This window comes from Mirounga angustirostris, unplaced genomic scaffold, assembly GCF_029215605.1.
Source record: "Mirounga angustirostris isolate CCGP_5_RB_7025 unplaced genomic scaffold, mMirAng1.0.hap1 SCAF_8, whole genome shotgun sequence".
Lineage (NCBI taxonomy): Eukaryota > Metazoa > Chordata > Mammalia > Carnivora > Phocidae > Mirounga > Mirounga angustirostris.
In genome coordinates, this window is record NW_026991716.1 from 141,645,877 (window position 1) to 141,717,965 (window position 72,089).

Here is a 72,089-nt window from a genome sequence, read left to right on the forward strand (position 1 = left end):
AGTAACTTTTTGTCCCACCCTCCCCATCAGTAAGAACCTTCCATTGTAAATAATCATACAGTACATACTCTGCCAAAAGCAGGCCAAGAGCATGATTTTTCTGAGTACCATTTATTAACACTGGTTTTATGAAATACTCAGCACCCTGAATGTCCAGTTTTTTAAAAGTTCTTTGAATTAGTTGTAAATTACAAATGTTTTTGTTCACAACCTGTAATCTCAGAAGGCATTCAATCAACAAATATTTATTTAGTTCTTATATGTGTTATACACATAGAATGGTTCAACTCTAGCATCCCTTCCAACATTCCGTGCATTCTTTTTTGTGTTCAGGTTATTGCATTGTTTAGAAATCATGTTTCTATGTACAACATCAGTTCAAAAAAAAAAAAAGTGCTGACATCTGACTTCTATCCCAAAGTAACAGTTGCTCTCAGTTTGCTGGGATATGTGATGCCTTTAACCTTATCTTTCTGTGTTGGCAAGCTGTTTTATGTTGTGTATGTGTATTTGTTTTAGTAGGTGGTTTAAAAGTTTAAATAGATATTTCTTGTTGAGCTAAAACAAAAACAAAAACAAAAACCTTCCACTTTGTACAACTTGGATTGCCTCTCTACTTGCTAGATGGGGTGTTGCACGATTCATGAATCATTTAATAAAGCCAATTAGATCTTCAAAAAAAAGAGTAATACTCAACTGAGAATTATGAGTCATGTGGGAAAAAAATCTTGCTATTTCTACATTGCCTAAGAATCCTATGTTGTACCTTAAATTCCAAAGTACGTGTTTAATACTTCACCAATAAATAAGATGTAAAATTATGGTTTCAATCCTTTTTTTTTTTTTTTTAAGATTTTATTTATTTATTTGAGACAGAGAGAATGAGAGACAGAGAGCATGAGAGGGAGGAGGGTCAGAGGGAGAAGCAGTCTCCCCGCTGAGCAGGGAGCCCGATGCGGGACTCGATCCTGGGACTCCAGGATCATGACCTGAGCCGAAGGCAGTCGCTTAACCAACTGAGCCACCCAGGCGCCCTGGTTTCAATCCTTTAACAGATTGGTCTACTTTATTAGACATAATGTTATTCAGATTCCATTTCATTCAGTGTTAATTTTGGTAATTTGTATTTTTCAAGGACAATACATTTTACTTAACTTTTTTACTCTAATGAATAAAGTTGTTCACAACATTATTTTTATCATTTTAATATATGAAACCTGCACTGATCATACCTTTTTAATTCCTAATTTTGGTGATATGTGTGCTCTCTCTTTTTTATCAATCTTTGAGGCTTACTAACTGCTCTTTTCAAAAGAGCAGTTTTTGACTTTTGAATTTCCTTTTTTTATTATTTTGTTAGTTCTGCTCTCTTCTTTATTATTTTCTTCCTTTATTTTACTTTAGGTTCACTTGGCTCACTTTTTCTATGATTTCACACATATGTTTATGTGTGATATTTAGTCTATTAATTTTCTTTTTCATATTATCCTTGATAGATCTTGTCAGTCTCCTGCAGAACTTAGAAAATGTATTTCTGAGTGCTCATTGTTTTTTCTATGCATTGAAAGATTTGTTAAATCTTGGAACTATTTTTTCATTAAAATATTTGTTAATTCCTTAAAATAAAGCCAATGAAGCCTGGAGTTTTATTTGTAGTAAGGTTTATAATAAATTCAATGGTTACAGGATTGTCCAGATGTACTAGTTTTTTGTCTCAGATTAAGTAATGTGCATTTTTTCTTTGAATTTGTTCATAAAATCTAAATTTTCAATTACTTTTTGCAGTAACATTGTTCCTCCAATTTTATATTAATGTGAAAAGGACTTGTATTTCTTTTCCCTTTCTTAATTCCTGATTTTTGAATATTTGTCTTTATCTTTTTTTATTGACTACATGCCCAAATATCTATCAGTATCATTATTTGTTTTGTATGTCATTACTTTTTTCTTTTTTCTACATTAGATTTACATATTGTGAATCATTGTATTTTCTCTTGTTATTTTTTTCTTCTAATTTTTTAAGATGGCCATTTAGGTCACTGATTTCCATTCTTTCTTCTTTCCCTTAAACATAATATTTCATCTCAATTTCATGAATATTGATATGTCTGTTTATTTGATTCACTTATAATCACTGTGTATTTTATTATTTTCTTTTGACTGAGAAAACATTCCTTAATTTTCAACCACATTTTTGCTTGTCTTTTTTTGTAACTGCATTCAAAATTGACTGCACTGCATTTGAATATGGGTTGCCTGATACCAAGTCTTTGAAAACATTTCATTCTTTTGTTGCTTGATCATTGCCAGCCTGACTTTTATTCTCTTCCACAAATCAGTGGCACTTAGCAACGGCCACCCAATTCTGTCTTTCTAATAGTTCCTTCTGTCAGATGTGTGAGACATCATATGGGCACCCCCTTCCATTTTTGCTCCATGCTGTTCTCCAAAGTGAAAATCTCAGCAGTTGCACTGTGTGGGCACTCCAGGAATGCTGGGGCTCCACCCGCCAGGAGGGATGCAGTCCTCGTGCCTGGTGGGCACCCCTGCTCCCCAATTCCACTGCAGGGTCTCCCTCCCAGGACAGCCTCTGACACTGGCTGTCACTGCTCAGCTTCCCTACCTAGAAGGAGAACCAAAGACAGCTCTTTGTGCAAGTAACTTTCTTGAGGAATGCATTTGTGTGGGCAAGGATGGGGAAACAGAACAGGAAAACTGTGCCAGGTGTGATCTCTGCTCTAGATCAGTTTCAGTCTCACTACCAAGCAGCTCTGGAGCTTCCTCTCCTGGAGATGTCATGTGAGCTACAAATGTAGCCACACAGGTGCATTAAAAGTGGTAGTCACACTTAAAAAAGTGAAAATAAGCAAAATTATTTTAAAGATATATTTTATTTCATCACGGTGTGCCTCTCTGCACTTGTTCAAATCTAATTTAGAGCTATCAGGGCTTCTACAGCTAATGCAGCAGACAACTGAGAGCAGTTTCCTTTTCTACTAAAAATCATAATCCTACTTCGGTGATTCTGGTTCCTACTGTTTAGGAAAAATCATGTGTGAACCAGCAAACTTCCATTTTCTTTAAGACTGTGGACGGCACTGAATGCGTGTACCACCACTCCTATTTCTCATTGACCTGTGTTTTATAACTTGTGCCAGAAATCATGGGGACAGGAAAAGTATAAGAAATATGCACAAACAATGAATCATGGAACACTACATCAAAAACTAATGATGTAATGTATGGTGATTAACATAACAATAAAAAAAACTTAAAAAAAAAGAAATAAAAAGCAGGGGCGCCTGGGTGGCTCAGTCGTTAAACGTCTGCCTTCGGCTCAGGTCATGATCCAGGGTCCTGGGATCAAGCCCCACGTTGGGCTCCTGCTCCGCAGGAAGCCTGCTTCTCGCTCTCCCACTCCCCTGCTTGTGTTCCTTCTCTCGCTGTGTCTCTCTGTGTCAAATAAATAAATAAAATCTTTAAAAAAAAAAGAAATAGCAAACATCAGTATTGATACTATCCTTTTCTCTTAAGAACATTATACTTGTCTACAGATAAATTAATGGAATTAATAAGGGAAATTAGCAAAGTTTCTACATAACAGGATTCAAAAGAATGTATTTTTAGGTATCAACAATACACAAGAAAATATTTAAATAAAATATTTTAATAGCTACTTCATTAATATTAATTACCTAGAAATAAATTTTCACAGAGGGGGAAACTCAAGAGTCAATCAACTTTGGAAAATATGTTCAAATTCATCAATAATCAGAAAAGTGCAAATTAACAAAAAAATGGGTTACCACTCCACATCCTCTGGATTGGCAGACATCAGTGAGGATTTGGAGCAATAAGAACCTTACATACTTTGCTAATTGAAGTGCCAGTGGTACGCACAAATTGGAAAATGATTGGCATTAACATGTAAATGCAGGCATGTGCTTATCCTACAACCCAGCAGCTAAATGGATGCTTTTACATATGCAACAAAAAGACATATTATAATGTTCATAGCAACATTATCCATTAGAGAAAACCTGCAGCAACCTACGTTGTCTATCTAATAAATAAAGAATTGCCAAGTATGCATTCAATAGAATTCTATCACCAGGGAAAATAAAAATAGATTGACTACCTAAAACATGTGCTAATTTCAAACATGTAATGTTGAGTGAAGAGTCAGAAAAATACATATGGTATGATTCCATTTACATGTGGTTCAAAATCAAGACTAAACAGTATGTCTTTTAATCACACACACACACACACACATCTATTCAATCTATGGAGAAAGGCAAGAGGATAAGTAACACAAGAATTAGAATAACAGGGCGCCTGGGTGGCTCAGTCATTAAGCGTCTGCCTTCAGCTCAGGTCATGATCCCAGCGTCCTGGGATCAAGTCCCACATCGGGTTCCCTGCTCGGCGGGAAGCCTGCTCTCCCTCTCCCACTCCCGCTGCTTGTGTTCCTGCTCTCGCTATCTCTGTCTCTGTCAAATAAATAAATAAAATCTTTAAAAAAAAAAAGAATTAGAATAACAGTTACTTCTAGGGAGAACACTGTCAGTTGGGATTGGCAAGAAGCAAGCAGCTGGTAAATTACTGATAATATTCTAATTTTATTATTTTATTATTCTTCAACCATTTAGAGCATTCCTAAACATTTTTTCCCTGTTCTGTTGCAATCATTTATTTCATAATAATAAATGGAAATCATATTCAGGAAGAGTAACATTTATCAGAAAATTATTTATTCAAAATTAAAAATAACATGGGTAATAATTTAAATGAATGAAAGTTCATGATTTTGTGAATTACATTTGAGTGAAAATAAAAATCTAGTCTGGAACTAAGAGAAAAAATAAATCAAATGGAATATATTTAACTGGATACAAATATGCTTGTACATATATGCATATCAAATGATTATTGTAATATTTAAATAATAGCAATTTTGCATTTATTAAATACCTTCTAAGTAACATGCATTGGGATGAGGCAATTTATATATAACATCTTAGTTAATGTTAAATCCCCATAAATTCTATAGCATTTTGTTTTTGTTGTTATTGGCTATATCATGTGTATGTCCTTATTTTGGGGAGCTTTAATAGACACTTAGGAAAGTAATTTTGTGTAGTTTTGTTTACCCTTTTCCCACTAATATCTATTTGAGAGCTTTATTGAGTGATACTTTACATAGTATAAAATTCACCCATTTTAAGTATATAATTAAATGACTTTAGTAAAATCACAGTGTGCAAATATTACAATATAGTTTTAGAACACTTCAAACATTACCTCAAAACTGTAGTTATTATCTACTACCAATTCAGGCCCAAGGCAGCTCTTGATCCACTTTCTGTCTATAGATTTGCATTTTCTATATATTTCCTGTAAATTGACTTATAATCCATTCACATAATCTTTGCTTCCTGGTTTCTATTACTTTCACTTATTGTCATGGTTCTGGGGTTGATCCACATTGTGGCATGTATTGAAAGTTCTGTCCTTATAGTTGCTGAATTGAATGTCCTTTTGTGAATATCCTACGTTTTTTTTATTCATTCACTAGTTTAATGGGCACTTAGGTGGTTCCAATTTGGGGTTGTTATGAATAATGCGGCTGCATTTCTGGGTCGATTCTAAGGAGTGGAATTGCTTGCTCTTATAGTAATTTATGTTTAACTTCTTTAAAAACGGCCACAATGTTTCCAAGGCATCTGTAACATTTTACATTTCCACTTGGAATACACAGAGTTTCCAGTTTCCCCTCATGCTCACCGGCAATAGGTATTTTCCATCCTTTTGATTATAGTCATCCTAGTTTTCTCCCTGTCCATGACTTGTCTTTTCATTCCCTCCAGAGTGTTTCTTGAGGTGCAAAGGTTTTAAATCTTGACAAAGCCCAATTTTTCTTTGTTTTTCTTTTATGGATCATGCTTTTGGTATTATGTCTAGTTTTTGATCAACACACAATCACAAAGATTGTCTCATAGTAATGTCTGCTCTAACATTTGCTTCTCTTATAGATAGTATTACTATTTTCATTTACCGATGAGGCTTAAAGTTGTAATATGACAGCCCAGAATCACACAGTGAGTAACGGAGGGAGTCAGGATTTGAACCTGGGATGATGGTTTAAGCTGTTAGACACCATGCAATACTGACTGCTTCATGCATATTATACATCTGCTCTGTATAGACACATGACATCTCTGAAACTCAAAAATGATGGTGATCGTGCAGATGTGCAGTTTAGGGGTCAACAGAATAAACAACCATGTGTCTTCTTCACATACTCTTCATGAGTATGGAAATAGAGTTAGTTTAAAATGTTTAAATTAAATAATCCTGAACCTTCACTGAAGATTTCCTGCTACTTTTATGCACATGTCTCAACTGTGGAGTTCTCTGCTGCTCCCCTGATCTGCTTCTCTCACGTGGACAACCTATTCATTGATGTTCTGTGATGTGAAGTGCAGGTTACAGAGATAGCTGGGATGCCCAAGTTTAATATCCAGTAGCTATAATCTAGCAGGGGAGACAGATGTTCTAAAAAGGTCCCTGTCTCCCTAACAAGCTTTGTGTCATTAGTTGTCACTTAATTGTGAGAGCCTTCACAGTCTAACATTCTGTGACTGCAATGTGTGACCTGGAATTGAGGCGCAATATGTGGGAAAGAGAAATTGATTATAAGTTGGAAAATCCTGGAAACCTTTACAGAGGTGGTATTTGAGCTGCAACAGATACTATAACTTCCTTATTGCTTTTAAGGCCCATTTTCATATAAGGACCTTGAAAAATGTTTAAAGTTCATTGCTGAGCAGATCCTCTGAAGCTTCATGATGGCCTGATTTACAAGTCTCTAATGAGATTAATGGTTGATGGATCACTGCTTTAATGATAAATAATAATAAAGTCCAGGGATGTGACAGTTCCTGTATTATACTTCATTCATGTAGGAACCTTTATTTTATTCTTCCTTTTTCCTCCCATTCAAGCTAAAAGCCAAATCAGTAAAAGGTCAAGCTGACTGACATGGATTATTATATTTTCCTCAACCTGTCCAGAGATCAATAGTGAATGTCATCATCCATTTCCCTGAAACATGGACACTAACTTCATTATCTTAATACATTAAAGAAAGCAGAGCCTAAAGCTATACCAATTTCATACTTCTACTCTTACAACTCCACCTCTTACAACTTCTACTCAACAACTACAACATTAGAATTTTTAAAATCTGGGCATTAAATTTTTTACAATAATTTCTTAGTAGAGTTGCTTTAGGATAGAATCTGAATCAAGCCCTCCCAATTTACTTTGACAGATATGTGAGCTCCAGATTTATGTTTCAGATTTATGTCTTTAAGAAAAGTCCAAATGATTATGCCCTGGTTGGAAACTCCAAAGAAAGAGAAATGCCCATACCATATGCCCTGACCCAGTTCCTCGGTTCCAAATACAGATGTTGATCATCACAACCATAGAGATTGAAAAGCACCCGTAAACCATCCCTTCTCTGGTCACATATCTTCCAACCCCCAAGTAATTCTGGCAAGATAAGCCATTTTGGTAAGCATGAAATTAAAATGCTATATGAAAATTATAAACCTTTATCACATGTTGATTTGAAGTCACACCAGAATGGAATCTGAAATTTATTAGTTATGGGGCGCCTGGGTGGCTCAGTCGTTAAGCGTCTGCCTTCAGCTCTGGTCATGATCCCAGGATCCTGGGATCGAGCCCCGCATCAGGCTCCCTGCTCTGCGGGAAGCCTGCTTCTCCCTCTCCCACTCCCCCTGCTTGTGTTCCCTCTCTCGCGCTCTCTCTCTGTCAAATAAATAAATAAAATCTTTAAAAAAAAAAGAAATTTATTAGTTATAAGACAAAATTAATGATTTAACACATCTAAAGTTGACTATTTTCTCTGTAATAATATCTACTCTGCATGCTTTTTGAGAAGAATCATGTCAATCTACCTATCCAATGCCTGGATAACATGTAGTATCTGCTTTGTATAATTTGGTTTTGTTTGCTTGGATTGTAGAAAATACATAATTTTCAAAGGTTTGTTAGGGACAGTCTAAATATCAGCATTGATAACATCTTAATAATTACAAAGCAAAAGTATTATACAAAATATAATTTAACATTTCATTTACTAAATGTTCTATATTTAGATTTATATGTATTTTGATCTTATGATAATGAAATAATGCCACACACAACATACTACAAATACATTTTAGAAGGTGTTTCCCCTCTACAACACATTTTCCAGCTTTAGGAATTTACTACCAAAGCAGAGAGCTTACTGTTTAAAAAAAAAAAGAAAATGGTTTAAAAATTAAAGTATTTAGAAATCTTAATGCAAGGAAATAAAGTTGACCCCCACCTAAAAATAATCTCCCCATATCTGAATCATCATGACGCTCAACCATTGACACCAACATACATTCCATGCAACACCACACATCTTCCTTCTATAATACACTTTATGTTTCTTAATGACTGTGATCTGTTGGCACCAGGATTGATGAATGATTCCTCTTTATATATTTTGCAAATGTAGCATATAGATTTGTACAGTTCTAGTGAATGAAAGAATTAATGAATGGATAAACTTAAAGGAGTGAGTGAATCACGATATTACATACATCAAAGGAATGCAATGTCTTATTCTGTAAAATACAATCCTTATCCAGGTTCTTTCTAAAGAGCAGTCCATCTTAGGAGATGAAGCTCCAGTCATTGGCTCATTGAAGATTTAAAATGGTAACTGTGAATATTTTCCTAGAAATTCTGGCATCCCCAATGATTGCTATTACGGAACACACTTGAAGAGGGAGATGGAAAAACTGGGAAGTATTTTATTTTATTTTATTTAAATATTTTATTTATTTATTTGAGAGAGAGATATCAAGAGAGAGCACAAGCAGGGGGAACAGCAGAGGGAGAGGGAGAAGAAGACTTTCTGCTGAGCAGGGAGCCCGACTTGGGGCTCGATCCCAAGACCCCGGGATCATGACCTGAGCCAAAGACAGATGCTTACCCACTGAGCCACCCAGGCACCTAGAGTGTATTTTCAATACCAACGCCAAATGATGAAGCAATGCAAAATTGTCCTATCAGAAGCTGTTGAAATAAGTTTCATTTGTAGAAAAGATAACTTTGGGAAAATACAAAATATGCAAGAGTGTTGCATATATAAAGGAACTGGCTTTTTGTATACTTCCAAGAGGAAGGTCTGCCACCCAGGTTAGGTTTTGTAAGGAAATGCAGGTTAGAATTTTGGGGAGGTGCACTTTGACTGAATCTAAGAACCTTCTCATTGACATAGTTACCAAGTTAGGAAATACGTTGCTCTCAATACTCCTGGTATCCAACATAGATGAGACACCATGATGGAAGAAATTCAAGATTCACATGGGAAGTTCCAGGACTATTTCCAACCTTATAATTCTGAGAATCTATGGTGCGAAAAGAGAAGATCATTTTTTATACTCTAGCACTAACTCCATGAAATTTTTAAGCATTCGTGAAATATATTTATTAAAGGAAAATTTGGTAAAGAGGCAAGAATACCCCTCACTGCAGCTAAGTTTTCTAGGCCATGTGCTTGCACCAGGCCCTGAGAAATAGGCACTTCTGTGTGTGTGTGTGTGTATGTGTGTGTGTGATGTTTTCTCTTTGTTTTGTCTTTGATGGGAGGGATATTACAGGAGAGTTTTCTCATACTTTTCTAAGTGGTTAAAAATATGCAACTCTTGGGGCGCCTGGGTGGCTCAGTCAGTTAAGCGGCTGCCTTCAGCTCAGGTCATGATCCTGGGGTCCTGGGATCAAGCCCCGCGCCCGACTCCCTGCTCAGCGGGGAGCCTGCTTCTCCCTCTCCCTCTGCCTGCCACTCTGCCTACTTGTGCTCTCTCTCTCTGTCACATAAATAAATAAAATCTTTAAAAAAAAATATGCAACTCTGAAACATTCACTCAATTTGCACAAGAACTGAAGAAATGAGGTAGCTTTTATTATTCCCCCTGGGGGCTTTTGTGTTCTGTATCCTTCAAATGGTGTCCATTAAAAAGGTCCCAGAGGAAATAGTGTCATCCACCAAGCCATCAACATTCATTCTTGTTGATTTTCTTTAGAGGCTCTAATCTAGTATTGACCAACACCTCCTGTCACTGATGAGACTTGACACCAGCTAAGACTGGAATGCTTGGCTTCCTGTTGAGTAGCAAGACCTCTGCTTTAATTAAATCAGACATTTTATAATACTCTATCTCAGTTGTGCATCTTGAACAGATATCATATTCTTTTTTTTAGTAGACTTCTTTAGTAACCAGTCAAGATGTTATCTGAGAGCCAAAGATGATTTAAGATGGAGTTTTACATTTTTGTAGAATTGTCGGCAACTCATGTGGAGAAAACAAAAACACAAACTCAATAAAAATTCAGTTAGTAAATATACTTCAGGCAGAAAGCAAAGTCAATACCCTTCCATTCCTCTCCTACAATAGGCAGTATAGTTGCTCATTTACTGATGAACAGAATTAAGTGCCAATCCTATTTTCCCCAATAAAATATTCTATGAAATACCCACTAGGGCATTTCAGTATTCGAATCAATTGAGCAAATTACAGTTATAAAGATACAATTTAAGGATAATAATTTTTTTCCCATTTAACAATATAAAGCACTGACTGATTTTGATAGATTTTTGTGTTAAAAAAGTTTATTAATGAAGCTCTGTCCTGAATGGCTAAGTCTGGCATAGTTCCCCCAGCTGGTGAAGGTCATCAGTGTTGACACGCATTCCCTCCATACATGATATTGAATGTTAGACCCTAGTTTTATATATTATATCTTATGAAGATGATCTGAGAATAAAATTGGATACTGGGAAAAAATAACAAATTCTGAGATAAGATTGAAGAACAAAATAGTTAGAGATACTAAGGTTGCTTTTATTGTGTGGTAAGTATAAATGCCATCAAGATATAAAGGAACTATTTTGGTGGCATTTTTGTTTTTATAGATTCCTCACTTCCATCTTTACCATTAATAAAAGAACATATAAAGTGTATTTAAAAACAAATCTTATTCATAAAATATTGCAATCTAGAAAATAAATATGTAGGACATATATAACTGTCCCACGAAGAAGAAAATATCTTTCTCTTCTTCATGCAAGCACTTTGACTATATTATTATTAGCATTTCAAAAATCAGGTAAAATTAACATTCTGGCATAAATTATGCTAAGTCATTGACATCCTGTTGTCTAGTATATTAATTTGCAAAGGTATTATTTTATAATCAACTAAATGAAGGAAAATTAAAAATGGAATATGACTCCACCTTGTAAAATTTTCCTGCATTAATGGATAATAAAAAACATCTTCCAGGGTGCCTGGGTGGCTCAGTCATTAAGTGTCTGCCTTCGGCTCAGGTCATGATCCCAGGGTCCTGGGATCGAGCCCCTCATCAGGCTCCCTGCTCGGTGGGAAGCCTGCTTCTCCCTCTCCTACTTCCTCTGCTTGTGTTCCCTCTCTTGCTGTGTCTCTCTCTGTTGAATAAATAAATAAATAAAATCTTTTTAAAAAGAAAGAAAGAAAGAAAGAAAGAAAGAAAGAAAGAAAGAAAGAAAGAAAGAAAGAAAGAATAAAAAACATCTTTCTTACCTATTTTCTATGGCCTGATTTAAAAGGAAGCACTAATCAAAATTGTCCTTGGAGTATTAATATAGAGCAAGGGCTGACTGCAATCTACTGACTGCTTAGTGACATATTATGCCAATTTCAAGTTCAATTCTTATTAAAAATATTTATAGCCTCCAAAAGTTCAGGCATAAAAAATATAAATTTTGTGTTCATTATATCTTGTAGTGAAACTGGATTTGAGCACAAAATCTCACAAGAATTTTATGAATGAAATCTTGGAAATTTAGATCCTGCTGATGTCAAGAAGATCTACATAAATCAAGATCAACTGACTTGAATTCCATAGGTCTCTGTCTGGCTGAACCCAAGAAGTCTGTATTTCATTGGATGGTTTAAGCTAAATAGGGCTTCTGGGGAAGAATTTCATCTTTCAGAAATTCCAAGATCTTTTCCAAATTATCAGCTATAATTTATGCCAATTATATTTAATAATATAATTTATGCTAATTATATTTTTAATTTAACAATTCAATTAAATTGATATGTATATTTTAATGTATATTTACAATTAAAATATACTTAAATTAAATTAAAATTAAAATATCTCTGCAGATGATTATCTAATCTGATTTGTACCAGGCCTAATCTCTTGGTACTCAGAGAGTGATCCATGGGCTAGCATCACAGACATCATCTGGGAATTTGTTAGAATGCTGAATTTCAGGACACCCCCTGCCCCAGACCTACTGTTTCATAATCTGCATTTTTAGTAAGATGCCTTGAAGATTTGTATGTACATTTGAGAAACACTGACCTAGTCATTTATATAGTATATAAGTATATATGTAAAAATAGCTCCATTTATATTTTTATTGAGGTATAATTTACATATAACATTGTATTATTTTCAGGTGTACAACATAATGATTCTATATTTGCATATATTGCAAAATGATCGCCACAATAAGCCTCGTTAACTTCCATCATCACACATAGTTACAATTTTTTTTCTTGTGATGAGAACTTTTAAGATCTACTCTCATAGCAGCTTTCAAACATTCAACACAATATTGCTAACTGCAGTCACCATGATGTACATAACATCTCCAGGACTTATTTATTTTATAACTGGAAGTTCGAGCCTTTCAACCACCTTCCCCCAAGGGTGAAATGGCTTAAAGGTGGTATAAACATATATGTATGCACACATACATACACATCAAATATACTGAAGTACATTTACCATACAATGAAATTTACTCTTTTTAGGCTTACAGTTCATAAGACTTGACAAAGATGACACAGTCAACTAACCCCCAACAGGTGAAAGACACAGGGCATTTCCTTCAGCACATGGACACTTCTGCTCCTTTGTATGCAGTCACCTCTTTCTGTCCCTTACACTGGCAACCACGTGCCTGGTTTTGGTTCCTTTGCCTCTGCAAAATCATTGAGTATGGAGCCTTTGTGTGTGGAGCTTTTCCACTTAGCATAATGCCTTTCAGATTCATTTATGTAGTTGTCTGCATCGGTAATTTTTTTTTTTTAAGATTTTATTTATTTGACAGAGAGAGAGATAGCGAGAGCAGGACCACAAGCAGTGGGAGTGGGAGAGGGAGAAGCAGGCTTCCCGCCGAGCAGGGAGCCCGATGCAGGGCTCGATCCCAGGACCCCGGGATCGTGACCTGAGCCGAAGGCAGACGCTTAACGACTGAGCCACCCAGGTGCCTCTGCATCGGTAATTTTTTCCATTTTGTTGCTGAGTGGTGTTCCATTGTATAAATATATCCCAAATTTGTTTACCTATTCATTCATTCATTCACCATGAAAATGTGGCTCGTTTACTCTTTTTGGCAAGCATGAATAAGGATTTTGTAAAGATTTGCACACAGGTTTTTGTGTGGATATATGCTTAGATTTGTCTTGGGTGAACACCCAGAAATGACTCATTTGTTAAGTTCATTTCTAACTTTTTAAGAAACTTCATTTTTTTTCCCCAAAGTCATCGTATCATTATGCTTCTCACACAAATGTAACAAGTTTTATTATTCCACTTCCTCTCTTGTGACTGGTATTGTCAGATGGTTTCTAGATATTTCTAAGAGTCATTTTAAATTTGCATTTCCCTAATGACTAATGATATATACCAATTTTTCATGTAGTAATTTGCCATTTGTTTCTTCTCATTCATGAAGTATGTGTTCAAATTCTTTGACAATTTTTAATGTGCTTATTTTTCCCATTTTTCCTTACTATTGAGATGTGAAAGTTCTTTGTACATAATTGTTTTATGGGCATGCTTTTACTCACATAATTATGAAGATAAAAGAAGCTAAGATCTGCATCTTGATGTTCCAAGCTCAGAATACAAAGCTATTCTGTCATATTGTTGCAGTAAAATGAGCTCAGTGAGTGAGCCCTTCAACGTGCAGACCTGCACCCTTCTCACACCTACACAGAGTATTAATCTTTCTTCCTGACTGACTTGTGTTTTAAATGCAATCAGTGGATAGACACAGCATGCCTAGATACCACAGAATGTATTTCTTCCCTTCAAACCCACTTTGTGTGAACTTGCTTGGATGTGCTGACTCCACAGAATCACCGCAGCAACTTGTAAATGATGCATGAAAATGAAATGAAAGACCCCTGTTCAGTGCACAAGGTGATCAAAACTGTGCTTTGCTGTGCTACTTGATTGTACCACTAAACAGAGGGCCAGGATGGCCTCCCAGTGTTTCTCATTGAGTTAAGAAAATCCCCAACTATAAATGAAAAAGATGTCCCTCAGGTTTAATTTCCTTATCACCAGTACTTTAGAACCAAATGAAATCCTAAAACATCAACAATTACACCACCACACCTGAAACACGTCATCCAATACATCGAGTATTTTTCTACATTTTAAATGACATTCTCTAACCTAGAAGGAAGGATTGGCAAAAGCATCTAAGTTTTTTGATCATCTGATACAAAAGGTTTCCTAACAAAACAAGTCCTGAATCTAGTTCATGGCTAAGGTGGTTTTCTAGAAACTGCTTCCTCAAGGATGTAGGCTATATGGGCCTATTTACAATAAAGCATCATAATCCGGTTCAGATAAGGAGCAAAGTTCTTGTGTTTCTTGAAAATATGGAAATTAAAGAGCAGACTCCATACTGCAGTTTCACAGTAAAAGACTCTTAAGACGAATTTCTGATTTTAATATTTTAAAAAGCTATTGTGTTTTGTAATATGTCAAAGCGTAGAACTTATTTTTTTTTAAATTTTATTTATTTATTTGACAGAGAGAGAGACAGCGAGAGAGGGAACACAAGCAGAGGGAGTAAGAGGGAGAAGCAGGCTTCTCGCCGAGCAGGGAGCCCGATGTGGGGCTCGATCCCAGGACCCTGGGATCATGACTGGAGCCGAAAGCAGACGCTTAACGACTGAGCCCCTCAAAGCATAGAATTCAGAACTAGAAACTTAAATTATCAAAATTATTCAAGAAATGTAAGCCTTTAAATATATTATGTTTAAATTTTCTCTAGGTCAATTGTGAAATTGAGAAGCAAACTTTTAAAGATGGAAGTGCTTAAACTTTTCATGCTAGTCAATCTCTGTCCCTTATGGAAGAAATAATTATGATTACTTTCAACTGAAAAATTGAACAACCTCCAACTGGACAGAGATAGACTGTTTCCTTGGACTATGCCGTTTTTCCTGGAATATACATATCTTCACGTCAAACACATTTTCCTTCTTGACTAGGTTGTCAGGAGGTTTAATTGAGTACAAGTCTGAGAATGTCAGGCTGGTGCCACTCTATACACCACACCCAACATGCATTTTGCCTTATTTTTCACACTATTAGCTATTTATCTACATAATCAGCTACAAATACAAAGAACATTTTTGTGTTTTCTATATCTGTGATGTTGAGGCTAACCCCTGAGCATAGGACTAAACCAAGACTAATCAAGAAATTACTTTTATATTTCACATTTAAATATACTGAAGACATGGAGAAAAGCAATCATGGTGTATTTACTATTGTGGAGAGAAAAAAGAAGAGAACTATTTTCATTAATCTACTTTACCTAGAGACTCAGAGCCTAAGACATAACGAGTGCTTTAATCTATTGAAGTCTTGCTCTGTGTCGTTACTAGGTTTTCATAGCTCTTTACCAGCTGAGATTATTATGGACACTGGAGTCAGAAAATCATGATGTAGTGGATCAGATGAGTATTGAAATAATAGGGACATTATCCCTCCAAAGTGCTGCAGGAATGTTTCGGACCTTAATGATTAGGTGTTCATTTTCGATTATCTTAGACAATCTTTTATAACCTAAAAAAAAAAAAAACTTAGGAGTTTTTTAAAGATTTTATTTATTTATTCATGAGAGAGAGAGAAAGAGGGAGGCAGAGGAAGAAGCAGGATCCCCCCCTCAGAGCAAGGAGTCTGATGCGGGACTCGATTCCAGGACCCTGGGATCAGGATCTGAGCTGAAGGCAAACACTTAACCAACTGAGCCACCCAGGTGCCCAAACTTAGGAATTTTTTAAATGTTTGATTCTTCTGTATCCTTTCTTGAAATTATTTTGAGAAAAATCTGTTTTATTTTGAAAGGTCGTTCCAAGCTCAACTCATCACACATTGTGGTTACTGATAGGAAGCCCTCATATAAAGTTAGCTTTCTTGTAAATCTACTTTTCACAATCATGTTTACCTTCTGACAACCTTTGTTTTTATTACATGGTCCGTAACGTAGTCACATCCTGAAAATGGTTTGGTTTAGAATTACGGCAGACAGAGAGCCTATTTCTCCTCAAGTCTGCGTGTCATCCTGTGGATAATGATATGCCATGCACCCACACCCCTCTGTAATCTCTGCCTCAGGTAGCTCAACCAGAAGAGCATCAGCTTAACTCTATGGCTTATTGTAGTAGACATTCTTAGTTTGTTGTATAGTTTTCCAGCATCTTTGTTTTCTTTTAGTTATAGAAGTTTTGATAGAAACTTGCTTGGCTGTGTCAGGAACACAGATTCAAAATCCAATGTTACTTCCTTAAGGGATAACTTTTCCACAGAAACATTTTGCATAATTAGAAAGCTTCTCTCCAGTGAGGTATGAAGGCTTTCTCTCTTGTTCTCCCATCTCCACCTCCTGGATTTAATGCATTTCCAGGTCAATTCCCATTTAATTCTAATTATTTCTACTCCACTTGTTTAGGAAATTTAGCAAACACAACTCTCATAGCCAACACTCTCTGGATTATAGCTCAGTATTTCATCCTCAACTGAGTGGTATATCTCATGATTAATATATCAGACACGTGTTGATCTTCTAAAAATATCCCAATCATGCCCCAAGATTATTTTTTAGCAGATTCCTGAAAGCAAAAGTAGAATTTGTTATAAATTTCAATGCTACTTCCAGGTTCTCTTTAAAAAAATAATTGGTTCTGATTTTCCAAATAAGATAAAGTATTGCTATCTTTAATAACAATAAAAAATGACTTAAAGCAATTTTTATAAAGAAAAAAGAACACTGTAGAAAATATAAAGATAAAAAGAAAGTTTTTAAAAGATCATTTGGATCTTCTTAGAGATGTGAGCTTACAGTGCTGAGAGGACACATGACATGGTATCACAATTCTTACCTCGCCTGTTCCTTACTCTGCACAGTGTGTTCTTACAGGATGTGGTTGATAATCATTGCTCAACATGTCTATTTAACAGTTGAATGAAAGATGAATGAATGAATGATGCTAATAGGCATTTTATTTTTTAAATGCATTTTTATTATATAAGAAATTTTAAGATAAATAGCAAAGAATATACTCAAAGAATGTAAGAAATATTTGAGGCTAAATTTTGCACACAATTCTTTCCTTCTTTGACCAGATTTGACCTGTATTTCCATCCTGACTCTAAGGGATGTTGGGAGCCACGGAAGTTGGATCACACCTAAGGCAGATTTGGGATGGGATGTGCAAAACCAATGACTCTGGAGAGAGCTCGTGCAACAGAAATAGCAAACCTCTGTGCAGAGTCTACTTTGCCACCACCTGAATCTGACTGAACAATTTTGCCCCTGGCTGGCAAAGCAGTTCCTGATAAAGTGGGCTGGAAGCTGTATGACCTAGAGAGAAAGGAAGAGGGAAATGAGTGAGACTTTCTCCAGATGCCTTCACAATGTTTGTCAGTCTGCCCTCTTCACCCTTTCAACTGGAAGGACACTTACTCTTTTCCTTTCACAACTTGTGAGACTTCCCTATTAGGGTCAGTCAGTTAGTCCAGCAGACAGATGTCAGCCCCAGTGAGCCATCAAGGAAAAACTAGAACACATCTAAGAGGATCCAATAGCAACAAGAGAGAAAAAGATCAGAACAAACAGCCGTCAGTAAAAACGGCTGCTGGAGGAAGGGTATTAGAGTTCTTCAGAGAAACAGAACCAATAGGATCACCATCTATCTAGTCCATCTATCTACTTATCTATCTATCTACTTATCTATCTATCTACTCTATCTATCTATCTATCATCTATCATCCATCATCATCATCTATTCCAACTATCTATCTATCATCTATCTATCTATCTATCATCTATCTATTCCAACTATCTATCTATCCATCTACTCTATCATCTATCTATCTATATCTATCTATCATCATCATCTATTCCAACTATCTATCTACTCTATCTACTCCATCTATCTATCTATCATCTATCTTTCTATCATCTATCTATTCCAACTATCTACTCTATCGTCTATCTATCTATCATCTATCATCTATCTATCATCATCATCATCTATTCCAACTATCTATCTACTCCAACTATCTGTCTATTTCTCATCTATCTATCTATTCCAACTATCTGTCTATCTAACTATCTATCTATCTATCTACTCTATACATGATTGATAGATAGACAGATATAGATAACTGATACAGGTAAATAGATATAGCCAGACACATATCTGGGCAATGTGATGCAGCCAATTTGACACATAAAATTAACTATCACAGAAACAATGCATTCAACAGAAAAAAAAAAAAGGAAAAGGAAATTTAGAGAATCATAAGAGATATGAAGGATATAAAACAAACTAGCATGATTTACCAACAAAGAATTCAGTAAAAGAAGTAAAGGCAGGGATAGTCATTGCTTATACATGTATTAGTGTCTAAGAATCACATGAAATTAATATTTCATAGCACAAAAATATAAAGTGATGGAAATCATGAGATCATTAGGAGATGCAGAGGATTGCAAGTAGTTGAAGTTCCAGGAAGACAAAAAGACACACATGGAAGATAAACAGGAATTCCACAGAGAACAGAGGAAAGTGCCCATGAGGTGAGGAAATATCTACATCTATAAATGTAAAGGATTCCGCTGAACCTAACTCTGAAGTGATGAGGAAAAGCCCAAACTTAGGCTCATCCTAGTTTAAAAGGTTCCAATTTCCAGGTCAGAAGATCATGTTTTCTCTAAAGGAAAAAATGTCAGACTGGCGCCAGAATTCTTGTACACACCCCTGCAGGTGGGCAGGCAGTGGGATCACCTCCAACCCACAGAAGGAGCAGGACTGCCACAGAGATAGTCATCACATCCAGAAGATTTCCAGATATAAAAAAATTTACGACACACAATATCTGTATCTTTATCTAGATTGAAGACAACAGACTATCTAGGGATATAGAAGCGCTAAGTTAGAACTCTTAAAGCAATGGATTCATACCACAAAGGAAGTTGTAATAATAAATATTGAAATGTATTAAAATATGTCAGCAAAACCAAAATCAAAGCTTCTCATAAAAACACTTGGGATGGGGAATAGTTATTTCAAAAATTTAATCTGAGAAGGCATGATAGGAAGATAGGAAAGAAAGACATGAAGAAATTAAGATATTATATATATATATATGCATATATATACACACCCCTGTGTGTATAATGTATCTGCACTTTTCAGAGTGAGAAATATGTTGTGAGGGGGATAAATTTTAGATAAATAGATAAACAAATATTGGAAGAAGAAATAATATAATTGAATCTTCAATAGTTGATAATTCCAAGGGACAAACTGTTGGTAGCTTGACAGGAGAAATAGCGTGCTTTGAGAGGAAAATTAATAGAGAAACACATTTGTATTTAGGAGTATAGGGAAATGAAATTAATAGGAAATATATTAAACGGGAAAAGTCTAGAATGATTTGCAACTTAATAAATCAAAGAAATGTGAGCAAAATGTATAAAGGAACAAACTATGGAAATTAATATTAGATAAAAATAAAACAATCAGATATAAAAGGATTTGGGGAAGAGGATGGTAGAGGTAATAGAAATTTTTATATCTTTCCAAATACCCACATAATAACAGAGCAATTAAAATAATATAGCAAGACTTTTTAAGTCCGTGAGTGACACTTACAGCATAGTAGAATAACAAAGTATAATTTTAGTCTTCAAAATACAAATGAAAGTAGGGAAAAAAATCATCAGCTGCCCTAAAGATTGTAAATTACTGGTATCTGCATGGGAAACAGCAGAGGGAAGGCAGGGTGGGTTTGGGTTTGGTGTAAAACAGGAGATCCTCTAAGTACCTATAAGAATGATGGGCTGGAATGAGGAGTGTTCTGTCTAATTCAGTAGCCGTTGAACTCAAGGAGCCCCACCATGAGGACCGGAGCGAATGGAGAAGTCTGGCGGCCACAAACTACTAGAGCCATCGTGCTTGGGCTCCCTTTCCAAACAGGACTTTCCACTGAGGGGAAAATGATGGAGGCGTGGACCTAAAATTGGTCAAAAACAAAAGTAAGAGAAGTAACCCCTTTATCAACAAAGTGTATTATAAAAATAAATTTTAAAAAATGATTTCAAGAAAAAATGTATTATTTAAAACACACACATAAACACATCCTTAACTTTCCCTGCACTCTCCAAAAAAATGTTTGTCATTATTTCGCTAGAGGTAGTTTAATGTCTGCTGAGACATTAGTGTTATGTAAATTTAAATGCACTTGTCTGTTTGAGTTTGTGTGTGTGTTCACACATGAACTTTTGCAAAAGGAAAGTCTTACATTAAGCTTCAGAAATACCTGCTGTAATCAAACTTCTTCAGACCATGTGGAACCACTCAAAGGACTCCTTTAGGGTGGCATTGGGGGTTGAGTACCAGGTAATGTAGTGTTTGTGTGCGCTTATCCTAGAGGATCTCAGAAGCAAGTTTTTCAATCACTTTTTCCCATCTGTGTCAGAATGATGTTATAATTTCCAACTTAGTGTATGTAGACTTTTGTTTAAGGCTAAGACAGGACAAAGAAAAATCATGACTATTATCAGGACATCTTGAAATGTGCTGTTAAACCCAAACATCCTTGTATATCTGGCTCTGACTAGCCTCCCTGATTCCTCATCATCCTCTCCTGTCCTTACTCATCAAGTGACCCACTAGCAAAGTGCTTCTTTAAAGTTTTGCCTATAGTCCCCACCTTTCCCTTGACTTTCATATTTGCTGTTTCTGACACCTGAAATGCTCTGGCCTCAACAATATATAATCAGTGTAATGTAAAAATTGCAGGAATGGAGAACACATTAGATAAACCAATCACTATCAGAGATATAGAATTATCCAAATAAATACAGATAAGTAGTAATTCTTGACTTTGCAAGCTTTTTTAAAAAAGACATAAAAATTAAGAAAAAAATTTTAAATTTGTAAACCTTACAAATAGCGCAATTCACGTCTTAATGGTAACTTAATTTTGACCAACACACACACATTAGCATCACCCAGTCAAGATACATAACATGTCAGTTTCCTCACGGAATTTCCACGTGCACCTCTGCCAAAGCTCTCTATGCGTTGTTCAGATTTTTATTACTATAGATTAATCTTGTTTGTGCTACAATCTATAAAATCTTCAACATTTTTTTACCTCACATCTTTTCTTTTTTGAGATTTATCCAAAAAAGACAGTAGTACATTTCTTAAAAACACTATGTAGTATTCCATTATATGCTTGAGTACCTGATTTCCAAACTTATTTTAAAGCTATAAGAATCAATATAACATTACCATTGACATATGAATACACAAGCAGTCCAATGGAACAAATTTTTGAGTCCAGAAATAAACCTAAATGTAAGGGGTCAATTAATTTAGGGAAAACTTGTCCAGAATTTTATCAAAATATAGATGGTCAAGTTTTTATTTCATCGAAGTAAATTTAATGGGGAAATTAGCCAATGAGGAAATTTAATGAGGAAAAATAGAATTTTCAATATATAATCCTGGAAAATTGTGCATTAATATATTTAAAAACCGTAACCTTATCATGTACCATCCAATAAAATAACTCAAAATTGGTCATAGCTATGTAAAACTACAAAATATTTACAATGAAGCAAGTATTTTCATCATTGGTGTAGTCTAAAATTCCTTAGCTATGTTACAAGTACAACACATAAAGTAATCCAATTGTTATATTGGACTTAAAATTAAAATCTTTTACTTTTTGAAAGACATTATTAAGGAAATGAAAATGTAATACAGAAACTAGAAGAAAATATTTGCTTTGCATATATATGGAAAAAGTATGTGTATCCACAATGTGTACAGAACTAGCATCCGATACTAATATGACATGAGCACATGAAAAGATGCTCAATTTTATGTCACCAGGAAAATGCAAATTAAAAGCACAGTGAGATGAGACCATTCTAGAACTTCTATTACTGAGACTGACCATAGCAAATTGAGGTGGAGTAACCAGAAATTTCATACATTGCTGGTCAGAATGTAAAATTTTGCAAACACTTTGGCATTGTGTTTTAAAGCTAATTGTACACTTACAATATGGCCAAGATATCTGACTTTAAAGCATTTACCCAAGATACAGAAAATCATGTGCCCACAGAGATTTACACATTAATGTTCATAGCTGCTTTAATTTCTAATAACCCCAAACTGGAAATAAACCAAATATAAATCAACATATGAGTGAATAATTCAACTTCAGAATATCTATGGGGTAAAATTCTATTCAGCAACATCAATATACAACGTATAGATAAAATTGATACATGAAAACTCATATGTCTGAAACCATTGCAGTGATTTAAAAAAAAAAAAGTCAGTCAAAAACAGTTTATACTATGGGGCGCCTGGGTGGCTCAGTTGGTTAGGCGACTGCCTTCAGCTCAGGTCATGATCCTGGAGTCCCTGGATCGAGTCCCACATTGGGCTCCCTGCTCAGCGGGGAGTCTGCTTCTCCCTCTGACCCTCCCCCCTCTCATACTCCCTCTCTCTATCTCATTCTCTCTCTCAAATAAATAAATAATCTAAAAAAAGAAAAAAAAGAAAACAGTTTATACTATATAATTACACATATATGAAAATTTGTATAAAATTTAACAGTTATAATTTAAAATATATTATTTTCATTCATACATAACTCTAGAAAAATTAAATTTTATCAATAGTCACATAAAAGAGACAGTATGGATGGAGATTGACTAGTGAAATAAACTTTTTAGGAAAATGAAAATGTTTGTATCTTGGTTATGGTTGGCAGTTACATGGGTACCCATATTTACACATTTGCCAAAATTCAATGAACAATTCAATTTTATGTACGTATATAAGATTGATTTAAAAATAAGGTTGAGGAGGGGGGAAAGATGGCAGAGGAGTAGGGGACCCTATTTCAACTGGTCCCCGGAATTGAGCTGGATATCCACCAGACCACTCTGAGCACCCACGAAACCAGCCTGAGATGTAAGAAGATCTGGATCTCTACAGAGTATCGCAGGCGGTTGGTTTTGAGTGAGGTACGAAGCAGAGAGCCGTGATTCTGCGGGCAGATATGGGAGGATAAATGGCAGCGGGAGGGTACCTGGCCGTGGGGATCCTACACCGCCGGTGAGCGACAGCCTCGCGTGCTGTGGACGGGCACAGACTCGCAGACCGGTAGCGGCGGGAAAGGACTTCAGGGCAGCCCCCGGGGTGGAGGACCAGACCGGCGGGGTCACGTGCACGCGAACCACAGCCCCCCAGACAGAAACCGGAGCGACGGTCCTGTGCAGGCGAACTGCAGCCTCCGAGATGGAAACCCCGTGCGCCGGGGTCCCGCCAGTGAACTGCAACCCCCGGGGGTGGAAACCCCAAGCGGCGGAGTAGCACGCACGCGAACTGGGAGCGGCTGGAGGTTTTAGAAGCACAAAGGGCAGAGCCGGCCGACCTGGAGGCAGGACTGGGGGCGCTGCAGAGGGGCGCACAACCCAGGACGCTGCCGTTTATAGCAGCACCGACAGAAACGGAGACGGTGTGGCCTGGGGAGCTCACTGAAGAACAGACTGAGGTCTCTCTGCTCTGAGGCAGAGGGTTGGAAACGGGCTCTTCTGCTCTTCTGCTCTGACTCGTGGAAGAGACGCGGAAAGCCGCCAGGGAAAGGCGCCAGAGAACAAAAGCCCCAAAGACTGATCCCCACTGAGCCCATCCCCCGCCAAGGGGTGCAGGGCAACTCGGCCCAAACAGGGTTGCCTGAGTAACCGCGCGGCAGGCCCCTCCCGCAGAAGACAGGCTGGGAAAACAAGAGGCCAGGTGCATCTTGCTTGGGTTCTGGTCAATAATTTGGACTCTATACCTTCCCTCAAACACCCATCAACAGAATGACTAGGAGGAGGAGCCCCCCAAACAGAAAAGACTCAGAGATTATGACTTATGCTGCAGATTTACAAATGGATGCAGATATAACCAAGATGTCGGAGATGGAATTCAGGCTAGCAATTGTGAGGACAATGGCTAGAATGGAGAAATCAATTAATGGCAACATAGAGTCTCTAAGGGCAGAAATAAAAGGGGAATTGGCAGAACTCAAAAATGCTATCAATGAGATCCAATCCAATCTACATAATCTAACAGCTAGGGTAACTGAGACAGAAGAGAGAATAAGCGATCTGGAAGACAGTATAATAGATAAAAAGGGAAAAGAGGAGGCCAGGGAAAAACAAATCGGAATCCATGAAAATAGAATCAGAGAAATAAGTGACACCATGAGGCGTTCCAATGTCAGAATCATTGGAATCCCGGAGGGAGTGGAGACAGAGAGAGGGCTAGATGTATTTGAGCAAATCGTAGCTGAGAACTTCCCTAATCTGGGGAATGAAACAAACATTCGAGTCCTAGAGGCAGAGAGGACCCCTCCTGAGATCAAGGAAAACAGGTCAACGCCCCGGCATGTAATAGTAAAACTTGCAAATCTTAGAACCAAGGAAACCATCTTAAGGGCAGTTAGGGGGAAGAGATTCCTTACATACAGAGGAAGGAACATCAGAATAACGTCAGACCTATTCACAGAGACCTGGCAAGCCAGAAAGGCCTGGCAAGATATATTCAGGGTACTAAATGAGAAGAACATGCAGCCAAGAATACTTTATCCAGCAAGGCTTTCATTTAGAATGGATGGAGAGATGCAGAGCTTCCACGGCCAGCAGAAGTTGAAAGAATATGTGACCACTAAGCCGGCCCTGCGAGAAATATTAAGGGGGGTTCTATAAAAGGAGAAAGACCCCAAGAGTGATCTACAACAGAAATTTACAGGGACAATCTATCAAAACAACGTCTTCACAGGCAACATGATGACAATTAATTCATATCTTTCAATAATCACTCTCAACGTGAATGGCCTAAACACTCCCATAAAACGGCACAGAGTTGCAGATTGGATAAAAAGGCAGGACCCATCCATATGCTGTCTACAAGAGACTCATTTTGAACCTAAAGATACATCCAGACTGAAAGTGATGGGATCGAGATCCATCTTCCATGCCAGCGGACCTCAAAAGAAAGCTGGGGTAGCAATTCTTATATCAGACAAATTAGATTTTAAACTAAAGTCTGTAATAAGAGACACAGAAGGACACTATATCATTCTTAAAGGGTCTATCCAACAAGGAGATCGAACAATTGTAAATATCTATGCCCCCAACATGAGAGCAGCTATATACATAAGCCAACTGTTAACTAAAATAAAGAGTCATATTGATAACAATACGTTAATTGTAGGAGACCTCAATACTCCACTCTCAGCAATGGACAGGTCATCTAAGCAGAAAACCAACAAGGAAACAAGAGCTTTGAATGATACATTGGACCAGATGGACCTCATAGGTATTTACAGAACATTCCACCCTAAAACAACAGAATACTCATTCTTCTCGAGCGCACATGGAACTTTCTCCAGAATAGACCATATACTGGGTCACAAATCAGGTCTCAACTGATACCAAAAGATTGAGATTATTCCCTGCACATTCTCAGACCACAATGCTCTAAAACTGGAACTCAATCACAAGAAAAAATTTGGCAGAAATTCAAACACTTGGAAGCTAAAGACCACTCTGCTCAAGAATGTTTGGGTCAACCAAGAAATCAAAGAAGAACTTAAACAATTCATGGAAATCAATGAGAACGAAAACACATCAGTCCAAAACCTATGGGATACTGCAAAGGCGGTCCTAAGGGGGAAATACATAGTCATCCAAGCCTCAGTCGAAAAAATAGAAAAATCCCGAATTCACCAACTAACTCTACACCTTAAAGAACTAGAGAAAAAGCAACAAACGATGCCTAAGCCATGCATTAGAAGAGAAATAATTAAAATTAGAGCAGAAATCAATGAATTAGAAACCAGAAACACAGTAGATCAGATCAATGAAGCTAGAAGTTGGTTCTTTGAAAGAATTAATAAGATTGATAAACCCCTGGCCAGACTTATCCAAAAGAAGAGAGGAAGGACCCAAATTAATAAAATTATGAATGAAAGGGGAGAGATCATGACCAACACCAAGGAAATAGAAACAATTATTAGAAATTATTATCAACAACTATATGCCAATAAACTGAGCAATCTGGATGAAATGGAGGCCTTCCTGGAAACCTATAAGCTGCCAAGACTGAAACAGGAAGACATTGACAACCTGAATAGGCCAATAACCAGTAACGAGATTGAAGCAGTGATCAAAAACCTCCCCAAAAACAAGAATCCAGGGCCTGATGGATTTCCTGGGGAATTCTACCAAACATTCAAAGAAGAAATAATACCTATTCTACTGAAGCTGTTTCAAAAAATAGAAACAGAAGGAAAACTTCCAAACTCATTCTATGAGGCCAGCATTACCTTAATCCCCAAACCAGGCAAAGACCCCATCAAAAAGGAGAATTTCAGACCGATACCCCTGATGAATATGGATTCCAAAATCCTCAACAAAATCCTAGCTAATAGGATCCAACGGATCATCCACCACGACCAAGTGGGATTTATCCCCGGGATGCAAGGGTGGTTCAACATTCGCAAATCAATCAATGTGATAGAACACATTAATAAGAGGAGGGAGAAGAACCATATGGTCCTCTCAATTGATGCAGAAAAAGCATTTGACAAAATACAGCATCCTTTCCTGATTAAAACTCTCCAGAGTATAGGGATAGAGGGAACATTCCTCAAGCTCATAAAATCCATCTATGAAAAACCCACAGTGAATATCATCCTCAATGGGGAAAAGCTGAGAGCCTTTCCCTTAAGATCAGGAACACGTCAAGGGTGCCCACTCTCACCACTGTTGTTCAACATAGTACTAGAAGTCCTAGCAACAGCAATCAGACAACAAAAAGAAATAAAAGGTATTCAGATTGGCAAAGAAGAAGTCAAACTCTCTCTCTTCGCAGACGACATGATACTTTATGTGAAAAACCCAAAAGACTCCGCCCCCAAATTACTAGAACTCATCCAGCAATTCAGTAATGTGGCAGGATACAAAATCAATGCACAGAAATTAGTTGCTTTCTTATACACTAACAAAGCAACTGTTGAAAGAGAAATTAAAGAAATGATTCCATTTACAATAGCACCAAAAACCATAAGATACCTCGGAATAAACCTAACCAAAGAGGTAAAGGATCTATACTCTAGGAACTACAAAACACTCATGAAAGATTGAAGAAGACACAAAAAGATGGAAAAATATTCCATGCTCATGGATCGGAAGAATAAACATTGTTAAAATGTCTATGCTACCCAGAGCAATCTATACCTTCAATGCCATCCCGATCAAAATTCCAATGACATTTTTCAAAGTGCTGGAACAAACAATCCTAAAATTTGTATGGAATCAGAAAAGACCCTGAATCGCCAAGGAGATGTTGAAAAAGAAAAACAAAGCTGGGGCATCACGTTGCCCGATTTCAAGCTGTATTACAAAGCAGTGATCACCAAGACAGCATGGTCCTGGCACAAAAACAGACATACAGAGGAATGGAACAGAATAGAGAACCCAGATATGGACCCTCAACTCTATGGTCAAATAATCTTTGGCAAAGCAGGAAAAAACATGCAATGGAAAAAAGACAGTCTCTTCAATAAATGGTGCTGGGAAAATTGGACAGCCACATGCAGAAGAATGAAACTCGACCATTCTCTAACACCATTCACAAAGATAAACTCAAAGTGGATGAAAGACCTCAATGTGAGACAGGAATCCATCCAAATCCTAGAGGAGAACATAGGCAGTAACCTCTTTGACATCGGCCACAGCAACTTCTTTCAAGATACATCTCCAAAAGCTAGTGAAACAAAAGCAAAAATGAACTTTTGGGACTTCATCAAGATAAAAAGCTTCTGCACAGCAAAGAAACAGTCAACAAAACAAAGGGCAACCCACAGAATGGGAGAAGATATTTGCAAATGACACTGCAGATAAATGGCTGCTATCCAAAATCTACAAAGAACTTCTCAAACTCCACACCCAAAAAACAAATAATCAAGTCAAAAAGTGGGCAGAAGAGATGAACAGACACTTCTCCGAAGAGGACATATAAATGGCTAACAGGCACATGAAAAAATGTTCATCATCATTAGCAATGAGGGAAATCCAAATCAAAACGACACTGAGATACCACCTTACACCAGTTAGAATGGCAAAACTGGACAGGGAAAGAAACAACAAATGTTGGAGAGGTTGTGGAGAAAGGGGAACCCTCTTACACTGTTGGTGGGAATGCAAGTTGGTACAGCCACTTTGGAAAACAGTGTGGCGGTTCCTCAAAAATTTAAAAATAGAGCTACCCTATGACCCAGCAATTGCACTACTGGGTATTTACCCCAAAGACACAGATGGAGTGAAAAGAAGGGCCATATGCACCCCAATGTTCATGGTAGCAATGTCCGCAATAGCCAAACTGTGGAAAGAGCCGAGATGCCCTTCAACAGATGAATGGATTAAGAAGATGTGGTCCATATATACAATGGGATATTACTCAGCCATCAGAAAGGATGAATACCCAACTTTTACATCAACATGGATGGGACTGGAGGAGATTATGCTAAGTGAAATAAGTCAAGCAGAGAAAGTCAATTATCATATGGTTTCACTTATTTGTGGAACATAAGGAATAACATGGAGGACATTAAGAGAAGGAAGGGAAAAATGGGCGGGGGGAATTGGAGGGAGAGATGAACCATGAGAGACTATGGACTTGAGAAACAAATAGGATTTTAGAGGGGAGAGGGGAGGGGGGATTGGTTAGCCCAGTGATGGGTATTAAGGAGGGCACGTACTGCATGGAGCACTGGGTGTTATAGGAAACAATGGCTCGTGGATCACTACATCAAAAACTATTGATGTATGGTGACTAACATAACATAATAAAATTTAAAAAAAATTAAAAAAATAAAAATAAAAATAAAGTTGTTTAAAAATAAAAATGGAAAAATGGAAAATAATTTTGCTACTGAATAGTTATCATACTTCTTCCTCATCATAAAAATTGGGAAGCCTAGGGCTCTCCTTTTATTATAAACTGTTTCTGGCCCCTTTAGTCCAAGCTACTTGTGGAATTTTTTTTTTTTTTATACAACCTTTGGAAAACCTTTGTGGGTTTCCTATGAATATAACTGTGGTTCCCACCATGCTCCAAAAACCCCATGCATAAATCTTTTTGCTGTAGGTCCTTTTATACTTTGGTTCTGGTGTGAGAGTTTTAGCACATGCACTGATGATTCTTTGAAGTCCTTCTGTCAACTTAACTGAGTCTACTATTCATTGTCTTAAATCTTTCTGAGTCCTTAAAAGTGAACTTTATAGCCACATACCAATTTCATCTATACTCTGATGGGGTTTTTTTTCTTGTTTACAGACTTCTTCTAAGGGTGAAAATTTTATTTTTATTCTCCAACCATAACATCCTGAGTCTTATATGTTGCCAATAAATTCTGCTTACAAACTGAATACAACTGAAGAAAGGAATTGAGAAACAAATGCAGTTGAGAATTTCAAAGAGGTCAAGAGAATCAGAGTGTGAGTCCCCAAGGAGAAAAGTAACAGAAACATCTGTGTATCAGCCCTGCTCCTACCCACCCAATATTGCCTTTGCTGTAACTCTTTAAACAAGACAGATAGCTCTTAAGCTCCTAAATGGAGGGCACTTTTCTTCTCTGTAAAAATTCTGCTTTCATAAAGAAGTATGGCTCAGGCCATTTCAGACAAAAGATTAAGAAAATAAAAACATTTAGAGAGAAATACATTCCAGACTACAAATCCATGAACCTTTTTGGGACATTTTTGGTTTCTTAGTTCTGTTCCCTTTTTTGACATTACTCACTCTTTACCTCCCTCTCTTCTGTAAACTCCCACCCACCAAAATGTTTTCATGCAGGAACAGGAGATTTTTTCACTAAATCAGGGGTCTCCTGACAAAACTGAAAATAACATACATAACACAGGAGTTTCTTACTGGAAGGGTACTGACAATATTTCATATATCTTCTGCCCATATAGGTTAGGATTTATATCATACCATAAAATCTCTGTTATCTCTATTCTTGAAATAGCAAATTCTAAAGAACATGACATAAATACCAATCAAGCAATACCAAAGCAAGTCACACAGTAAGGACAGAGGAGAAGTGAAGACTGGTTATTTATGTGGTTATAATATGAACAAAGTGTGTGGCCAGGGCCAAGGGAATGGTTTGGTGAAGAATGACATAATGATAGGAGTACTTGCCAGTAGGAGGGAAAAGTAATGAAAAAAAGACCTTAATTCTCTTTTTTCCTCTCTGCCTTTCTTCTGCTCTTCTGTTCTTTCTCCCTCCTTTCCTTCCTCCCAGGGAGAAGGTCGCTGATGGATGGATGAGCCACAATCATTGGCAGCAGGCTGCTTGGTGATATGAATCAATCCATCAGACGGACCGGTGGCAATCACTCAGCCTCCGCAGCCACCATCCCCCACTCCGGCAAATGTCACATTTGGAATTCATTTGCATAGCTGGGTCGCGCTCCCTGTGGAGTTACACTGAACAACTTTGCAGCTGTCACAGCTTGAAATAGAAAAGCTAATGCAACTACCTATTGGCTTCCTCAGTGCCTTCTCTTCCTGAACCCTAACTGGGAATTCGTGACATAGAAAGGGTGAGAATCACTTAAAATAGAAGGAAAATGTGTGTAAAACTCTCAGCTATTTTATGGAAAATATTATCAAGTATCCTGCATTTCTAACTTAGCATGCCTTGACTCTGGTTTCCACTTTCACCTCTCACTATATTTACCTGCTTTGCTTCATTGATTAGAAAGAGTAGTGCTGTTAGGTTCATTAATAGGTATATTTCCTTTGGGCTGTGGGAAAACAAAGACTTCCATAACTTTCCTGAAGTCTGACAATATGGCAAAAGCATTTTTTCACTTCTATTTCTAAAATGTCTCCTTCTACTTGTATCTATCTTTAATTCCATGTCCCTGTTTCCATCTCTCTCCCTCTCAATCTCTACCCATACCTCTATCCTTATGTCTCCCTCTCTCTCACACACACACACAAATGTATACACACACATACACATGCATATGGTGCACTACAAGATGAAATAGAGACCTTAGCTTGATTCTCCTGAATTAACTGAATTTTGCTTAGAGGAAGAGTAAACAGGAAGAGAGTTAAGTCCATATTTATTTAGTTTTTAATTCTACTGTTGAAATACAGCTTACATTCAGTTCAATGGAAAAGTTTTAGGGGTACTGTCCAGTGGATTTTCACAAATGGATATGCCTGTATTACCTACAGCCTTGTTAGGATATGGATAATTGTGATCACCCTAGAAGGTTCCTGTGTGAACCTTCCTGATCAGTCAGTCCCCCATCTCCATGGCCAGTGCTCTGGTTTCCACCACCACAGATTGGTGTTTTCTCTTCCCAGGTTTCATGAAAATGGAATCCATACAGTACAGACTCTTGTATCTGCCTATCTTCTCACTCTCAGCAGGAGACTTTTAATTCTCTAACTTGTACTCGCTGAGTCTCCAGCAATATGTCAACTACAGTTTAGGTTCTCCTATACCATACTTGTCCCATAGAGGTCCTGGGCTTCTGCACCATGACGTCCACTGCCATGCTCTTTATCCACCTGTCTCTTCAATTTTGGGGTCAGTGGTTTGCCCTGTGAGCTCAGTTCTCTGATGGATCTAGGAGGAGTTGCTGATTTTTGGTTTGCTCAGCCCTTCTTGTTGTGAGGATGGTGATAACAGCATTCAAGCTATTTACATGCCAGACCAGAAACAAAAGTCTCTCAGTGTCATTTCAATTATTTAGAATCTATTGAGGCTTTTTTTTTTTTTAATTTTTACTGATGATGTGGTCTGCCTTGGTGAGTGTTCCATGCAGACTGAGAAGAATATACATTCTGAAATTGTTGGGGGAAATTTTCTCTAAATATTGATTAGATTTAGCTTACTGATATGCTGTTAAAATCTTCTATATCCTTACTGATTTTTTGTCTAAATTTGTCTCCATTATTGAGAAACGTGAAGTCTACAACTATGACCATATATTTATCTATGTATCCCTTTAGTTTTTTTAATATAATTATTGATTACCTTACCTACCTTCTTTAGGTGAATTTTTTTTTTTTAAAGATTTTATTTATTTACTTGAGACAGAGAGAATGAGAGACAGAGAGCATGAGAGGGAGGAGGGTCAGAGGGAGAAGCAGACTCCCTGCCGAGCAGGGAGCCCGATGCGGGACTCGATCCCGGGACTCCGGGATCATGACCTGAGCCGAAGGCAGTCGCTTAACCAACTGAGCCACCCAGGCGCCCCTTTTTTTAAAGATTTTATTTATTTATTTGAGAGAGAGAACACATGAGGGAGGGGAGGGTCAGAGGGAGAAGCAGACTCCCCGCCGAGCAGGGAGCCCGACGCGGGACTCCATCCCGGGACTCCAGGATCATGACCTGAGCTGAAGGCAGTCGCTTAACCAACTGAGCCACCCAGGCGCCCTTTAGGTGAATTTTTATTTGAGTATTATTTCTTATCTCCTCTATTATCTTTATTGTTTTGCCTCTTTGTGTTATATTTCTAATAGTTGTCCTAGAGGTAACAATATGCATATTTAACTTACTACAATCCACTCTTCAAATGCATTTCTACAGTTAAACTTTATTTCACTAGGTAGTGTATGTATAATTTTACTTCTACATACATCATAAACCACATAATGCATTACTATTTTTGTTTGTTTTAACAGGCAATTGTAAGGTATATATATTTCCTGACTAGTGTTCTTTATTTTTTCCTGAAGATTTGCGTTTCTATCTGGTATCCTTCCCCTTCTCCCTAAAGAACTTCTTTTAGCATTTCTTGTAATAGAGTTCATTGGGGATAAATCCTCTCAGTGTTCATCTGTCTGAAATGACATATTTTTTACCTTAACTTTTCAAGAGCATAGATTTCCAGATTGCTTTTCTTTCCTTCCCTGAGTACTTTAAGATATGTTTTTTACATTTTCTTCTGGATGTCATAGTTTCTTTTTTTTTTTTTTTAAGATTTTATTTATTTGACAGAGAGACACCTAGCGAGAGACGGAACACAAGCAGGGGGGGAGTGGGAGAGGAAGAAGCAGGCTTCCGGCAGAGTGGGAAGCCCGATGAAGGGCTGGATCCCAGGACCCTGGATCATAACCTGAGCCGAAGGCAGATGCTAAATGACTGAGCCACCCAGGCGTCGCTGGATGTCATAGTTTCTTATGTGAAATCAGCTATCATCCAAATAATTAATCCCCTATATTTTGTGTATTTTTCTCCCAACTGGACGGTTTTATGATTTTCTCTTTATTTTTATTGCAGCAGTTTAATTATTATATACCTACCTGTGGGTTTCTTTGAATTCCTGGTAGGGATTCATTCTACTTAGGTCTGTAATTGTTGGTTTTCTTGAAATTTAGAATCTTGGATATTATTTCTTCATAATACAGTATTCTTTTTTGCCCCATTCTCTTTCTTATTTTTTTTTTAAAGATTTTATTTATTTGTCAGAGAGAGAGAGCACAAGCAGAGGGAGTGGGAGAGGGAGAAACAGGCTTCCCGTGGAACAGGGAGCCTGATGCGGGGCTCGATCCCAGGACCCTGGGATCATGACCTGAGCCGAAGGCAGACGCTTAATGACTGAGCCACCCAGGCATCCCGCCCCATTCTCTTTCTTCTCTTTGTCCAAAACTTTAATTATAAGTATACTACAAAATTTGATTCTGTTCCAAAGATCCAAAAAGCTGTTCTTTTTTAAAATTGTTTTCTCTGTTTCATATAGAATTATTTCTATAAAATGACTTTATCTTTATTGATTCTTTCTTCTACTGTATCCATCTCTAATATTATGTTTTTCATGAACATCATCTCCGTTTGATTCTTTCTAGCTTCCATCTCTTTTGTGAAATTACACATTTCTTCATGCATTTTGTCCCTTTTCTCTAGGTACTTTAATATATGTATCATGGATGTTTTAAAGGTTATTTTAAAGATAAGTTACTTTAAATAATTTAACAATTCTAAAATGTAGTCTATTTCTATGTCTGCCACTGTTGACAATCTCCTTTTCTTATTTATTTACTTATTTATTTTTTCATTAACATATAATGTATTATTTGTTTCAGGGGTACAGGTCTGTGATTCATCAGTCTTACACAATTCACAGCACTCACGATAGCACATAACCTCCCCAGTGTCCATCACCCAGCCACCCCGTCCCTCCCACCCACCTCCACCCCAGCAACCCTGTTTGTTTCCTGACATTAAGAGTCTCTTATGGTTTGTCTCCCTGTCTGGTTTTGTCTTGTTTCATTTTTCCCTCCCTTCCCTTATGATCCTCTGTCTTGTTTCTCAAATTCCTCATATCAGTGAGATCATATGATATTGTCTTTCTCTGATCAACTTATTTCACTTAGCCTAATAACCCTCTAGTTCCATCCATGTTTTTGCAAATGGCAAGATTTCAATTTTTTGAAGGCTGCATAATATTCTATTGTGTGTGTGTATATATATACACACACACCACATCTTCTTTATCCATTCATCTGTGATGGACATCTGGGCTCTTTCTATAGTGTGGCTATGGTGGACATTCCTGCTATAAATATTGGGGTGCATATGCCCCTTTGGATCACTACATTTGTAACTTTGGGGTAAATACCCAGTAGTGCAACTGCTGGGTTGTAGGGTAGCTCCATATTCAACTTTTTGAGGACCCTCCATACTGTTTTCCAGAGTGGCTGCACCAGCTTGCATTCCCACCAACAGTGTGTGAGGGTTCCCCTTGCTCTGCATCCTCACCAACACCTATCGTTTCCTGGCTTTTTAATTTTAGCCAATCTGACTGGTGTGAGATGGTATCTCATTGAGGTTTTGATTTGTATTTCCCTGATGCCGAGCGATGTTGAGGACTTTTTCATGTGTCTGTTGGCCATTTGGATGTCTTCTTTGCAGAAATGTCTGTTCATGTCTTTAGCCCATTTCTTGATTAGATTATTTGTTCTTTGGGTGTTGAATTTGATAAGTTCTTTATAGATTTTGGATACTAGCCCTTTATCTGATATGTCATTTGCAAATATATTCTCCCATTCTTTTGGTTGTCTTTTGGTTTTGTTGACTGTTTCTTTTGCTGTGCAAAAGCTTTTTATCTTGATGAAGTCCCAATAGTTCATTTTTGTCCTTGCTTCCCTTGCCTTTGGCCATGTTTCTAGGAAGAAGTTGCTGCAGCTGAGGTCGAAGAGGTTGCTGCCTGTGTTCTTTAGGATTTTGATGGATTCCTGTCTCACATTTAGGTCTTTCATCCATTTTGAGTCTACTTTTGTGTGTGGTGTAAGGAAATGCTCCAGTTTCATTCTTCTGCATGTGGCTGTCCAATCTTCCCAACATCATTTGTTGAAGAGACTGTCTTTTTTTCCATTGGACATTCTTTCCTGCTTTGTCAAAAATTAGTTGACCACAGAGTTGAGGGTCCATTTCTGGGCTCTCTATTCTGTTCCATTGATCTATGTGTCTGTTTTTGTGCCAGTACCATACCGTCTTGATGATGACAGCTTTGTAATAGAGCTGGAAGTCCAGAATTGTGATGCTGCCAGCTTTGCTTTTCTTTTTCAACATTCCTCTGGCTATTCGGGGTCTTTTCTGGTTTCATACAAATTTTAGGATTATTTGTTCCATTTCTTTGAAAAAAGTGGATGGTATTTTGATAGGGATTACATCAAATAGACGGCTCTAGGTAGCATAGACATTTTCACAATATTTGTTCTTCCAATCCATGAGCATGGAACGTTTTTCCATTTCTTTGTGTCTTCCTCTATTTCTTTCATGACTATTTTATAGTTTTCTGAGTACAGATTCTTTGCCTCTTTGGTTAGATTTATTCCTAGGTATCTTATGGTTTTGGGTGCAATTGTAAATGGGATCAACTCCTTAATTTCTCTTTCTTCTGTCTTGTTGTTGGTGTATAGAAATGCCACTGATTTCTGTGCATTGATTTTAATTCCTGCCACTTACTGAATTCCTGTATGAGTTCTAGCAGTTTTAGTGTGGAGTCTTTTGGGTTTGCCACATAAAGTAGCATATGATCTCCAAAGAGGAGAGTTTGACTTCTTTGCTGATTCGGATGCCTTTTATTTATTTTTGTTGTCTGATTGCTGAGGCTAGGATTTCCAATACTATGTTGAATAGCAGTGCTGATAGTGGATATCCCTGCCATGTTCCTCACCTTAGGGGAAAAGCTCTCAGTTTTTCCCCATTGAGAATGATATTTGCTGTAGGTTTTTCATAGATGGCTTTTATGATATTGAGGTATGTACCCTTTGTCCCTCCACTGAAGAGTTTTAATCAAGAAAGGATGCTGCACTTTGTCAAATGCTTTTTCTGCATCTATTGAGAGGATCATATGGTTCTTATTCTTTCTTTTATTAATGTATTGCATCACATTGATTGATTTGCAGATGTTGAACCAACCTTGTAGCCCAGGGATAAATCCCACTTGGTCATGGTGAATAATCCTTTTCATGTACTGTTGGATACTATTGGCTAGTATTTTGGTGAGAATTTTTGCATCCATGTTCATCAGGGATATTGGTCTGTAGTTCTCCTTTTTAATTGGGTCTTTCTTTGTCTGGTTTTGGGATCAAGGTAATACTGGCCTCATAAAAGGAGTTTGGAAGTTTTCCTTCCATTTCTATTTTTTGGAACAGTTTCAGAAGAATAGGTATTAATTCTTCTTTAAATGTTTGGTAGAATTCCCCTGGGGAGCCATCTGGCCCTGGGCTCTCGTTTGTTGGGAGATTTTTGATGACTGCTTCAATTTCCTTAGTGGTTATGGGTCTGTTCAGGTTTTCTATTTCTTCCTGGTTCAGTTTTGGTAGTTTATATGTTTCTAGGAATGCATCCATTTCTTCCAGATTGTCTAATTTCCTGGCATATAGTTGCTCATGATATGTTCTTATAATTGTTTGTATTTCTTTGGTGTTGGTTGTGATCTCTCCTCTTTTATTCATGTTTTTATTTATTTGGGTCCTTTCTCTTCTCTTTATAATAAGTCTGGCCAGGGGTTTATCAATCTTATTAATTCTTTCAAAGAACCAGCTCCTAGTTTCATTGATCTGTTCTACTGTTCTTTTGGTTTCTATTTCATTGATTTCTGCTCTGATCTTTATTATTTCTCTTCTCCTGCTGGGTTTAGACTTTATTGGCTATTCTTTCTCTAGCTCCTTTAGGTGTAGGGTTAGGTTATGTATTTGAGACCTTTCTTGTTTCTTGAGAAAGTTTTGTATTGCTATATACTTTCCTCTTAGGACCACCTTTGCTCCATCCCAAAGATTTTGAACAGTTGTTTTTTCATTTTCATATGTTTCCATGAATTTTTTTAAATTCTTCTTTAATTTCCTGGTTGACACATTCATTCTTTAATAGGATGCTCTTAAGCCTCCATGTATTTGAGTTTTTTCCAACTTTCCTCTTGTGATTGAGTTCTAGTTTAAAAGCATTGTGGTCCAAAAATATGCAAGGAATGATCCCAATCTTTTGGTACCGGTTGAGACCTGATTTGTGACCCAGGATGTGATCTATTCTGGAGAATGTTCCATGTGCCCTAGGGAAGAATGTGTATTCTGTTGCTTTTGGGATGGAATGTTCTGAATATATCTGTGAAGTCCTTCTAGTCCAGTATATAACTTGAAGCCTTTATTTCCTTGTTGAACTTTTGCTTAGATGATCTGTCCATTTCAGTGAGGAGGGTGTTAAAGTCCCCTATTATTGTATTATTGTAAATATGTTTCTTTGCTTTTGTTATTAATTGGCTTATATAATTGGTTGCTCCCAAGTTAGGGGCATAAATATTTACAATTGTTAGATCTCTTTGTTGGATAGACCCTTTAAGTATGATGTAGTGTCCTTCCTCATTTCTTATTATTGTCTTTGGTTTAAAATCTAATTTGTCTGATATAAGGATTGCCACTCCAGCTTTCTTTTGATGTCCATTAGCATGGTAAATGGTTTTCCACCCCCTCACTTTCAATCTGGAGGTGTTTTGGGTCTAAAATGAGTCTCTTGCAAACAGCATATCGATGGGTCTTGTTTTTTTATCCAATCTGATACCCTGTGATTTGATTGGGACATTCAGGCCATTTACATTCAGGGTAACTATTGAAAGATAAGAATTCAGTGCCACTGTATTGCTTGTAAGGTGATTGTTACTGTATATAGTCTCTCTTCCTTTCTTGTCTATGTTAGTTTTAGCCTCTTTCTTTGCTTAGAGGACCCCTTTCAATATTTCTTGTAGGGCTGGTTTGGTGTTTGCAAATTCCTTTAGTTTTTGTTTGTCCTAGAAGCTTTTTAATCTCTCCTTCTATTTTCAATGACAGCTTAGCAGGATATAGTATTCTTGGCTATATATTTTTCTCATTTAGTGCTCTGAATATATCATGCCAGTCCTTTCTGGCTTGCCAGGTCTCTGTGGATAGGTCTGTTGCCAATCTAATGTTTCTCTTATTGTAGGTTACAGACCTCTTGTCCTGAGCTATTTTCAGGATTTTCTCTTTGTCTCCGAGACTTGTGAGTTTTACTATTAGATGTCAGGGTGTTGACCTATATGTATTGATTTTGAAGGGGGTTCTCTGAGCCTCCTGGATTTTGATGCCTGTTTCCCTCCCCAAATTAGGAAAGTTCTCTGCTATAATTTGCTCCAATATACCTTCTGCCCCTCTCTCTCTTCTTCTTCTGGGATCCCAGTTATTCTAATATTGTTTCATCTTAAGGTATCACTTAGGTCTCAAATTCTCCCATTTTGATCCAGTAGTTGTTTTTTTCTCTTTTTCTCAGCTTCTTTATTCTCCATTATTTGGTCTTATTCTCTCTTCTGCCTCATTTATCCTAGCAGTTAGAGCCTCCATTTTTTATTGCACCTCATTAATAGCCTTTTTGATTTCAACTTGAGATTTTAGTTCTTTTATTTCTCCAGAAAGGGTTTCTCTAGTATCTTCTATGCTTTTTTCAAGCCCAGCTAGTATCTTTATAATCATCATTCTGAACCCTTGTTCCGAAATCTTACCAATGTCTATATTGATTAGGTCCCTGGCAGTCGGTACTGCCTCTTGTTCTTTTTTTTTAGGTGATTTTTGTCCAGAGGAAAATAGATGAATGATAGAACAAAATTCTAACTGGGTAACAACAAACCCAGAAAAATGTACACTAAACAAATCAGAAGAGACCTGAGAGTGGGGGGTGGGGTGAGGGGACAAGAAAGGAAAAAAAAAGAATATGATTAAGCTGGTGAATAGAACAGAGCCACACACTAGATTTTGGGTGTATTTTGGTCTGTTAGAAGAAATTGCCTCCCAAATTTTTAAAGAAAGAAAAACTTATATATATACAAAAATAAGGGTAAATATGACGAAGGGATGGAATATTAAAGATGAAAATTAACAAAAATTTTAAGAAAGGATAAGAAGTTGGTTGAAAAAAGAACAAAAAAAAATTTTAAAAAGGCAAATGTGATCAGGTGGGAGACTAAGACAAAGTCATATATTAGATTTAGGGTATATTTTGGTCTGTTAGAAGAAACTGTATCCCAAAATTTTAAAGAAAGAAAAACTTATTTATATACAAAAAATAAGGTAAAATACAATGAAGGGATAGAATATGACAATAAAAATGAAAATTAAAAAAGATTTTTAAAAAGGAATTGATAAAATCTTGGTTGAAAACGGAAAGAAGAAAAATTCAACTAAAAAAATAGAAAAAGAGAAAAATAAAGAAAATTTTAAAAATTAACTTTGAAAGACCAAAGAATCATGGGGAAAAAGCCATGAATTCTACATGCTGTATTCTCCTAGGGCTAGGGTTTTGCATTTCTCATTGACTGGTAAACTTGGTCTTGGCTGGATGTTCTTGCTGATCTTCTGGGGGAGGGGCCTGTTGCAGTGATTCTCAAATGTCTTAGCCTGAGGCGGAATTGCACTGCCCTTGCCAGGGGCCAGGCTAAGTAATCTGCTTGTGTTTGCTTGGTAGTTCTGGTTCCCTGAAAGCTTTCCATATAGCTTTGGAGGACGAGAGTGAAAATGACGGTCTCCCACTCTCTGGTCCCAGAGGAGCTTGGGCCCCCACTCCTCAGTGAGCCCTCAGAGAAAAGCAATCAGTCTCTCCTGTCTTCTGGTCTCTGGCTGCACTCTGTGCTCACCCGGCCTGTGACTGAGCATTTCTATCTCAGGCACACGACCCCGTATGGAGTCTCCAAACCCAGCAGATAACTGCGGTGTGCTCCCATGCCACTCCTCCTGGGAGAAGAAGGGGAGTCTGCCTGGATCTTCTGTTTGTTGGGTCCCGCTGGAAGAGCAGTGGCCCAACTATGCCTCGGATCATGGTTTATGGCAACCCCAAGCTGAGAGCTCACTCCTTGGCTCCATCTCTGCAGCTAGCTTCCCCACTCTGATACCTGGGAGCTCTGCCACACTCAGTCACCCCTAGTCTTTCTGTGACCCCGAGGGTCCTGAGACCACCCTGTCCCAGTGAGGGTTCCACCCCATGCTTAACCACTGGAATCACATCCCTCAGTGGAGCAGACTTCTGAAAGTTCTGATTTAGTGATCCACTGCTCTATCACTTGCTGGTAGCCTGCTGTCAGAGTCTCCCTTCCCCCCGTGGTCTATCTTCCCAAAAATTGCCTGGGATTCACTTCTCCACCCGTCCTACCTTCCAGAAAGTGGTTGCTTTTCTGTTCATAGAATTGCTGCTATTCTTTTCTTTGATCTCCTGTTGAGTTTGTAGGTATTCTGAATGGTTTGATAACTATCTAGCTGAGTTCCTGGGACCAGATGAAATTTAGGTCTCCTACTCCTCTGCCATCTTGCTCCTCCCCCGGACAATCTCCTTTTCTCGACAATGGGTTATATTTTATTGCTTCTTTATGTGTCTTCTAATTGTTTATTGTAAGCTGGACAGTGTGTGTAAAAGAAAAGTAAAGGTTGAAATAAACAATATTAATTATTGATATTAACTAATGATTTAGCCTGATGGCACAAGTCAACATAAACTGAGGCTGAATTTTGTTCTTGCTTTAGCAATATTCACTTCACCCTTGGCTTTACACAATTTGACAATAAGATCAGGACCTTCTGGTAGCAGATCTTGCAGGGAAAAAAATGTGAAGAATTATTTTTACTTACCATCCATCTATTTACTTTCTTACCTATGGGAGATCTCATTCTGCTTTAACCTGGCTATCAGCTTTTTGGGTCTTTTAGGAGACTCCTCTTTGCTCCCCAATCCTCTCTGAGATTTCTAGGTCTCAATAGATATCTACTGATATGTATAGTAACTTGTTAAAACAAGAAGACCAAAGTTTTATGCCTTGGTCCCTCTTTTGATAGTAGGCTATATAATACCCTATATACTTGAGAGTCCTTATACCTCTTTAAAGCCTTAAGTATATATAATAATATATATAATATATATGTAATATACATGCATGGATAATATGATGTATATAAAAATGATAGGGAATGCATAAATATAACCCTATTTGAGGAATATTTTAAAGTTTCTGTTTATGTAGTATAGAAGAAAAAATATAGTTAAGCCATCATATAATTATATACTTATACCTTGATGGTCACTTGAGTTTTTAAGACATAAAGTTTTAATTTGAACTTTGTAGAAATAATAGAATACTTTTCATTCTTTTATAGTTTTCCTTTTATGTGTTTCTTAAGAATATAAAAAAAAAGTAACTTTTTAACAGAGTACTGTAGATTTGTCTATTAAATTTAACATTAAGCTTCAATTTTAAGTGATTATTCTCAAAAATACAAATAATCATTTGTTGAATTATCTCTCAATGGAACTTCTCTTCACATAAAATAATGAATTATATGTTAGACATATTTCTTGTAAAATAAGGAAGCCATGGCCCTATGCCCTTACTATTTTAGAACATGTTCTTATGATATAGCAACATTAAGGAAGGGGAGAGTCAACTTTCCTCATTAAATTTATTGATACAACTAAATAAGTTTCATATCGCATGTACTAACCATTCCAAAAGTTAATATTATACTTTCTCAAATTAACAATGCAAAATTCAGTAACTTTATTTTACTTTATGCCAAGTGTCAGTTAAACATCATTATCTGAAAGGTTCTCCTGAGTCTAATTTTACTAAACTTTCTAGATTATTCTCAAGGTTACACTGCTTCATGATGGATTTGTACTTTCACTGATGCTGTTGGGGGGTGTGGTGAGTACAGCAGCAGAAGTGATAATTGAATAAAGCTGCTGGAAAACATCAGAGGGTTTCATATTGCTACATATGCATGTAGGGAGGGTAGCATAACTGGATAAGAGAGACTATTCAGGACTCATTTCAGGAGAATATTTCATTCTTCTGATGACTCCTACTAAACTTCAAAATCCCACCACGACTCCTGTTTCATCATAATCCAGATAACTTTCAAATTACAAGCACGTAGAGTTTCTTCTCCAATTACATCTCCAGGCCAACTTCTTTGCAAGATGCCATCTGCTTATGCTGGCCAAGAGAAAAGCAGAACATCTGAGAACTGGCACCAATAGAAATCTCTCTGACACATATTATTGGAAATTATATGATAAATCTTTGGCAAGGTTTCCAAATGGGGTTTGTATATTATCAGGTTTTGCTAAAACTAAAGCAAGAATGAATTTCTAGAGCAATTAATGTTGAAAATTTTGTATGAAAAAATAAGTATGAGGATGGTCCTAGCAGAAAATTCCAAATAGTTATGAATTCTACTTACGTTTCTCCCAAATGGAAGTTTTTATCTTCAATTTCTGTGTCTATGTATTGACTGTCATTTATGCCACTTATTTATTTCTTATTGTTTCATTTTCATATTTTACTTGATGTATTTCATTATATCAGTCCTGAGAATTAAGCAATAATATCAGTCTTCTTATATAAATGAGCAATCTAAGATTCCAGGAGAAATGAAGGCAATAGTGAAAGGAAGAAGAAAGGTAAAACTCTTTGCTCCATGTATCAGGCAATGTGGAACATTTTTTCTCTAATCTCTGATTCCTTTCAATTCTCATATTCAATGAAGTATTATCTCCATCCTACAGCCCAAAATCACAAGACTTGCCAAATATTACAGAAGTAATTGGTGGAAGAACTTACTGTCTTAAGAGACAAAGGAGAGGAACTAGTGGTTCAGAGGACTGAACTATTGCCCTTCTCTGTCCACATCTCTGTGCCCAGGCCAGGAGTCCTGGACAGCAAAGAAATATGCCCACTAGAGCTATTACTCCCTCCATAGACCATGTTCAAGGCCCCTGAAACTCCAGAATTTCCCACCTAAATGGCCACAGTTCACTTCCTTAACCAGCTAGGTCTTTTCTCCTCAGAAGGGTAAATGATACCACTCAGGATCTATTCAGATTTTCTATTTCTTCTGAGTCAGTTTTGTAGTTTATATCTTTTTAGGGGTGTGTCCATTTCATTTATGTTACATAATTTGTTGACATACAGTTGTGCAGAGTATTCCCTTATGATTTTAATTTCTGTGAATTTAGCTCTAATTTCTCCTTTTTCACTGCTGATTTTAATAATTTGAGTGTTCTCTCTCTCTCTCTCTTTTTTTTTTTCTCTTGGTCTCTCTTGCTAAAGACTTGTCAATTCAGTTGTTATTTTAAAATTTTTGTTCTTGATTTCCTCTATTGTTTTTCTATTTTGTAGGTGTGGTTTATGTAAATTGGCCTTAAGTAAAGGAGATGACCCTCGATAAGATAGGTAGGCCTCATCCATTTGGGGCCTTGAGAGTGAAAACTTGAGTTTTATCAGAAAAGAAATTCTGCCTCGAGACTGTGGCAACAGCTTCTGCCTGAATTTTCAACCTGTGGGCTTACCCTGCAGATTTCAGACTTGCCAGCCTGCAAAATCATGTGTGTCAGTTACTTAAAACACACACGCACACACACACACACATACACGTGTATCTATATCTATCTATATCTATATCTATATCTATCTCTATATCTATCTATAACTTATTTTCATTCATTTTGGCTGGGACTTACTAGGCTTCCTAAATACGTAAATTGGTATATTTAAACTGAAAAACTGTGAGTCACATCTTCCAATTCCTTTATGTTGTCCTCCCCGTTCTGTTTCTTTCTGATGTTTTGATATTATATGTGCTGGACCTTCTCACATTATATGATGTATCTTTTTGACTATCTCTAAAATGTGCCCTCTCTCTTCTACAGAGCATTTCCTGTGTAATTTCTTCAAACTATTTGTATATTTTTTCAGTTTTTTTCAATTATCTCTTCAGTTATATAGTTCTTTAATTTCTATTATAATTTTTACTCAAGTTTCTCTTTATTTCAATTTATTGTTACAAATTATATTCTCTTTTATTTCATTATATTTTCAGTCAATTTTATTTCTTTAAGTATATCAAATATATTTGTTTTATATATTATATATGCTAGTCATTAGACGTCTATATCTGTGATAATTTTTCTGATGAATCAAAATAACTGTGGCCTCTTTCATGTCATATTTAGAGATTTCATTTGAGATCAGTAATAAATCTTTGAGGCTTAGATATTAGGTGTTTTTCTTCTGAATGGGTCTCTTCTCTCTGTCTCTGTCTCTCTGTCTTTATCTCTTACTGTCTCTCTGTCTCTGTATTGTATGTGTACACACTCTCTTTCACACTCCCCCCCCCCTTTTTTTTGGCTACTTCTAGGAGCTAAGAGGCACCACCAACCCAAAACTGATATATACTAAATGTTCAGCACTGATATGAATTCCTGATGTTTCCTGTTTTATCCACTGAATCTGCTACCCATCAGAGGCCTTTACACTAAACAGGGTTTTTTCAGTGTAATTTCTCACCTCAGGGATTTTGATTTGTCTCTTGTCTCCTATAATAGCTCCTTGAATTTGTATTTTAAGCCATCAGAAATTGCCATATTCTCTTCAAGAATTACTGGCTCTACCGCTTTCTTGCCCTGTAGATTCATGACTTATTTTTGTTTCTGGCCGGGATATTGTACAAGAATTTTTAAATCTCTGCTTTAAATTTTAACTCACTAGAAGTGAATTTAATCTGTCATTCATTGACCATCTGATATGTTCTTGATATTTATGAGATTGAAAGAATTTTTCTTCTCATATAAGAATATATTTAATATATTTAACAAAATATTTTTTATATCTTACATATATATTAGCACAGAACTACGGCAAGAGAAAGATATATTAACATTACTAGTTACCATATATTTCATAATGACTTTAAATGTTTTAAACATTGTAATGTGGAGTGTGTATTTTAAATTATATTACTGTACCCCTGGGCTTACTGACATAGGGTATAACTAATAAACCGTACAAATATGAATATTTATATACACACATAATCATACATATTTAAATATGGTGCCTTTTCTGATTATTCTAACTCTAGTGAATTAAAATACCTTACCACAATAAAAAACTTGCCTTTTTATGGAGACTATAGTGAGAATTCATTATATTACTTGTGAAACACTCTTGAGAAATCCTTTTTGTCAAAAATTTCACATCTATTCTAGTTACACATTCACCATGTTCAACCCAGAAACATTATTTCTTTGGAACAACATTGAAGAAGATTCTCCTGGGAAATACAAAAGGCAAGTGATAAAGTTTAAAGTATTGCTTTAAAAAGTTGTAGCAGTGGAGGCTTTGTTCAAATTGCCTCGTGTGTTTGTAGAAGCTCCATGCATTTTCTTTAGTAGGTGTAGGTAGGATTTGGTTGTGTTCTGAGTGAAATCTAGGGATAATTTAAATATAGAACAAAGAAGAGAATACAATAACCATAATCCAAACATCGAATTGCCTTAAGAAATCCCTGTGAGAATTGGAGACCACGTCTGAGTTGAAGTGCACGTCTGTGCTGCTCACCTGACACAGATAGCCCAGCAATCGCCGCACTTCTGTCTCTGCCATCATTCACGATGCTGCATCCAGAGTCCAATTCAAGAGCAGGAAAAAGCGAGATTGTAAACACTTGTAACAGAGTTGCGAAGGGGATAAAACCATTTTGGCTTGGGGGAAGGTGAGGGCTGGTCTACAGGCAAAAAAAAAAAAAGTCTTTAAAGGAAATCTGATATGTGATTAAACTCAAGATAGTGTATTTTTAAACTTAATTTTTCTTTCCTTGAAATCCCATGAATTCTACATATCAGCACATGTTAAGACATAGAGGACTTTTTACATTTTCTTTTGCTATTCGGTCTTAAAATTACCTTTCTAGTAGGTGTAGGTAGGATTTGGTTGTGGAATTACATTGTAGGAACAGCTTCATCTCCCCCATGGAAACCAAAAATACCTAAGTTTCATTTTCTCAGGCTCTCTTGCAGACAGGAGAGGATACATGCCTGGGATTCTCCAACTAGACATGCTGACCTCTTAATTTGAATCATAAACAAGGTGGACCGAGCAGAACCTCTTCTTGCAATGGGTGGCACTGTGGCAGCTGGCACCTCCAGGTTCTAAAGGAAACAGTAAGAACAGACCGACTGCATCGTCCACTATTGGTGGAGTGCGTTTGAGAGACAAGTTATGTCCCCAGCAGCACTGTTTACACTGGCTTGATTTTGAGCGTTGTTCCTCCCCATGCAGCCTCCAAATTTTGTTTGATAGATTTCCTAGAGGCTTTGTGAATCAGTTAATATCCTATTAATACATTCCTCTTCAAGTTAAATTATTCATAGTTTATTTGTTGCTTTCAACTAAGTATCTAATATAAAAAGAGATAGGCAACATAGCTTACTTTGTTCTTTAGTATCTCATTTGAGAAAATAAACATATAATAATATCAATATTTGCTATCTATGGGGTTATGATTCTGCAGGATGGTTATAATTTTGCTGAACTTTTTTGAAGATAAACTATGTTAGGCACTGTGTTAAGAGTTTTATATGCAATGCCTTATGTAATATTGAAAATAACAAGACAAAATAGGTACTGTTATTATCTTCATCTTTCAGATGTGAAAACAGCCAGAGAGGGACTTACTAACTTCACCCGAGTTTACACAGATTAGAAAAGTGACAGCTTTTCCCTTGTTTCCATTGCCATAACTTTAGGGATTCTATTCATACCAAGCTCAAGCTCAATTGTACAAATCATAGTGAAGTCTCACAGAAATCATTGTCCTATATTCAGGTTGATGTTCTATGAAGTGTCTATTATATATCAGGTACTGTGACTAGAGCTAGATATACAAAAACTAATTATGCAATACTCTTACCATTAATTCATTTTATCAGTAAAAAATAATGTAAATTAATAACTTATACATTATAAAATTTCTATAACAGTGGTAGGTACAGTATGTGGAAACTCAAATGAGGTAGGTACAGTATTAGTGTCAGGAAAGGCTACAGACCAGAGAAAACCAGGACTGCTCCTTTTTATATATATGTTATTTGCTGTTAGGAGGAGTTTCATCAATGTTACCTGTAAGCCAAAAGGATAAAACATGGTGGCTCACCAAACACTAAATCCCGGAGATCACCCATGATGCCTGATATGCCACCGAATCTTATCAAGTGTCACTCCTGGGAATTTTCTCATAATTCTGTATTGTCAGGAATTTCTCAAGATTTTGTTTTGGTAATTAATTTGGAGAGGTAAAGAAAAGAAAAGAAATAAATATAACTTTGTTTGTGATATTTAAATGCTATATTAGAGACATGAAAAGGTATGAGCTTATATTGGCTATTGTTGGTCTGACTATGAAATACTTTAATTACTTAGATAATTAAATGTTGTCTTTAAATGTTAGAAAAAGCAATTTTGCCAATAAGAATCAAGTCCACACTTTTAATGAGATGTTTTTATGAATAAATAAGTCAATAAATCAGTAAAAATTCTCTCTTGCCACCATAAACACATTTCAGATGTGAAATCTTTAAGGGAGATTGACTAGATAAAAGCTATGGGGCGCCTGGGTGGCTCAGATGGTTAAGCGTCTGCCTTCGGCTCAGGTCATGATCTCAGGGTCCTGGGATCGAGTCCCGCATCGGGCTCCCTGCTCCTTGGGAGCCTGCTTCTCCCTCTGCCTCTCTTTCTCTCTCTCTGTCTCTCATGAATAAATAAATAAAATCTTAAAAAAAAAAAAAAAAAGCTATGTTAGCTTCCTATTGCTGCTGAAATAAATTACACAGATTCAGTGGCTTAAAACAGCATGAATTTATTGACTTATGATTTGGGATGAGCAGAAATCCAAAATGGGTCTCAGGAGGCTACTGCCAATGTTTCGTCAGGACTACGTTCTTTTTGGAGGCTCTAGGGGACAATCCATTTCTTTGCTTATCCCACCTCCTACAGGCACCTGCCATCCCAAGGCTCTTGGCCTCTTTCATCTTCAAAGCTAGCAATCACTTCAACTTCTGCTTCTGCCTTCATATCTTCTCCTCTGACTCTGTCACTCCTGCCTCTTTTTTTCAGTTTTAAGGACCTCTGTGATCTTGGATCTACATTGGATCTTTGATCAACATTGGATCTACCTGAATAATCCAGGATAATCTCCCCATCCCGAAGATCCTTTACTTGATTACATCAGCACAGTCATTTGAGAAACAGATTCATAGGTTCTAGATTAGAATGTGGATATTGCAGGGAGCCATTATTCTGCCTACATTATTCTGTCTACCACAGAACCATATCTCTTCAACTTCGGCACTCAGTTTCTATCTGATCTAATGAACCTCTTTTTCTCTCCTGATTTCTTTCCCTTAAATGAGCCACTGTTTTCTGGAACGTCTCATTAAAGCAAATAAACCCCTTTGACTTTACATCTCCCTCCAACTCCTGTCCTACCAGTCCATGTTATATTCTTTTACAACCAGGTTTTCAAAAGTTTCGCTGACACTTTCCACCCCTCCTCTCTGAATCTCCCTCCAATTTACTACAATTTTATTCCCTAGGATGTTATTTATCCAATAACTCCAGTGATCTCTCTGTGCTTAAGTTCAATGAACACTGTATTCCCTCATAGTCTAGAACCTCTCAGACTATTCTCCTTGAAAAACTCATTAATCTTGGATTATGATACCATATATTTCACATGTTCTCAGTGTTCCTATTCCCCTTGTGGGTCGATTTTTGCCCAATTCTCTTTCTGGTTTCTTATTCTTTATCTGGCATGGTGCTGAGCATTTCTCCACTTCTACAACATTATTTCTCAATAGATAATCTCACTTACTTGCTTTACATACTCCTATATGTCTTTCTTCCTTGTATTTCTTTCTGGAAAAAAAATGAAAACAGAACATGTATTCGTGTTCACATAGGAAAAAGGGATGATAGCTATTCACCTCTGTTTTTCACTGAAATCATGGCATGTAAATTTTCCATAACAGCACATGCATATCTAGCTCATTTTTATGGCTATATCATACTTAATATAACTAGCTATAGAGTAACTCCGATTGTGTATATTTTCTAACAAATTATTTTTATACAAATTTTTATACAAACTTATTATAACATATGTAATATGTTGTAATAAATATTTTAGTAGTGAAGAATATCATAGAATATTTAGTTCATTCCAGAAGAAAAAGAATAGATATAATTATAATAGGTAATATTAAAATTATTTTGATCCTATGGACATCCCATAAGCATAGCCCAGTAGTTTGGTAACTATGACTTCCCTATAGATTAAAGGACCAGAAGGTAAGTCTTCATATAAGCAATAAGTAGTCACTGAATCATACATGTAAAGTAATCAATTTTTATCTATTTTTTTCTTTTTTTGGAGTGGAGATAGTTTCTCTTTCTTTAAAGCTTTTCCACTGGAATTCCCCTTCCAAAAAAAGAAGAAGAAGAAGAAGAAGAAGAAGAAGAAGAAGAAGAAGAAGAAGAAGAAGAAGAAGAAGAAGAAGAAGAAGAAAAAGAAGGAATATCCCAATAATATGCATGTGTATAATGAAAAATTTGTTCTATATGTTTTGTTAAACTAGTATAGGAGAAATGGCAATTTCTTTTGACTAACAGTTTGGGTTAGAATTTTCTAGACACATCTCTAATGATATCTACATATCTATGGAAGGTGGTTGATACACAGTGTAGCAGCAGCTTTGCTAGAGGTAACATCCTCTGCCATATGAGTCAGGGAAGTCTTAGGGAGACTACCCTGCTTACCTCTGGCAAGGTTAGAAACAGAAAACTCCAAATTCCCATTCTTTAACTTACAAATGATTAGCTGAACTGTTTGTCCTCACTAATCGATGGAAACAAATGCTTTTGAACCAAACTTTGGTTAAGATTTTCTTGGGCTTTGGCCTATTCATCCTAGGCTAGTACACCAGCCCTCCTCAGGTGTCATCCTAAAAATTAGGCTGACCTCAGGGGAAACATTTAACTTCAAAGGTTGAGGGGATTTCTTAACCTTTGCTGTTTCCAGGATCACAAGACTCAGGTAAAAGTCAACGTTAAGAGTTAGGAACGGAATGGCAGAAGCAAATCAGTGGGGAAGTAAGGTATTTAAAATAATCATGATGGAACAAATGGACATCCATAGGCAAAAACTAACAAACAAAAAAACCCATTAAACTTCACATGTTATTTTAAAAGGTGACTCATAGATCAAAATGTAAAATGCATACTATAACTTTGCAAATCAGTGGGACCAAAGATTAGGCAGAGTTCCTAGACATCTGCACCAAGAACACAGTCCATTGAAAACATAATCATTAAATTGGGCTTCATCAAAATGAAAATTTTCTGCCCCGTGGAAGACCTTGTTAGGAGGACGAAAAGGCTGGGGAAAGAATATTAACAAATCACAGTCTGACAAAGGACTTATTTCCATAATACATGAAAAATTTTCTAAATGTTACAATAAGAACACAACACAGAATGTGAGCAAAAGACTTGAAAGACACAATAGGGAAGAGAATATGCAATAGAAAATTGCACCTGAAAGATGCTGAAGTCATTATCCATTAGGGACATGCAAATTAAACCCACAAATAGGTAGCACTCACTCTTCTAAGAATGGCTAAAATGTAAAAATATTTATACACTGACAATACAAAGTTCTCACAAGGATATTGGGCCATAGGATCTCTATGCTTTGCTTGCGATAATGTGAAATCATTATAACCATTCTGGAAACAGTCTGACAATTTCTTACAGAGTTAAATGTATACTATATGACCCAGCAATTACATTCCTGGGTATTTATAAAAAAAGAATAAAAACATCTCTATTCAAAACCCACTGAGCGATATGTGGTCTGCCCATATGAAAATATAGACTTACCATATGATTCAACAGATAGGCAACATTCATCCACACACAAATGTGAAAACAATTGTTCATAGCAGTACTATTCGTAATAGTCAAAGATTGTAAATGAATATTTGCATATCCACAAAATGGAATATTATTTAGAAGGAAAAGAGGAATAAAATTGTGCAGCATGTTAAAATATGGGTGGACTTTGATGCCAGTATGTTAAGTGAGAGGTCAGTAACAAAAGACCACATATTGTATGATTCCATCAATATGAAATATCTAGAGTAGAAATATCTGTAGGGACAGAAAGCAGAAAGTAGATTCTGGATTGTCTAATGCTGCGAGCCTTTGGGGGTGGAGGAATGGAGAGTAATTGCTAATGGATATGGAGTTTCTTTTTGAGATGAAAATATTTTAAAGTTATGGCTATACAACCCTGTGAATATACTAAAAGGCTCTGAATTATGTACTCTAAATGGGTAGACTTTATGACATGTGAATTCTATCTCTGTAAACCTGTTAAAATGGTTTATATACTTTATCATTTATTTCTTATAACATTCTTGAAATTAAGTCATATTGATGGAGATAATTCCATAGCTGCCAAGGGGTAGGACTGGAAGAAGTGGGTGACTATATATGTTAGCGTTGAGCCAATAGCAGATTTCTGCTTTTGAAAATGTATTGTTTTGTACAATGTTATTCCTGGGGGAAGCTGGGTGAGAGGTATATGTGAACGCTTCCATTTTTGCGACTTCTTTTGAATGTAAACTCTTTCAAATTAAAAAGTTTCTAAAAATCTAACTCTTGAGAGAGTGAATCTTATTTTTGAGAAAGAAACTTTCTAACATATTCTGAGCCAAAATTGTTCCAAGTCACATCCTGTTGCACTGCTGTCTTACTGATATTTAAGTCTGTTGGATCCTTTTCTTTCACAGCGTAGGTCCTGTGGTTGGTTCAGCTATGTCCACAAATTGATATTTGAACTTTAAAGTTTTCAGCTTTGGAGAACATTACCTTAGAGAGATGTTCAGTCAGAAATACTGCAGGTTTAAGGAACAAACACAATACATTTAGTCACAAAGTGTCTAGTTAAAAGGAAAAAGAAAAATACGTACCTAACCCCATGAAAAAGCAGAGATTAAACAGAGTCAGCAACAATTTGTTAGAAACAAACCAAATATTTCTTGTGTATACCTTGTCTCCCATCACATTTTTTTAAACACCAAAATAAGTTAGCTCATACATGTGTCTTCCTCATCAGTATCTTATGCTGATTTATTGATTGCAGTGTTTCACTACATCTGTGTGATCATGTGACTTTGAGAAAAAAAGGAAAGAAACCCAAAAATGATCCCTGCTGGGCCTACCAATACAAAAGTATCTTTGACAGTTACAAGACAAAACAACCATACTGTCAGAAAGGCTTTGACAGAATGAAGTGAACCATAATGACAGGATATCATGAAAGCATCTGGTGGGTTGTTTCAGATGAATGCTCTCATTTCATTGTCAATGGGCTTATGTGTGATGAATTTCCTGGACCGTCTTGGTTTCTCACAGCTACTTGAAAGCACAGAATGCTACCTTTAGCAAAGGGACTACTATGCTTTATATCTACTGCCCTCCATAAGAAGTGTAGATATCATCAGAGATGTGCCAATGGAAAATTCCAAGTCTTACCCCACCTTATAAGTCAAAAGAAATTGCATTACTCCTAGACCACTTTAAAGCAAAAGAAAACAAAACATAGGACAGGAAATTTTTGCTATATATATATATATGTATATTTTTGGAAGGCTGACTTCTGTTTTTTTAAGGGGCATTCTTATGGAAAAGCTTTTATTTGTGCTCTAAAGAAGGAGAAAATAGTTAAAAACTGATGACTTTCCAAGTGCAATTCAGTAACTACTCATTTCTTATCTTATAACTGACTTCTGGTCCTTTAATACATAGGGAAGTTGTAGTTAATGAATTACTGGCCTCTTATGGAATGGCCAGAATAATATTTAATATTATAGTATCTATCATTTTTCTTCTAGAATGAACTAAGTCTCATTCTATGACACTCCCCACTGACAAAATATTTATTACAACGTATTACATATTTTCCAAAATAATTTTATAATGAAAAATAGAGACAATTAGAATTTCTCAATAGGAGGTTAGTTATGTTAATTACGGTTTAGCCACAATGTTGTATTGCCAAAAAATTGAGGTAGATATTCATATGCTAATGTGGAAAATTTACATGACATGATTTCAGTGGAAAACAGAGGTGAATAACTATCATTCCTTTCCTCTGAGGATTTGTATACATTTTTTTTAAATTTATTTCCAGAAAGTCAAAAGAAATGAAAACAATGGTCACCTTTAGGGAGCTAAACAGAGTTGCAGAGAGGATTGATGCTCTCATTTTTCATTTCATTCCTTTCTAAATGGTTTAACTCTTGTAACTAAACAGTACTCTCTTATATTAACTGGAATTATCTGGGAAGGAAGACTATGGACTGCTATTTGTTTCATTCATTGTATTCTCTTTCGTAAAACAAACAAACAACAAAAAGACCCATAAACCTCTATGTTTCAGAGATTTGGGAAATTTTGTCGATATTATTTATTACTGTGTCCCTTGTGCCTGGCACATATCAGGAACTCAATAAGTGTTCATTTCATAAAGAAGCAACAAAAATTAATAAAAATATTTAATATAGCATTGAAATGAAAATAACAGGTCTGTTTAAATGCAAAATAAGCTGATTCAATTCTATGTACTTTTAGTATATACTTTCTCTCAAATGTTTGTTCTGCCTGATACATGATGACATAGCCACTAATAACATGTTCTAATGTTGAAGTCATTATGAAGCAACTCATTCAGTCAGTCATTCAGACAATAAATATTTACTAATACCTATGATGAATTAGATGGCAGAGGTGAGAAGTAAACATAGACAAATGTGTATATAAGCTTCAAATTACTGTGTGAGTACAGTCATAAATATGAATTCAAATGAAGAGCTGTAACAGTGAGAATTCACTTAAATTGGCCTTTCCAGGAAAGTCTCCCTGATTAAATTATACACAAATAAATCTAGAGAAGGGAAGAAGCAAAAAGGTGGAGAGGAACTTTCAAAGCAAAAACAACTTTGAGAATAACCTGAGGTACAAAAGAGCTTAGTATATTCCACGTACCCGAGGAAAGCCATCATGGCTGGTATGACAGGTGGGGAAGAGTACTGCCAGAGAGACTATAGGAAGATAATTCAGACACAGACTTGCAGGACACTTGACAGGATGTACTCTTGATTCTAAGAGCAATCAGAAGCCACTGAGAGGCTTTAAGAATGGGGATAATTTGGGCGCCTGGGTGGCTCAGTCGGTTGAGCGACTGCCTTCGGCTCAGGTCATGATCCTGGAGTCCCGGGATCGAGTCCCGCATCGGGCTCCCTGCTCGGCAGGGAGTCTGCTTCTCCCTCTAACCCTCCCCCCTCTCATGCTCTCTGTCTCTCATTCTCTCTGTCTCAAATAAAAAATAAAATCTTTAAAAAATAAAAAAGAATGGGGATAATTTGCTTTTTGTCGTTGTTTTTTGGTTTTTTTAAAGATTTTATTTATCTGACAGAGAGAGAGACAGGAGAGAGGGAACACAAGCAGGGGGAGTGGGAGAGGGAGGAGCAGGCTTCCCGTGGAGCAGGGAGCCTGATGCGGGGCTCGATCCCAGGACCCTGGGATCATGACCCGAGCTGAAGGCAGCCGCCCAACCGACTGAGCCACCCAGGCGCCCCTGCTTTTTTTTTATTTACTGATATAATCATGTGGGATTTTTTTTCTTTAGACTGTTAATATAATGGATTATATTAATTAATTTTTGAATGTTGAACAAGGTTAGCATTTTAGAAAGAAGGCTGACTTGTTAGTGACATATTATTCTTTAAAAGGATAGATGATAGATAGATGATAGATGATAGGTGATAGATGATAGATAGATAGATAGATAGATAGATAGATAGATAGATGATAGATAGATAGATCCATCCAGATTAATACATATTTCTTTTCCATGAAAAAATGTCCAACTTTGATCACCTCTCCAAGGTTTGCTCTTTATATGTCCTTAATAATTATGCACCAAAGTACAGTGACTATGACAGAGAACCAAGATGCATGTTGGTGTCAGCAGAGGTCAAAATGACATGCAGCATGAAGACGAAAGTGGACAAAATAGATGCATTTCTTCTTTTTAAAGGGGACCAAAAGAGGGACCGAATAGATCTAAGTGGCATTCCGAAAAGCACACAGAGACACAGGCATAGTTTCCATCGACTGTGATGCAATCGCTCTCCCTAATGTCCCTCCACATTGTTCCGCACTTGTCTGGTGCTCTTCTGTGCATGCTACAGTGTTGCATAAACAAACTGAAAAGTGTACAAATCAAATGTTGCATCTGCCACCTTACTGTCTTCTTTAAATGGCATTTAAAAATGTCTTTATGATCTGAATTTAGTGTTGAAAATGTCCTGAGGAAAAACTGTGTCAAAACAAACAGCTATTCTTTCAACTTTTTAAACCCCCATAGCAGAAATATAGCTATATATATGAAATTAAAATATATTGTTGGAATAAAGTAGGACTAAAAGAAAATAGATTCCATCTTAATTGTCTTTAACAAAAAGAAAGAAAAATAGATTTTTCATGCATGGAAAAGAATATTGGTAGACTTTAGCAAATGATAGAAACACATTCTAGGGAGTGATGCTATCAAGATGGGGACATAGGTTGTTCCCAAATACAATCCCTTCAATCTAATAAAGGCTATATATGACAAGCCCACAGCTAACATTATACTCAATGGCAAAAGTTAAAAACTTTTCCTATAAGATCAGAAATAAGACAAAGGTGCTCACTCCCACTACCCTATTCAGTGTAGCACTGGAAGTCCTAGCCAGAGCAATCAGGCAAGAAAAATAAATAAAAGGCATCTAAATTAGAAAGGAATTAGTACAAATTATCTTTGCAGATGACATGATCATATATAGAAAATCCAAGGATTCCACCAAAAAAAAAAAACCTGTTAGAATCAATAAACACATTCAGAAAGTTGTAGAATATAGTACCAACATATGAAAGTCAGTTGTATTTCCATACACTAAAAATGAATTTTCTGAACAAGAAATAAAGAAAACAGTCTCATTTACAATAGTGTGAAAAATACCTGGAAATAAATTTAACCAAGGAGGGGAAAGATCTGTACAATTAAAACTAGAAGACATTGATGAAAGAAGTTGAAGAAAACACAAATAAATGGAAAGATATTCTGTGTTCATGGTGTGGAAGAACTAATGTTAAAATGTTCATACCACCCAATGTAATTTATAGATTTAATTTTCTCTATCAAGATTTCAGTGGCTTTCTTTTTACAAAAATAGAAAAAATAATTCCAAAATTTGTAGAGAACCACAAAAGACCCAGATAGTAAAAGCAATTCTGAGAGAGAACAAAGATGAAGGCATTGCGCTTCCTGATTTTAAATTATTTTGCAAAGCTATAGTCATGAAAACAGTATGATATTGGCATAATAATAGACACATAGGGGAGCCTGGGTGGATCAGCTGATTAAAAGTTTGCCTTTGGCTCATGTCATGATCCTGGAATCCTGGGATTCAGCCCTACATCCGGCCCCCTGCTCAGCAAGGAATCTGCTTCTTCCTCTCCCTCTCCCCATCCCCCACTCATGCTCTTTCTTGCTCTCTCTCTCTCAGATAAATAAATAAAATCTTTTTAAAAAATAAACATAGATAGGGCGCCTGGGTGGCTCAGTTGGTTAAGCGACTGCCTTTGGCTCAGGTCATGATCCTGGAGTCCCGGGATCGAGTCCCGCATCGGGCTCCCTGCTCAGCGGGGAGTCTGCTTCTCCCTCTGACCCTCCTCCCTCTCATGCTCTCTGTCTCTCATTCTCTCTGTCTCAAATAAATAAATAAAATCTTAAAAAAAAAAATAAAAAAAAAATAAATAAACATAGATAAATGGAACAGAATCTAGAGACCAAAAATAAACCATTCTGAAACAATCAAATAATATTTGACAAGAGAGGCAAGAACACTTAATGGGGAAAAGACAGTCTCTTTAATAAATGGTCCTGGGAAAACTGGGTATTCACATGCAAAGGAATGAACCTGGACACTTATCTTATGCCACTCAAAAAAACTTAACTCCAAAAGGATTAAATACCTAAGTATAAGAAATGAAACCATTTACTCCTAGAAAAAAGCATAGGGAAAATTTCCTTGGCATTACTTCTTAGCAATAATTTTATGAAAATTGTACCCCAAGCACAAGCAACAAAAACAAAAATAAACAAGTGGGACTACAAAAACTAAAAATCTTCTGCACAGCAAAAGAAATGATCAACAAAATAAAAAGGTAACTGATGGAAAGGAGGGTAATATTTACAAACCACATATCTGATAATGGGTTAATATCTAAATTTGTAAGAAACTCATACAACCCAAGAGAAAACAAATCCAATTAAAAAAAATTAGTATAAGAGTGCCTGTGTGGCTCAGTCAGTTAAGCATCTGCCTTCAGCTCAGGTAATGATCTCAGGGTCCTGGGATTGAACCCCACATCAGGCTCCCTGCTCGGTGTGGAGCCTGCTTCTCTCTCTCTCTCCCTCTTCCTCTCCCCAAAGCTGTGCACTCTTTCTCTCTCTCTCTTTCACAAATAAATAAATAAAATCTTTTTTAAAAATGAGCATAGGACCTGAATAGACAGACATTTATTCAAAGAAGATATTCAAACGGCCAACAGGTACATGAAAAGGTGCTCGATATCACTAATTATCAAGGAAATGCAAATCAAAACCACAATGAAGTATCATCTTACACCTGTTAGAATGTCTGTCTATAATGAAGAAGACAAGAAATAGCAAGTATTGGCGAGAATGTGGAGAAAAGGGAACCTTTGTACTCTGTTGGTGGAAATAGGTAGAGCCGTTATGGAAAACAGTAAGGAGTTCCCTAATAAATTTTAAAAAATTAAAAAATTAAAAATAGAACTACCATATAATCCAGCAATTTCATTTGTGGATATATATTCAAATGAAATGAAATCATTATCTTAAAGAAATAGCCACACCCTCATGTGCACTGCAACATTATTTCCATTTGCCAGGACATGGAAACAACTCAAATGCTAAATGTCCATCAAACAGATGAGTGGATAAAGAAAATGTGATTCTGTATATATATTTATATATGTATATATATGTGTGTGTATGTGTGTATATACACACACAATATAATATTATTCACCCATAAAATGAAGGAAATCCTGTGATTTACAACAACATGGTTAAATCTTGAGGGCGTTATGCTAAGAGAAATAACTCAGAGAAAAACAAATACTGAATGAACTCACTTATACGTGGAATCCAAATTCATAGAAATAGAAAGTAGATCGGTGGTTTCCACCCATGGGGAAAACTGGTGACAGTGGTCAAAGGGTACAAATTTCCAGTTATAAGACAAATAAGGTCTTGGAATGTAATGTACAGCATGGTGACTATAGGTAATAATAATGTATTGCCTACTTGAAAGTTGCTAAGAGAGTAGCTTATAATAGTTTACAAAAAAAAAAATTGTAACTATGTGAGATGATGTGTGTGTTAACTAACCTTAATCTGGCAATCATTTTATAATATATACGTATGTGAAATCATTACTGGGGTGTCTGGGTGGCCCAGTCAGTTGAGCGTCTGACTCTTGGTTTTGGCTCAGGTCATGATCTCAGGGTTTGGAGATCAAGCCCCGCGTCAGGCACAGCACTGAGTCTGCTTGAGTTTCTCTCTCTCTTTCTCTCTCTCTTTCTCTCTGCTTCTCCCCTCCACTCTCTCTCTCTAAAATAAATAAATAAATCTTTAAAAGAATAAATAAAATCATTACTATGTGCACCTCAAACTTACACAATATTACAGGTCAACTATATCAGTAATGCTTAAAAACATTCTGATGACAAAATTAACAAATATTGGTGTTTTGACTCCATGCACATGTGCTATGGAGAATATTTATTTAGAAAATACTGCAAATAAATGGGTGTTTGGTCATTTTTTAGTTTGCTTTGCTTTGTAAAAAGAGGACTAGCAGGGTGTAATGATAAGAAAATCAAACCTCTGATACTGTAGTAGGTCTTTGATGATTTTAAAACAGATGGATGATATAAAGCTTGTATGAGAATTATACTTAAGGTGAACTGAAAGAATTGAAGAGAGTTGTAGAGGCAGGAATGACCAGGTGTTCTTCTTGCAGCCCAATCATGAGGTGGGGAAGACTTAAATTAATTTAATTAGGAGGTGGAATGCCAGAGAATATATACTTTAAGAGAAAATGTAAAAGGCGTAATAATCTTACCCTTGTGTTATTCTTTTAAAGAAGTGCAAAATTTGCATTAGAAGCAAGTCATAATCAACTTATTTATCCATCTGCCTATGTATTTATTTATTTGTTCAACATTATCTGAACATCTACTTGTGTAAGAGAATGTGTACTTATTTTCATATACATTATTGTTAATTCTCATGAAAACTCTTCAGAATATATTATACTTCATTTATGGGTGGGGATCTGAAGTTCAGGGAAATTAAGCAACTTACTTTAGGTCACATAACTCAAAGTAGCAAGGAAAAATTAAATGTAATTATATTAGCCACCAACTTCCATTTCTTTCTAGTAAGTATATTGAGGAGAGTCAAGTTCAAAGCAGTGAACTCAACATTTAGTACAGTTCAATACTTGAAGTATTCCTACAACACTGCTTTATCTTTTCTATACCCATTGATCATGACCCATGTTCTCTCTTGAATTAAAGTTAAGAGCTGAGATGCCCTTCAACAGATGAATGGATTAAGAAGGTGTGGTCCATATATACAATGGAATATTACTCAGCCATCAGAAAGGATGAATACCCAACGTTTACATCAACATGGATGGGACTGGAGGAGATTATGCTAAGTGAAATAAGTCAAGCAGAGAAAGTCAATTATCATATGGTTTCACTTATTTGTGGAACATAAGGAATAGCATGGAGGACATTATGAGAAGGAAGGGAAAAATGAGGGGGGGAATTGGGGGGAGAGATGAACCATGAGAGACTATGGAATCTGAGAAACAAACAGAGTTTTAGAGGGGAAGGAGGAGGGGGGAGGGGGGATTGGTTAGCCTGGTGATGGGTATTAAGGAGGGCACGTACTGCATGGAGCACTGGGTGTTATACGAAAACAATGGATCGTGGATCCCCACATTAAAACTAATGATGTATTGTATGGTGACTAACATAACATAATAAAATTAAAAATATTTATATATTAAAAAATAAAATTAAGTATGTGCACTTCTTTTTTCCTATACCTGAATGGTAAGTTTTTTAAAGCAATTCATCATTGTTTTCTTTATCTTATACATCACTTGATAAAAACTGATAGCAAATATTCTTGACTGAATGGATGGAGAAAGATGTTGAGTTAAGAACCCAATGGAGTCACAAGGTAGTGCAGGTAAGGAGAGTGTTCCAGAAGCATGGATCATTACAGCAAAAGTACAATTACTAGAGAGAAGAATATTGACTTTAGGATACATTAGGACTCAGCCACCTAGATGAATAAAAACTGGGCTGTCACTCCGAACAAAACTAGATCACAAATACACCTAGATGCAAAAACAAATGTGATGATCGTGGGAGACTGGGAAAAAAATAATTTCAAATCAGACTGAAGGAATTTTTGAGCCTCTCAGAAATGCATCTCTGGGAGCTTTGGATAATGGCACATTGTGAGTTTTAAGAGGATTCCAAAGTTCAAGCATTGATCTGCTTTATCCTTTAATATACCTGATTCAAAAAGCTATTGACTTTGTATTTATTTCAATGAAGTTCATTTAAATGCAAGCATATATAGCTTCAAATCAATGTGTATGCTTCCCCATTTAAGAATGAAGAAAATACCTGGGCACCTGGGTGGCTCAGTTGGTTAAGCGACTGCCTTCGGCTCAGGTCATGATCCTGGAGTCCCAGGATCGAGTCCCACATCGGGCTCCCTGCTCCGCAGGGAGTCTGCTTCTCCCTCTGACCTTCCCCCTTCTCATGTGCTCTCTCTCATTCTCTCTCTCTCAAATAATTAAGTAAAATCTTTAAAAAAAAAAAAAAAGAATGAAGAAAATACCTAGTCAAGGGAATATGTACCTTGATATTTTTTCCTAATGGTAATGATGAATTACACTGTGTCATCTACATTCCCGTGACATACCACTTTTATAACCCTTAATGTGGGACTACAAGACTGCGAGGTTAGAGGTGCAGGTCGTCGTTGTGCACAGGTTTTTTTTTTTTTTAACTGAGAAGCTAACTGGCCCATACAGGGATTTTAACCACAACCCTGGCCTCGTAATCACCATCCTACCCTCCAGAGCTAACTGACCCAGACAATAAAGACTGCAGAAGATACCCACTGAGCTATTAGGTTGAATGAATGGGAAGTATTTCAGAACATGGCATCTTGTGAAAAATAATACAATAATTTGAGTAGTTGTCCATCCCAATGGTACCAATTTATAGCCAAGGCTAATGCAATAGTTTTTTCTTACCCAGAGGCAAAGCACTGCTGATCTACATCATTGCCAGAGAGACACAAATAAACACATATACTATATAACAATGATATAATAAAGCTAAAACAAAAGCAGAATTATACACAGAATTTTCAAATCAACCTTTTACCTCTACCATCAAAAGCCAAAAAGAAAGAAAAAAATGCATTTGAATACTCTCCTAAATTGTCGTTTTCATTAATTATTTAAATAATCAATATAAATAAATGTCTTTAAGGAGATGAAATGTTATGTTGTCATAAGGAAAACATTATTTTTTTTATTTTCTAGCACATATTAATAATAAAGTATAACACTTTACATGGCTTAGCAACCATCAGTTCACCTAAAATATATCCAGAGTGTTCTGGATTTGAGTTATTAAGGAATAAAGAAAAGATCTTGAGTAATGCACATATTAGTAGTTATATTTGAGCTACAGTGAAGACCTTCAGTATGGGATATTTGTTGTTAAAAAGCATGTAAACTTAGGGAAAAAAACATGTAAACTTATTCACTTGAGGGAAAAATTAATAAAGAATATCTTTTGTTATCATTGGTTGGAATTCGTTTTGATCTGTTGGTCTTACATAGGTAGATCATTTCTTAATAGAGAGAGCCTGGAATTGAGAAAGCTATCACCTATCAGTTGAAATCCCTGATCACATGACTAGCCAGCTATATTTTCCAAAATGATTATATAACTGACAAATTTAAAAAATATTTTAATAATTCTGTCCTGAACATTACCTAAATTACATATAATAACTATGTATGTGTGTGTTTTACATATATTGTTTTATATATCTTCTGTATATGTGTTGACTCATAAATAGACATGTATATGTATATATATGTATTTAAGGAGATACAAAATATGTAACAAGATGTAAGTAAATATAATTACATAGTCATAGATTATAAATGTACTCCAGTGAAAAGTTCATGTTTTCCCTCAGAAATTATTAGTAAACTAGACAAAATAAACAGTAAAGGCACATATAATTTAAACAATATTATCAACATATTGACCTAATTGTTATTTCTAGAACACTGCACCTAACAACTGCATAATATACATTTTTTTCAAGTGCACATGGCATATTTACCAAGGTAGAACATATCCTTGGTCATAAAGTATGAATTAATAAATTTAATAGATTTCTGTCATATACAGTATGTTCTTTCACTGATGTAAGTTAGTGAGAAATGAATAAAAATAGGAAATATTTGTAAATTAAATGACATACTTCTAAATAATGCATGAATCAAAAAAGAAATTATGAAAATTCTAGAAATTATGTCAATAAAAATTAAAATGAAAATATAATATATCACAACAGTGGAATGTAATTAAAGTCCTTATCAAGAAATGTAGACCATTAAATACATATATTTGAGAAAAATAGATGTCTAACTTCTATGATCTAAATTTCTACGTTAAGAAGTTAGAAATAGAACACAGAAAACTTGATGTAACCAGAAAGAAGAAATTTATCTAAGTAGAAAGAAGAAAATAGTGAAGATGAGAACAGAATCCAAAGACATAGGAAACAGAAAAAGAGAGAAAAATTATCATAGCCAAAATTTGTTTCTTTGGACAGATCAACAAAATTGATAAACTCCAAACTGGTCAGAACACGATAAAAAAAGAGATAACTAAAATGTAAATACTAGAAATAAAAAATTCACTACAGACATTAAAAGAATAACAAGATATTGGGCACCTGGGTGGCTCAGTTGGTTAAGTATCTGCTTTTGGCATAGGTCATAATCCCAGGGACCTGGGATCTAGCCCTGCATTGGGCTCCCAGCTCATCAGAGAGCTTGCTTCTTCTCCCTCTACTGCTCCCCCTACTTGTATTCTCTCTCTCTCTGTCTCTGTCAAATAAGTAAATAAAATCTTAAAAAAAAAAAGAATAACAAGATATTTATGAGTAACTTCATTCCAACATATTTAATAGCATATATAAAATAGGCAAATTATAGGAAAGCTCAACTTACCAAAACAGACACAAAATGAAACAAAATTTGAATAGCCCTAAAACATTAAGCATTTAAATTTTTTATTAAAAATCCTAATTGTAAGCTCCTGTGAAGGGAAACTATATTGTTTTAACTTTGTACAGTACCTAACAGTGGAAGAAGCAAGCACTAATAAATAATAAATATTTTTGTTAAAATCAACCAACCAATAAACAAAACAAAGCCAAAAAATCCAAAAACTTTACCACACAGAAAACTCAAGACCAGATGGCTTCACTGAATTCCATCAAATACTTAAAAGATGAAATAACCCTATCTTCTACAATCTCTTTCAGAAAATATAAAACACTTTCTTATTTGAGTGTACCAATATAACCTTGTTGGTTATTATATTTAAGGAAACCCACTCCTTTACTTAACATGATATCGAAAATCTTAGCTACTGTAATAAAACAAGAAAAACAGATAAATGGAATAAAATTCAGGAAGGAAGAAGCAAAGTATATTTGCAACTTTTATGTTTATATAATTTTTCATAAATACTCTTAAGAATCTACAAAATAGCCAGAAAAATCAGTAACTAAATTTAACTTGATCAAAAAGCAAAAGATCAAAACACAAAAATCAATTGCATTCTCTGTACTAACAGAAAACAATGGAAATAATATTTTTAAAATATATTCTTACAATAGTATCAAAAATATTAAATGCTAATGAATAAATTTAAGAAAAGTAGTTAAGTCCTAAAATTTAAAACTATTACTAAGGAAAATAAATGAACAGAAAAACCATGTTCATGGTTTTAAAAAGTCAATATTTTTACAATATAATTTTACTTCAGATTAATCTATAGATTCAATACAAATTAATTAATAATGCCACCAAGGCTTTTTAAAAATTAGTCAGATAATTCTAAAATTTATATTGAAATATGAGGGACCTAGATATGACATATTCTGGTAATCTCTCTATATGTAATTTTTTTAGTAGACTGTTGAAGTTTGTATCTCACAAAATTTGTCCACTTCAAGTATGTATCCAATTTATTTGTATAAGGTTCATAATTCCCCCATCTCATCATTTTAATTTCTGTAGCATCTGGCATGATATCTCTTCTTTCATTCCTAATATTTCTGATAGAATATGTTTTCATTTTCATTCTAAATATTTTTAAATATTTTTTAAATTTCTTATTTGCTATTTAGAATTGTGTTGTACAGTTTCCCAGTATTTATAGATTATCTAGATATCTTTTTATCATTGATTTTTCATGTGATTTTATTTTGGACAGAAAAAGATACTTTATATGATCTTAAAACCTTAAGTTGGTTGGTAACATCCCTGTAGGAAATTAGCACATTTGAGAGGTGTTTGTTCATTTGTTTGTTTGTTCTGGGTGGGGGCAGAGAATAATGCATCCTGTCTCCTTAGTGTGTTTTTCAGTCACTATATAGCAAGTGTTCCTTTGTATGACTATCACATTAAAATAATGGTCCTCAATGATGGGGTAGGAAAGATTGAAAGAGATATGAGTGACTACTGCAAATAATCTCTGGAGCTTGTTTTCAAACCCGTGAATCTGCATATGACATGGTTCAGGGTGGGATGGGAGGACTTACCTTGAAAATATTCCCCAAATACTTTTTGACAGCACTACCCTGAGACCTCACAAACATTCATGTCGACAGACTTGCTATATTAAATAACCTCTCTCCCTCCATTTCACTTTTCCTTATTTCCCTCCCTTCTTTCCATGCTTTCATCAAGAATGGTCCATTATGGGGGCACCTGGGTGGCTCAGTCAGTTAAGCGCCCTACTCTTGATTTTGGCTCAGCTAGTGATCTCAAGTCATGAGATCAAGCCCTGCCTTCATCTCCGGGTCCAGCTCAGTACGGAGTCTGCTTAAGATTCTCTCTCCCTCTCCCTTTGCCCCTTCCCCTGCTCTCTCTCAATAAACAGAATCTTTAAAAAAAAAAAAAAAAAGGATGGTCCATTATGTACCTCCTAGATGCTACAATTAAAAAAAAAATACTTGCTCTCAAAGAGTTTTCTGTTTGAAGAGAACATACACACACACACACACACACACACACACACACACACACACTACATTCCCAAAACTTCACAACACAGAATATAACTGAATGACAAGATAACTGATTATCTTGTCATTCAGTTAATTGCTGACAAATCCATGTATTATAGGTTGGTTTGTAAGAAAAATTTTGGATTCAGTATAACCATAGTTAGCTCTTAAATATAATATTTTAACCTGCAAAATTTGGAATTAGGCGGAGAGTGTAGGAAAGGGCATGCCAAACAGTGTTGAGCAAATAATAGTCACAAATATAATAATGAGCATGGTAGGTTGAAGAAATGCTAAAAAGAACAAAAAGGGAAAAAAAATCTCTGCTTTATATCAAATAATATAAATCTGCAAATAATAAGGACTATTGCTAAAATATTTATAATACCTTTTTTCAACAGTGGGGATATTTAGAATATGATTTTCTTCTTTCTTTTTCTATATTCGCTAAGTATTTTTCTAGTGATTTGTATTGATTTAGTTTTCACTCTTTAGTAAGTGTTCTTAATTACCTGAGTTATATGCAGAGGCAATCTCATTAACAATTCATATGACAGAAAGTGAAATTAATACTTGAATCTAAATTTGTCAAGTCCCAGTTTACTCACTCAAGGAATAAGATCGTTTCTTTATGAATTTACCTTCTATTTGATGTTCAAATAAAAATATTTAATTTTATATGATTAAAAAAAAATGAGTTCCCGCTATACTTACTGCTCTAAAACTGGAAGTTTACATTTCTTAACATAATCTCTTAGGAATGTTCATATATATGTATATACAATTATGAAGTGATTAAAATAATACATATCATTATATTTATTAGCTGTCATTTTACACACACACACACACACACATATAATTATTTCAATTGCTCCATGACTTTGGCTCCTGCCCGGGGAGCCCTGCTGCTTCCCACAGATCCCACCTGACAGCCTATCACCTTCTCCTGCTCTGCACTGGCCCATCCTGCTGCACTTTTGGGGGAGATTTACCTTTCAGAAATTACTTATAATTTTGTGTCCACTAAAGGCACTTTAGGTTTCCTTGTAAAATTTTGGATTTATCTTTCTAAAAATGCCCCTCCACCCATTTCTAGATACTATATACAGGAGAGACTTGCAGATTCATGGGCTCAATCACCCATATGGATCAATCCATATATTGCTTTTTATGGGAAAAACTAACCACTTCCCACAATTTAAAAATGTTACAACCTAGGTGTTATTTTTATAATCTATTTTTCCTCAAGCAGTAAATCAAATCAAATACTGACACACAAGGGACAAATTTCAGCTTAAGAAAATAAGCTTAAAAAAAAAAAAGAACTAAGTCAAATCTCATGCTGGAGAAGAATAGACTAGGCACATGTGAGTGTCACAGAGGATTCTCTATTGCTATATCCTTCTGCTTTCCTATTGTTCAACTACTGTAATCTAGTCAACTGAATAAAAGACAAGGGAAACCAAAGGAGAAACAGATTAGGCACTCTCTCCCATTTTTTATTTTTTTTTAACCTCGGAAGACCATTGTCCTTGCCCTAGTTCTCTACCCAAGTATAGTTATTTAATCCATCATTTACCTTGAATTTGTTGTCTCTGCTTGAAATCAGTGTTCATCCTGAGGAAACGTTAGGTGATTCCCTCTCTTTTTTCTATTTAATTACAATATCTTGTTCCCTTTGGTCCCCCAAATAGTTTGAGCTGATAAGAAAAGCTAGATTTGAAGTGTATTAAAAAGAGAGGGAGGGTCTGGATTTATGTAGTAGTTTGCATTACTGTTCAGCAGATACTCACTGGCTTCTCCCCACACCCTTCAGCAAGAACAGAGGATGTTTCTTAATCAAGTAATGTGGTGATTGGCCACGTCACTTGCTTTGGCCAATGGAATGTTAGTAAATGTGATGTGAGCAGAGGTTCTCATATGCTGTGCATTATGGCTTTGCTCTTGGGCTACAGTGGTTTAAAATGGGGAAAACCTATTCCAGGGAGCTGATGCATTTCCAGCCCTGGCCTAGTAACACCTGGGGGAGAACCCCTGAGCCGGTTACAGCAGGGACCAAGTGTAGGAAACCAGCAACCTGAAGTAGGGCTAGCCGGCCAAGCACTTCTTCCATCAGCCAAATGACACTTGTCTCCATGTTCAGGAACATGAGAAGTGCTTACATTTATCTGCCACTGGGTTTGGAGATACTTTATTAAGAGGTTCTTCTGTGGCAATCTCTGGCTACCACACTGTAAAATGCATCAGATGCGTTCAAAATGCAGAAACCTTTCCACAGCCTAGGTCTCTGGGAGGCAACAGCCATTCTCATCAACCTCAGGGAATATCTTTATTCCTTTCCTCACCTCTCATTTCTCAGACCTGAGGCAGAAAAGGGGGTGAGGGTGCAGAGGGGAAGGAAAGAAGCGTATAACTTACTGTTTAGCTCTTGGCCTACGGCAAATAGGCAAAGGAAGGAAACCCTCTGGATGGAGGACAGGAGAAAGCCATCTAGAAGCCAGAGGCTGATAAGAGCTAGACATTCCTCACAGAACCTGGCCAGCTACATTGCTCCTAGAGGAGATCCAGCGTGAAGTAGCAATCACAGAAATTTCACATGCCACGCTCTTATCAAGGAACAGTGACAGACAGAAGTTCACTGTGCTCCCTACACAGCATGACATCCTCATCATCTGTGTGCCCTTCCAGATCCTCTCCCACCTCCGCTCAGAAAACATCAAGGAGAATGCCCACTGACGCCATTTCCAGGTACTCATTAGACTGGACATAAGGGAACACTTCTTCTAGAGTGAGGTAAATTCCTGACTTACGGCGACCACCACACAAGAAGACACACAGTCATTGGTGGACCTCTTCATATTCATGTTAACGTTACCATATTAATAGTTCTGAATAGTTACTGTAATAAAGAAATGTGTTAGCATCGCCCAATTCTACAATTATTTTACCATTTTGTTCACAGCAATGGAATTCTTTAAACCATTCTTAAAATCCTTTGAAACAGTATTCTGAGGGAAACCAGTGTGGGAACCCACACTATAATTAAGACCATATCATATTTATATATAAGATGCAACATATCTGGCATTTTTAACAAAATTTAAATAGTGGTTATTATCTAAAGTGCTTTCCTAAGATATAAAGTATAACGGATGTTCGAAAGAGGAACTTTTCAATAGTCTGTAAATAACCATCAATCGACAGAATCTAATTGAGCTTTATTGGAACGTCCCACCCAACAACAGCAGAAAACACATTCTTTTAAAGCATGTGTGGAATACTCACCAAGATTGATCATATTCTGGTTTATTAAACAAACCTCAATACATTTAATAGAAATTAAGTCACGCAGAGTATGTTCTCTGACCATAATGGAATCAAACTAGAAATCAATAATAGAAAGACAACATGAAAACCCCCAAACACTTGGAAATTAAACATACATTTTTAAATAAGCCCTGGGTCAAAAAGAAAGCCTGAAAGAAAATAAAACAATATATAAAACTAAACAGAAATGAAAATACAAAACTGCGAATTGGTATTTTTCCTCTTTATCTACCTTAGGAAGTTTAGGATTATCTGCGGGAGTTCATAATTAAATTAATGTAGAAATAATAATGAGTTGCAGTCATTGCCTCGGGATTTTTACATGCCTTGTTTATTTATTGTCTCTCTCTTGGTTCTGTCTTGATTGTAGGCACCCTTCCTCCTATTTTATCAACACTGAAGTGAAATCAGAGACCATCCTTTCATCTTCCTTGTAAAAACAGCAAGGATAGTATCTGTTTTAAGAGCTAATAAATAAATTTAAAAATAAAGAAGCTTTGAACCATGGATTACATATTAAACTTTTAGGTAATTTTGTGTAATCATATAGCTGATGTCCGAGTCTGTCTTGAAACAAACCCAGCAAATGATGATATATTGTGTTTGAACATTTCAATTCGTGAAAAGCATGTTGCTTGCTGAGGCAGTATATTACCTTTCTGGAACAGTTTTGATTGTTTCAGAGCTCTTTTAATTAACCTGAAATCTATTTCAGTTGAATTTCTACCACTTGGTACTTCCTTAGTTTGACTTCCCAGATTTGAGGGAAGTCCTAGTCAATCTACATGCATTTTTGCCACTAATTTCTTTTGTAGATTTTATAATTCACTCTTAATCTGATCCTATTGCTTACAGTCTCAATGCTGGGCACATTGGCTAAGGGGCTCCTGCTCTCTCAGGACTAGGAAATTATTTCCATCTGTTGAGATCCTCATTCAAAGGAAATATCCACCTGCCTCCTCATCCTTCCGTTTGAACCAGTCTGAGCCGCTCACTCACTAGCATGTCTCTGGCTATCTTTCTGCAAATGTCCATTCCTGCTTAGCTTCTCAACCCCTACCCACCAACAAAACAGGGGGTAGGGGGTGGGATTGCCATTCACTGTCATTCAAAATTTTAGAACTCTTTATTTACTTTTGTCATTGTTCCATCAAGAACAATGTCGGTATTGCCCTCTTGTTTTTTCTGTCCCAAATCTGTCCTGTTCCCTATTTTACATATCATGACATATTGATTAATAATTTAACACTCTTGACTGGAAGTTTCTTTAGAAATGGTTTCAGATACAAAATCTATAGGTCAAGAAATCAAAATGTAACAGCATGAAAAGTGAACTGTGTTTTTTAAATGGATTCTTGGAATCAGTAGCTACTAAGAACCACATCGTCATCTGAGTGGCCCAGATTGATAGTGGATAGAGGTGTTCTGGGTCTGAAAGACTCTCTGAGAACAGTGAAGAGATAAATTATGCCACTTACTAATTCTGTACACAGAACTTCAAAAAGTCCCTAAAGTAAACAAAGCAAGTAGCTAGGAGGGAAATACTGAATGTGGGAGAGATGATGAGCTAATTACATAATTATTAAAATATATTAAAGTAAACAGCCAGCAAATCTAAAGGGGATGAACTCATCGTCTGAATGCAACTTCTCGCAGGATGTTACCAAAACAATAAAAGAGAGTGAGCACGGCTGTATCAGGAAACGAAATATTTCATGCTTCATTGCTAGTCTCATTTAAATACATTCCTCTGAATAATGTTAAATCTCAGAGTGGAAATATGTTATTTCATTGTTATTTGCAAAAATTCTCCCTTTTTTTCCAGTACAAAGACAGGAAGCATATTTTTCTCTGACCCATCTTCTTAGGTTCAAGGGAAAAAAAAGAGAGATAAAAAAATTGCAGATAATCTAGTTGGTGTGTGAATGAGAAGTGCTTTTAAAATTAAGTGCATTTGGTATGTCAGACTAACTGCATTTTCATTAATGTGAATGATATGAACAGGGTGGTTAACATTTTAGTTTGCTGGCTCACACATTAAAATCTTACTCACGATGTGGTCTGGCTTCCTTGTTTTCATTAAATTGCTGCCTCTCGGCAGGAACCCAGAAAAACGGGGTGCCTTCATCACTCTGTGTGACTTTCTGTAGGAAGCTTCCATAAAGGGCTGCATAATTGTGAATAAGCCCTTTGGAAGAAATGTGAACACTTCCATTGTGTTAAAACAAGGAAAAAAGCCAATGT